Below are 72089 nucleotides of genomic sequence, written 5' to 3'. Positions count from 1 at the left end.
TTCACTTTTGTCTCTGTTGTACAATCTTCTGCTCAGTCCTACAATTGAATATGAAAACTAGGATGAAGAGAGGCCTACAACATATCTGAATTTTTGACAAATAGCAATAACAAACTTTAACTGTCACAATCCAATGACAATAAAGAAATAAGCTTAACCCATCTAGTTGGTTCTATATCAAAATTAATTGGACCTGTCTATTCAGCCCTATAAAGAAATAGACTAACACTTTATCATGCCCTATAAAGAAGTTAATTACAACTGTCTATTTTGCCCTAGCAAGAAATCAATCAAACCTGTTTATATCACGATATACAGAATCAATTGCACCTGTCATTTCAGTCATATAAAATGATAAATCCAGACTGTCAATACCTCCCTATGATGAAATCAATTAGACCAGTGTATTCAGTCCTATAATGCAATCAAATGGACCTGTACATCACTATTCCACCCTATGATTTCATCAATTGGACCTGTCTATTCTACCCTATACAAGATCAATTGGACCCGTCTATTCCATCCTATAAAGGATCAACTGGACCTGTCTATTCTACCCTAATAAGGATCAATTGGACCTGTCTACTCTACCCTATAAAGGATCAATGGGACCTGCCTATTCCATCCTATAAAGGATCAATTGGACCTAGCTATTCCACCCTATAAAGGATCAATTGGACCTGTCTGTTCCACCCTATAAAGGATCAATTGGACCTGTCTGTTCCACCCTATAAAGGATCAACTGGGCCTGTCTACTCTACCCTAATAAGGATCAACTGGACCTGTCTATTCCACCCTATAAAGGATCAATTGGACCTGTCTGTTCCACTCTATAAAGGATCAACTTGACCTGTCTGTTCCACTCTATAAAGGATCAACTAGACCTGTCTACTCTACCCTATAAAGGATCAACTGGACCTGTCTATTCCATCCTATAAAGGATCAACTGGACCTGTCTATTCTACCCTATACAAGATCAATTGGACCCGTCTATTCCATCCTATAAAGGATCAACTGGACCTGTCTATTCTACCCTAATAAGGATCAATTGGACCTGTCTACTCTACCCTATAAAGGATCAATGGGACCTGCCTATTCCATCCTATAAAGGATCAATTGGACCTAGCTATTCCACCCTATAAAGGATCAATTGGACCTGTCTGTTCCACCCTATAAAGGATCAATTGGACCTGTCTGTTCCACCCTATAAAGGATCAACTGGGCCTGTCTACTCTACCCTAATAAGGATCAACTGGACCTGTCTATTCCACCCTATAAAGGATCAATTGGACCTGTCTGTTCCACTCTATAAAGGATCAACTTGACCTGTCTGTTCCACTCTATAAAGGATCAACTAGACCTGTCTACTCTACCCTATAAAGGATCAACTGGACCTGTCTATTCCACCCGATAAAGGATCAATTGGACCTGTCTGTTCCACCCTATAAAGGATCAATTGGACCTGTCTGTTCCACTCTATAAAGGATCAACTGGACCTGTCTGTTCCACTCTATAAAGGATCAATGGGACCTGTCTGTTCCACCCTATAAAGGATCAATGGGACCTGTCTATTCTACCCTATAAAGGATCAACTGGACCTAGCTATTCCATCCCATAAAGGATCAACTGGACCTGTCTGTTCCACCCTATAAAGGATCAATGGGACCTGTATGTCTGTTCCACCTTATAAAGGATCAATGGGACCTGCCTATTCTAACTTATAAAGAATCAATTGGACCTATCCATTCTACCTTATAAAGAATCAATTGGACCTGTCTGTTCCACCCTATAAAGGATCAATTGGACCTGTCTACTCTACCCTAATAAGGATCAATTGGACCTGTCTATTCTACCTTATAAAGAATCAATTGGACCTGTCTATTCTACCTTATAAAGAATCCATTGGACCTGTCTATTCTACCTTCTAAAGAATCAACTGGACCTGTCTACTCTACCCTAATAAGGATCAATTGGACCTGTCTATTCCACCCTATAAAGGATCAATTGGACCTGTCTGTTCCACCCTATAAAGGATCAATTGGACCAGTCTGTTCCACTCTATAAAGGATCAATTGGACCTGTCTATTCCACCCTATAAAGGATCAATTGGACCTGTCTATTCCACCCTATAAAGGATCAATTGGACCTGTCCGTTCCACCCTATAAAGGATCAATTGGACCAGTCTGTTCCACTCTATAAAGGATCAATTGGACCTGTCTGTTCCACTCTATAAAGGATCAATTGGACCTGTCTACTCTACCCTATAAAGGATCAATGGGACCTGTCTGTTCCACCCTATAAAGTATCAGTAGGACCTGTCTGTTCCACCCTATAAAGGATCAACTGGACCTGTCTGTTTCACTCTATAAAGGATCAACTGGACCTAGCTATTCCACCCTATAAAGGATCAATTGGACCTGTCTGTTCCACCCTATAAAGGATCAATTGGACCCGTCTGTTCCACCCTATAAAGGATCAGTGGGACCTGTCTACTCTACCCTATAAAGGATCAATTGGACCTGTCTATTCCACCCTATAAAGGATCAATTGGACCTGTCTGTTCCACCCTATAAAGGATCAATGGGACCTGTCTATTCTACCATATTAAGAATCAATTAGACCTGTCTATTCTATCTTTTAAAGAATCAATTGGACCTGTCTATTCTACCATATTAAGAATCAATTGGACCCGTCTATTCCACCTTATAAAGAATCAATTGGACCTGTCTATTCTACCTTATAAAGAATCAATTGGACCTGTCTATTGTACCATATTAAGAATCAATTGGACCCGTCTATTCCTCCTTATAAGAATCAATTGGACCTGTCTATTCCACCTTATAAAGAATCAATTGGACCTGTCCATTCTACCTTATAAAGAATCAATTGGACCTGTCTATTGTACCATATTAAGAATCAATTGGACCCGTCTATTCCTCCCTATAAGAATCAATTAGACCTGTCTATTCTGCCTTTTAAAGAATCAATTGGACCTGTCTATTGTACCATATTAAGAATCAATTGGACCCGTCTATTCCTCCTTATAAGAATCAATTAGACCTGTCTATTCTGCCTTTTAAAGAATCAATTGGACCTGTCTATTGTACCATATTAAGAATCAATTGGACCCGTCTATTCCTCCTTATAAGAATCAATTAGACCTGTCTATTCTGCCTTTTAAAGAATCAATTGGACCTATCCATTCTACCTTATAAAGAATCAATTAGACCTGTCTATTCTGCCTTTTAAAGAATCAATTGGGCCTGTCCATTCTACCTTTTAAAGAATCAATTAGACCTGTCTATTCTGCCTTATAAAGAATCCATTGGACCTGTCTATTCTACATTATAAATAATCAATTGGACCTGTCCATTCTGCCTTATATGGAATCAATTAGACCTGTCCATTCTACCTTTTAAAGAATCAATTGGACCTGTCTATTCTACCTTTTAAAGAATCAATTGGACCTAAAGAACAATTTGACCTGTGTATTCAACCCTTTATATAATCTATTGAACTTGCCTATTCAACCCTTGCAAGATATCAATCTGACCTGTCCACAGCCTTACTTCATCAATCCAACCTGTCCATTCAGACCTACATCAATCATGCCTGTCCATTCAGACCTACATCAAGCATGCCTGTCCATTCAGACCAACATCAATCATGCCTGTCCATTCAGACCTACATCAATCCAACCTGTCCATTCAGACCTACATCAATCATGCCTGTCCATTCAGACCTACATCAATCCAACCTGTCCATTCAGACCTACATCAATCATGCCTGTCCATTCAGACCAACATCAATCATGCCTGTCCATTCAGACCTACATCAATCATGCCTGTCCATTCAGACCAACATCAATCATGCCTGTCCATTCAGACCAACATCAATCATGCCTGTCCATTCAGACCTACATCAATCCAACCTGTCCATTCAGACCTACATCAATCATGCCTGTCCATTCAGACCTACATCAATCCAACCTGTCCATTCAGACCTACATCAATCATGCCTGTCCATTCAGACCTACATCAATCATGCCTGTCCATTCAGACCTACATCAATCATGCCTGTCCATTCAGACCTACATCAATCATGCCTGTCCATTCAGACCTACATCAATCATGCCTGTCCATTCAGACCTACATCAATCCAACCTGTCCATTCAGACCTACATCAATCATGCCTGTCCATTCAGACCTACATCAATCATGCCTGTCCATTCAGACCTACTTGATCATTAGACTTTTCCTGATTCATCCATTATTCCACTTTACAATTAAGCCCTTCTACATCCCTCAGACCTGCCCATTCACCCCATTCCAAATCATTCTAACCTGTCAATTCAGTCCTATTATATCATTCTAACCTGTCAATTCAGTCCTATTATATCATTCTAACCTGTCCATTCAGTCCTATTATATCATTCTAACCTGTCAATTCAGTCCTATTATATCATTCTAACCTGTCAATTCAGTCCTATTATATCATTCTAACCTGTCAATTCAGTCCTATTATATCATTCTAACCTGTCAATTCAGTCCTATTATATCATTCTAACCTGTCCATTCAGTCCTATTATATCATTATAACCTGTCCATTCAGTCCTATTATATCATTCTAACCTGTCCATTCAGTCCTATTATATCATTATAACCTGTCCATTCAGTCCTATTATATCATTATAACCTGTCCATTCAGTCCTATTATATCATTCTAACCTGTCAATTCAGTCCTATTATATCATTATAACCTGTCCATTCAGTCCTATTATATCATTCTAACCTGTCCATTCAGTCCTATTATATCATTCTAACCTGTCCATTCAGTCCTATTATATCATTCTAACCTGTCCATTCAGTCCTATTATATCATTCTAACCTGTCAATTCAGTCCTATTATATCATTCTAACCTGTCAATTCAGTCCTATTATATCATTCTAACCTGTCAATTCAGTCCTATTATATCATTCTAACCTGTCCATTCAGTCCTATTATATCATTCTAACCTGTCAATTCAGTCCTATTATATCATTCCTACCAGCACTAGTTCATTCAGAACTACTCATCATTCTGACCTGTCCATTCAGTCCTACTCAATTATTCTGACCTGTCCATTCAGTCCTAAATTTTTCTGACCTGTCCATTCAGAGCTGCTTTATTTGACCTGCTAAGTCAGTCCTAATGAATCTACCCAATCCGTCTTTTCAACTGTACTAAATGACTGTGAACTGTCAAATCAAACCTACTATAATATCTGACCTGCCCACTCAGTCCTATATATCCCATCAATAAGGCCCGTCAATTCAGCCCTACATCAATCTGACCTGTCCATTCAGCCCTACTTCATCAATCTGACCTGTCCATTCAGCCCTACTTCATCAATCTGACCCATCCATTCAGCCCTACTTCATCAATCTGACCTGTCCATTCAGACCTACATCACTCAGATCTGTCCATTTAGCCCTACATCAATCTGACCTGTGAATTTAGCCCTACTATATCAATTTGACCTGTCCATTCAACACTACAAAATCACTCGACCTTGTCCAATGTCCTACTACATCAATCTGACCCGGGAATTTAGCCCTACTATATCAATAAGGACTGTCCATTCAGTCCTACTCCTATCCATTCTTTCCTACTTATCAATTTGAGCCGTCCATTCACTCCTTTTTCATCAATCTGACTTGTCAATTCAGCCCTTCTAAATCAATCTGAGCTACCCATTTAGCCCCACATCAATTCAATCTGTCCATTCAGCTCTACTTCATCGATTCAACCTGTGGATTTAGCCCCCCTAAATCAATCAAGCCTGTCCATTCAGCCCTACTTCATCCATCTGACCTGTCCATTCAGACCTACTTATCAACCGACCTGTCCATCCAGCCCCACAAAATCAATGACTTGTCCATTCAGCCCTACTTATCATCTGATCTGTCAATTTGCCCCACTAAATCAATTTGTCCTGTCCATTCATGATCAGCCCTACTATATCAATAAGGCCTGTCGATTCAGCCCTACTTAATCAATCCGAGCTGTCCATTAACTCCTATTTCATCCATGTGACTTGTCAATTCAGCCCTACTACATCTGACTTGTCAATTCAGCCCTACTACATCTGACCTGTCCATTCAGCCCTACTACATCTGACCTGTCCATTCAGCCCTACCCATTTAGCCCCACATCAATTTATCCTGCCTATTCAGCTCTACTTCATCGATTTGACCTGTGGATTAAGCCCTACATCATCAATCTGACCTGTCTATCTAGCCCCACTAAATCAATTTGACCTGTCCATTCAGTCCTACTTCATCAATCTGACCTGTCCATTCAGCCCTACTTCATCAATCTGACCTGTTCATTCAGCCCTACTTCATCAATCTGACCTGTCCATTCAGTCCGACTAAATTTTTCTGACCTGTCCATTCAGAGCTGCTTTATTTGACCTGTTAAGTCAGTCCTAATAAATCTACCCAATCCATCTTTTCAACTGTACTAAATGACTGCGAACAGTCAAATCAAACCTACTATAATATCTGACCTGCCCACTCAGTCCTATATATCCCATCAATAAGGCCTGTCCATTCAGCCCTACATCAATCTGACCTGTCCATTCAGACCTACTTCATCAATCTGACCTGTCCATTCAGCCCTACTTTATCAATCTGACCTGTACATTTAGCCCTACATCAATCTGACCTGTGAATTTAGCCCTATTAAAAACAATTTGACCTGTCCATTCAATACTACAAAATCGATCGACCTTGTCTAATGTCCTACTACATCAATCTGACCGATGAATTTAGCCCTACTATATCAATAAAGCCTGTCCATTCAGCCCTACTCCTATTCATTCACTCCTATTTCATTAATCTGACCTGTCCATTCAGCCCTACTAAATAAATGTGACCGACCCATTTAGCCCCACATGAATTTAACCTGTCCATTCAGCTCTACTTCATCGATTCAACCTGTGGATTTAGCCCCACTAAATCAATCTGACCTGTCCATTCAGCCCTGCTTATCATCTGACCTGTCCATTCAGCCCTACTTATCATCTGACCTGTCCATTCAGTTCCACAAAATCAATGACCTGTCTGTTCAGCCCTACTTCATCAACCTGACCTGTCCATTCAGTCCCACAAAATCAATGAGCTGTCCATTCAGCCCTACTTCATCAATCTGACCCGTCAATTCAGCCCTATATCAATAAGGCCTGTGGATTTAACCCTACTAAATCAATCAGGATTTTCCATTCAGCCCTTCAAAACCAAACTGGTTGGGTCATTCAGCTCTACTTCATCTGACCTGTCCATTCAACCCTACTACATCTGACCTACCCATTTAGCCCCATATTAATTTAACCTGCCCATTCAGCCCTACTTCATCGATTCAACCTGTGGATTTAGCCCTACTAAATCAAACAGACCTATCTATTCATTAAGCCCTAATACATCAATCAGGCCTGTCCATTCAGCCCTACTTCATCATCTGACCTGTCCATTTGCCAACTTCATCAATCTGACCTGTCCATCCAGCCCTACTACATCAATCTAACCTTTCCATTTAGACCTACATAAATCTGACCTGTCCATCCAGCCCTACTTCATCGATTGGACCTGTTATTGAGTCCTTCTAAATCAATTTGACCTGTCCATTCACTCCTATTTCATCAATCTGACCTGTCCATTCAGTGTCACTAAATCAATCTGACCTTATATCAACTCAACCTGTGGATTTAACCCTACTAAATCAATCAGGATTTTCCATTCAGCCCTTCTAAACCAAACTGACTGGGTCATTCAGCTCTACTTCATCTGACCTGTCCATTCAGCCCTACTACATTTGACCTGTCCATTCAGTTCTGCTATATCCGACCTGTCCATTCGGCCAACTAAATCAATCTGACCCGTTATTCAGCCCCACTAAATCAATGACCTGTCCATTCAGCCCAACAAAATCAATGACCTGACCTGTCCATTCAGTCCACTTAATCAATCTGACCTGTCCATTCAGCTGCTATATCCGACCTGTCCATTCGGCCAACTTAATCTAACCTGTCAATTCAGTCGTACTAAATCAATATGACGTCCATTCAGCCCTTCTAAACCAATCTACCTGTCCATTCAGCTCTGCTATATCCTACCTGTCCATTCAGCCCTGCTCTGTCTGACCTGTCCATTCGACCCTACTATATCTGACCCGTCCATTCAGCTCTACTAAAGCTGACCTGCCAATTCAGCTCTAATATATGTGACCTGTCAATTCAGCCCTACTATATCTGACCTGTTCATTCAGCCGTGCTATATCCGACCTGTCAATTCAGCACTATTACATCAATCCAACCTGTCCTGATAAATACCATTATTTACTATCCCACAGGTCTATTCAGCCCTACTTTATCAATCTGATCCATCTTGCTAATTCATTGTTATTTAATATCCGTCTTGACAATTCAACCCTTGTGCATCAATCTGACCTGTCCATTCAGCCCCACTAAATCAATCTGACCTGTCCATTCAGCCCCACTAAATCAATCTGACCTGTCCATTCAGTCCCACTAAATCAATCTGACCTGTCCATTCAGCCCCACAAAATCAATCTGCCCTGTCCATTCAGCCCCACAAAATCAATGACCTGTCCATTCAGCCCCACAAAATCAATCTGACCTGTCCATTCAGCCCCACTAAATCAATCTGCCCTGTCCATTCAGCCCCACAAAATCAATGACCTGTCCATTCAGCCCTACTTAATCAATATGACATCCATTCAGACCTACATCAATCTGACCTGTCCATTAGCCCCACTAGATCAAACTGTCCATTCAGCCCTACTAAATCAATCTGACCTGTCCGGGTATAGGTCACCTAATAGCTCAATATAGCGGAATTACCCTATAGGCTAGGAAGAATGTTTTCCTCGCGAGTGAAAGGTTGCTAGATCGAGTCTGAGCACAGGCTGGGTATTTTTCATTACTGCTTTCTATTACACAACTAAACCTGACCTGTCCATTCAGCCCTAATATATCTGATCCGATTTTTTTTTTCAAATGAATTACCCAGGAGATTCGTAACAATCAATAAGATAATCTTCCTATTAGAACCATGCATAAAAGTTCCAGCGGTACATAATCCAACCACATGATGCCAATTCACTTTCCTACTTTTTTTCAATAGCTTTTGTACAAAACGCAAAAAAAAAAAGGTCTAAAGAAGTAATTACACTAAGGGCATATATGCTCCTTAAAGACATGTATCCCATTTCTTCAAGATGTCTCGTCATATCCCCAAATTTCTAAACACAATATGGAATGTCTGTCTACGGTTACCTAGCACAAGTCTATTATGCTAATATCTATGATAACCAATTTCAGTTTGGTAGTTTTTAATTGATAATTTCCTACAGACTATATATCATTACAGCAGAATATAAAGGACTTATGAAATGTCCTCAAATACTTACCTTTGTATTGCCTGGGCATCATAGGGGTCTGCTTCTGATCTTCTGGTTCTTCATCTGTTTTTTCCCTCAGTTCAACATGCATGCTCATCCAAACTATAGAACCATATCGCCATGCAGACTAATTTTGGTTTGGTTTTCCTGCCCTTATCATTTTTTTTTTTTTTTTTTTCAACATTTTCTTTCTTCTTACTTTAGATTTTCATTTTCTTTATTCATTTTCTGAGATGAAATTCAAATGTCTAAAGTTATTTTCTTTTTTTTTCCCCTATGCCAAGAACAACTTCATAAAGTTGTCTGCATAATGACAGATCTAGAATTTGAATGTTGCATTTCACTTACACCAAGAAATGCTCAAACAATACAAATTGTCCACCCGATTCATTTTCTAGAATTGGAAAAAATATAGATTATTAAATAAATGTACTATTTGAAAAAAAAGTACTTTGAATTAATTTCCTTTTTAATTAAACATTTGAGCATTCTTCGTGTTTAGTACCAATCTGTGGATGATCTGATGATCAATCATGCTGTTCTTCCAACGAAATAAAAATTTCTTTCAAAATTTTAAAGTTTGATTACTTGACAGAATGATTTGCATAACATGCTGATGTCCATTCAATATTAATTACTAATTGCCTTTTATACCATAGCTATTTATAGAACTGAACTTAAGCCGAAATATGGTGGCCATAAACTCTGTTACAGTATAACTTGTCACTAAAATGTCTGTTACATATTCAAAGGTGCTATGTTATTGTAAATTTCCAATACCAAATAATGTTGGATAAAACTATGTGCTGTAGCCCCAGACTAGTCCCATCAAATGCCCAATATCTGGTGTTCTTACCATAGGAAACTTGGGTAACATGTAAGGATCATGAATTTGTCAATTTGTGTTGATTTTTTACAAACTAAACTCACTATTGTGACAAGTCTTAAAAGTAAAAGCGCAGACATATAATAATTTTTAAATGACAAACTCCTCTTTATGGTATCTTGATCTAATCATCTTTGCTAGCCAAGGCTTCTGATTACGTTTCACTCCACGAAATCACGTAATCATATGCCTTGGCTAGCAAAGATGGTCTAATGAGCTAATGATCAATCCTTGCTTTTAAAAAGTTAAACTGCAAAACTGAGATGAACAGGTTGAAAGACATTTTGAAATTCAAACTAAAGATTCTTTTAAAAGATAAAACCACAACTTTGATGACCTTAATCCAGGCTTCAGAAATATGATAATTAAAAATATGATGTAATTTTTATAAAGTGGAAGAATAAATTTCTTCATATATATTTGTACAATTTACCAAAATTATTGATATATCTCTTGCTAAGTACATCAATCTTCTGATTTCAAATTAAGGACTTTTTGTATATACATGTATAAGCAAATCATTCCATCAATATTGTTTGTATACCTAAAGTTGTGTTCTTGTTTTCTTTAGTCATTTGTAGTTGTGCTTGCAGTCAAGTTTGACCTTTAGACATTTCCTGTAATGTTTGTAATCTTATACTTGTATGTTAAGTGTTAATGTGTGCTTGTTAAAAAAAACCTGATGCTCAAACTTGAGCAACAAACCTATATACACACCATTTGCTTTTCATCATGTTTTCTGAGAAGCTTTGATCCAGTTTTTCTTGTCCATGCCGTCTTGATCCGTTAAGATTGTGGAGAGTGTTTTTCGCTCCAAGGTAAGGGATAAGTAGTGGGTAAATACAGTGTCCGTAAAGTGTTTTGTACAAGAAGTGTGTCCACTCGAAGAACGTAACATATTTTCTACAAAGCACATTGTAAATCCACTTTTTAGTGTCCACTTGTGTATAAACAGTTCAATATCCAACATACTATCCTTACTGGCAGATTGTTCAATGCTAGCAATGCATTTACAATAATTCACTACCGTTATATACAGATTTCTTCTTGTGAATTCCAGCTTTATAACCACAATTTAACCCAGGTGTTATTTCCGAGAACATTTCAGAAACACAGAATACAACTCATTCCTAAATCCAAAGTTCTTGACAATGTTAAAGCCACAAGCATCCACCGACGACACTTTTTCATCATAAGATTCTTCTGATCTGTCTGCTTTTTTCATCCATCTTCTTGTTGATATCTTCTTTCTTCAAACTTCTTACTTATATTTTATTGAATATTTACATTTTTTCAATAAACAACATAGACACAATCAATATAGTGTATAGTGAAGTTTTCAGTAAATCTTAAGTTCTTAAAATCATTACGAAACAAAATAAAAAACAAATCAATCTTAACACAAAGGTACAAGTAACACTAAAAACAGTTCAGCGCTCCATATCTGGAATTAACATTATTTTTGTACATGTGTTCCAGTTCCACATAATAAGATTTGTACAACCCCCAGAAAAATTAGTGCTCCCTGAATGCTTTCAATATAAAGCGTTCTACTTTACCTTGAATCATTAAAATTATTTTTTCAAAATCATGTTTACATTATCAAAGACAAATTTCCAAGTTTAAAAAATATGCAAGGTCAACCAATGACACATTGTTTTCAACTTGACTTTACAAGAATACCCAAATCAGGCAGTTAAATTGTGTTTGTGCAGTATATACCCGTACATGAACATTACATACAATTTTCTGATTGAATGATCTATATATATGCCCCCATATGAATATTGACTCACCTAGAAAATGAAATGGTAAGAGCTTGTTTTTGTTTGACCACACAGATTCTACATTATTGCCAACTAGTCTATTTTCATAGATTTAAATGAAGATTTATTATAAATTCTAATCCCACTTTATTTTTCAGACATTTTCTTTTTAAAAATACCTTGAAGAATAATGACTTTAACCTGTGAGGGAAAGACAACTTAGTTCTAGGTGACTTTTACATTTGAAGCAAAATGCTAACAAGACTAAGGTGACCTTGACCTTTAGGACAAATTTCTAACATACAGAAATACAAGGTTTTTCACAAACTTGTCATCTTCAAACTCCAAAGAGATTTGCTATGGATACTCAAATCTTCTCTGCCTTTTTTTAGAATACATCAAGAAACAAACTCTGTTTTCACGCAAAATTACCCAAACAATCGCTGATACATCCAAAGAAAAAGTTTTATAAACTCAATCTTAAGCTGCTACATGATACTTTATATTTGTGTCCGAGATCCTAGCTTAGATATTAATATTTGATGAAGACATATATTCCAAAATGTCTTATCATTATCAGAGACCTTGGGTTTTGAATAAGTCAAGCAATTTTTAAGATTTTAACATAGCTTTAACTGTCCCTAAAACAACCTGATACCATCTTTTTAGAATGAATCACAATAAACAAAATTACTAAAATATCAACAAATGTTATGATTTACGATATATTTTAAGGATACATGGCACGTCCATACGTTATCTCCCTTTGATATGTTGGATGATTTCCTTTCTGGACGTATTTGTTTACTTTTTGAATGCATTATTAGCAAAGTAAATTAACAGATCATAAAAACACCCAACATGTCTTTTGAATATCACAGTAATGTACCATGTATCCTTTGGATCCGATCTTGACCAAGTTGCTCTCAAGTCATGTCAGCATTTGAAACTTTATTGTAAATTATTTTGTCTGATAACTGGTTTATGTCTGCAGTGTTATTTCTCTTCTGCAGGCAGTAGTTATTCCAATTTTTGGGGCTTTTTTTCCCACATTTTATTGATTTTCAAATTTATTGTCCCCCCTCCCCTTTTTGTCACCACTTTGCTCTTGAGAACAACTGGGCCCTTAAAAACAATGGTTCTAGTAAAGACTATCAACAAAGCTAAAAACTCATCATTGCCAATTCCAGAGTTATTTCATAATATTGGTTTATAAATAACAAATTTTTAAGTTGAAAATAATTTCCAGCTAATTGTAGCATGTACCGAAGTCAGGAATATTGTCAAAAAAAAGTCCAACCCAATTTGTACAAGAGGGAAATGAATTTGGCAACAATGATCACATTTTGGTTTTTGTAACAATTATAGTATTATATAACTATATAACATTATACTGTACAATAGGATTGATTTGCTCTGAAATCATCTCTATGCTTCATGGATCCCCATCCCCTCGCCACGAAAACTGGCAGATGCTTAATAATGAATTTAGAAATTCTAAAGCAAACAGTTTCCCAGTGCACAGTATAACAATGAATTTATGAAAATAAAATTACTTCTAAAATTAAATATCAATGATTACAAGCAAATTATGGCTGTTTTTAACCATCTGGACAACATAATGCATTTGAAGTATCAATGTTTAAATATATGCATGCACATTTATAACAGTTCACAATCAACATAAATATTGGAGAATCATTAGAATAGAGTCATGTATGCATTGTATAAGTTTTGTAAACTGTTCTGAAAGATAGTCTGATGTCAACACCAATGCCATATTCAACTTAAATAATTATTTCTTTATCACATACATGCATCCCCGCTTTTAAAACATGCTTAAATGGAAACAGTTACTCTAAAAACATTAAAATATCAGACTATCAATTAGCTTAAAGTTTTTTTGATTTTTAATTTTCATAAATTAAGCTTAATTTGGAGCTCATACTACACTTCAAGTTGAATATGGCATGAAACAAATAAAACACAAGTCTTATTTGAAGGGAAAAAAGCATTTATTTACCATATCCACAAACAATGATTCATATCAAGGAAATTACATGTTGCACCTGAATCACACATTTGCAAGTCCCTACTTCCGAAAAATATCAAATAATGATTTGGGATCAAATATTCATCTAAAATCTAAAAGGAATACTGAGCAGAAGAACCAAAATTTGCATTCTGCTTATATTGTGATCAAAGACTCCTAATTATTGTTCAATGCCGTATGTATCCAGTAATAATCCCTAGGGGCTAATAATTTAGGTAAAAAAGTGGGCTTTCGACAATTAAGTTTTGTTAGCATTTTCACAATCAATAGCAATAGACATGGATGGGTTTATTGCTGGATAAATACGGTTATATTTACAAATTTCTCAAATGCTAGAATTTATTTTCATATATCTTTTTTTCTTAAGCTTTCACTCAATAAAATTTAAAGAAATTAACGCATTGCATGATCAAGTGACATGTGATGGAACTATACTTTAATGTGAAGACAAACCCTGAAATGTGCAACAAGAGCCTGATGTACGTACACATATGAAAAGTCACTATTTTGTCATTTAATTTACAACAAAGCATTTTTTTTTTTCAATTTTTTCTTCTCTTTTTTAGAATCGTTAAATACATGTACTTGTCATTGAAAAATATGATGATGTGCTATGTTCAACATGTAACATTATCTTATTGATCATATTTCAAGGAAAGATTACACATTATTTATAGATAATATAATATATATAACATTCCGAGCAAGTCGGACACAGAATACAATGTCTATATATTTTAAGTTTTTCGTAGGACAAGATGTGTACTACAAATTATCACTATGCACGATAATCAAGCTGTGCTTTCCTTTCATATCCACAAGTCCCGATTTTCAGAAAATTAAATAAAATCCTTGGGAGACAATTGGAGATTAAACAATCATTCTATGAACAAGTCTTCACCGCAGCCATCAAATTTTCCTGAATGTTTCTCAAAAAGGTTTTTCCTCAATGGCACATGTGTGATGATCAACTTCAGACAGTACCGCAAGCACAAACAAAAAAATTAATCACCAGAGCGTTTCATTCTCAAACAGATTCACCACATGAAGTGTTAGATAATGAACTGCTCTCAAATGCTGGTAATCTGCAGACTCCTGTCTGCTGCCACAAGAAAAAAAATATAAAAATCCCGCAATTCATCAAACCAGAGGTCCGAGGAAGAAATTCATTAATAACGAAAAGAATAAGTTTTATATACAGTTCCAGAGAAGACATATAAAACATAAAACCAAATGTTTAAATATAACTTCCATAATCAAGTTTCAATTTGGTGATAATAATGGCATTAGATAGTGGTCAATAATCCAATGAATTGCATAATTGTAATTGGTAATTATCAAGATTAATAGGGATTCTTAGCAAGAATTACAGTATTATCAAAGATATCCTCAAGCGTTCCTATTGAAAAAGGCAAATGAATGAAACAAATGGGAGGAACTTAGAAATAAGTATGCTATAATATAACTACAAAGAAAAAGATTAACACATATTTGTATATACATACAGACTCAGGTTTATACTACTTGCTATTCAATATTAATTTCCAAAGTCGGACATCTGATGCCAAAAATATTTCTTAATTAAAAAAGCATATAACTTAAAATATCTAAAATTATCCTATGATGAAAGCACTTACTATGCTAGATTACCTTATATTAATCAATAGCAACAATTTTTTTACTACATTGTACATCTAATTCTTGGGAACATATATTCCAAATATGAAACACTATCTTGTATTAATATTCTTGAATAATAATTCTGCAAGAGGTGTAGTAAAAGTTATCTGAAAAAATACTCTTCAACCTTCAAAGATTGCATGACTATGTCTACCAGAAAATAAAATCCTACAAAAAACAAACTAAACATAACATAACATTATATTTGTGAGAGTTTACCAATTTCCTCTACTGGGCGGGAATGTGCCTCTTTGGCCCGCAGGGTTCATTCTGTGTCCTCCCGAGTTGGGTCCTCCAGGAATGGTAGGTCCTTGTCCAAGAAGTGACGGAGCTGTCCCTGGTTTATTCTTCAGTATGCTCCTAGGAACACTTCCCTGTGGTCTTCCATCACCATAACCAGAAACACCAAGTGACATCAGAGGTTTTGGTCCAGCAGATTGGGTCACTCCAGTGTTGGCCTGAGTCTGACCTTTGAGAGTCCCAAATGCAGCACTAGCTGAAGTTGCTCCCGATATTGAAGACTGACCCATCAATGGGTATCCACCCTGACTGTAAGCATCATTGCTGCTACGAGAATCATCAGACCCGTAACCACTGTACTGTTTCTGCAATCCAGCTGAGGACGAAGGTGGAAAGTTAGGCGTTGTAGGTGTTCTGATTTTAGATCCTGGTGGCCTGTATGAGTCTGCAAGACCCTGGTCGGACATCAGTTGTGAAGAACCTGTACCAGAGCTGCTGCTCGGAAAATTTCTTGCTCCATAGCTCGGATCAGTTGAATCAGAACGGTAGTATCCATCAGACTGTGAAGTATAGGGGTCTACCCCTCTGTTGGCCAGTTCATTTCCCCCGACAGCGACCCTGATGCCCTGCTGGGACAGGAGTTGTGCCAGAGCTGCTTTGACTCCTGCATTACTGCTATTGGTCTCCTGGTCTCCAGTGCCTGCTAAATGTGGCTGGGTTGGCACTGCATAGCTTGTTGCTGGGTAAGGATCCTGTACACTCTCTATCGGATACCCGTAACTGTCCACTGACTGACTGTCCCCTGCCTGGTGATAGTCTGGGTAGTTACTACCTGTAGCTGGATCAGTGTATGCTTGAGGTGCTTGATCACCTCCACTGTGACCTAGCCCTGGCAAAGAATCGGTAGCCTTCGTCTCCTCTGGCACCTCTTCTGAAGTATCCTTTGTGACATGCTTAGCCATGCTGGCTGCCAACATGAGCTGTTTGCCAAGGTTGTCCATCAGCTGCATGGTCTGTTCATCAAGCTTCATATTCATGTTCTTGGCCACAGGTGTCCACAGATAGGCCCTGCTGTAGCATAGCTACCATCTTGGTAAGCTGGTTCTGTGGATCGACTGCAGGGAGAGAGCTACTACCCCTACCTTCCATATCATCACCTTCATGACCCTTGTGCCTATTGTCAGAATTACTGTCTCCATCCTTGCTGATCTTATCTACTGATTGGTCTAGTCCAGGAATAGCAACATTCTTTCTGGATGAAGACGATGATGAAGATGAATGTCCAATCATGTGTGATGTGGCTGATTGAGAAGAACTGGTGGAACTCTTAGTTATAGGTTTCGTGGATACACTCTCTGCTGATGATGAGGATTTAGATATATCACTGTGTCCCTTCGCTAAAGATGATCCAGATTTGTAAGCACTCCCTGACACTCCAGATTTTTGTGGAGTGATATTTTTCGACCCTGTCTCCAATTCCTTTAGCTTTGCTTCTTTTATGCTTTTCTTTCTATTTTTACACCACATTTCATGGCAATCTTGGTCCTTTGGTAAGCTGAAATAAGAAAGTAGCATGACAAGTTAAATATGCTGATCTTTCCATCCATTATAAAATCATCTAGATGAAATCGTATAGAACTTAAGACACAAATTATTTCTTAGTAAAATGTCTAGTACATTATAATACATTAATGCATTGCTGATACTTACTCTGGTGGAGTAATTTTGCCACATTCTACATCCCTGAGCCAAGGACACACCAAGGCTTGCTCGGCTGTTACTCTTCTAGCGGGATCCAGCTCCAGCATCTGGTCCATCAAGTCAAGAGCGTGCTTAGGTAGGCTGTGATACAGATTGATAGGGAGTATGCATCAGTGGTGGTGTTTAGAAAGAAAGTGGAAAATGTCAAGTTTATCAACTTATTTTCTCATTATTCTGCCTTTTACACAATTTACTTTCAATGTCAGGAATTTACAGCCAGTTCAATGGACAAATGGGAATTTGGTTGTGTTTTCCACATAGAGAGAACATACTAATAAATGAAGATAAATTTTTCAGTGAGTGGGTTACTGCATAATGTAAATATATGACAGTTGTATCAATTGCAGTTTTAAATGTTCGATGTAAATATACGTCATACGACTTACAATGAAAATTCCTCCCTCAGTCGCCGACGATATTGCTTTTTAGGTTTGAATGTGTGGAAGAGTGGTAGTTTGATGACCTCGGGCCATACGGCCGGGCATGGAGAGCCACAAGTCTTGCTTATTAGTTCCAGCTGGTTCTGCTCAGTCTGAGCTTGGAATATTGGTTTCCTTATAAATAGTTCTCCTAAAATACACCTGCAATAGTAAAACACAAGAATTATTAGAATCAACTAGTGTGAGGTGTACAATTTCTATTCTGACTGAAATAAACGTTTTTTGCTATTTTCTCCTGGGAACTAAAGCACCATATTAAAGTGTCAAACATTATCAAAAAATAATAAGTCGGCTTACAATGATAATTGTGTTCTTTGAGCTTTTGTGGTAATTAAGAATGCATTAAGGGCCATAACTCTGTAAATACTGGTTGGATGATAATAGTATACAATATTCACTAGCTTTCAGTCATTAGAATTTTTTTATTGAGTTATAACTAAACCTGATAACGATTTGTTGCTTTAAGATGAACAGACAACCTCACATGAAAACATACAGATAACACATCAAAGCGTTGACAGGTGAATTTAAAATGGAAAAGCCAAAATTCCGAGTGACCCATGGCCCTATAACTCAGGATTATCTGTGAACATTCCATAGGCCAAAATATCTCGAGACTTTCTAATGCTTCAACATGCACAATTTAATGTACATACCCTATACTCCACACATCAATGGCAGGCCCATATCTCTCCTCACCAAGGAGGAGCTCTGGAGGCCTGTACCAAAGTGTAATGACTTTGTTCGTGTACAGCCTGTCCTTGTCATCAGCATGGTACAACCGTGCTAATCCCCAGTCAGCCAGTTTGATCTGGCCTCTGTAAAATTAGGCAATGTTATAACGACACATTCTAGTTACAATATCACTGATACTTTGTCTCCGATTCATCATACAAAACTTTATCAGTACAAGTGAATTTATTGAACAAAAAGACCCTAAGGGCCTGAATCGTTCATCTTTTTTTCACCCTAAGACATGGGCAATTGGCTTTAAAGTTGTGTGAAATACCATTTATCAAATTTTATTTTCGTGAACCGACATATTTTCCAGTATAGCTTTAACATTATAATATTTCAAACAAATAAAATTTTCATATATATATATATGCACTATAACCAGCATGAACACTTTCTCAACAGTGTATTTTCATCACATGCCTTTCAATATGGACCAGCAACTACAACCAAACAACTTACCTGTTGTTGAGTAGAATGTTTGAACACTTAATATCTCTATGTAAAAAGTTCTTGTTATGACAATATTTCAAACCGTCCAACAACTGCTTCATAAAAGACGCGATATGTTCTTCTTTGAAATTACACATGCCAGACTCCAGCAGTCCCATGAGGTCATGGTCCATGTACTCGAACACAAGATAGAAAGCACCTGGAAATACACAAGGATGGAAAAATATGTTAGGATGAATCTAACACATATTTGGATGTACAGTTAATTTGAAAATCTTATCAAACACTGAAACTTCAGAATTCTCAATAATAATCTGCATATTTTTTTCTACTTTAATCCTAACACCCCAAGTTGGTCAAAATATAAAATGTCAATCTTTGACTCCACAACATCACCACACACCCACCAACCCAGTTTAACCGTCACAGCAATCCAAATACTAAATCATTCTTTGTAAACAATGTACTCTCCATCCGAACCATTTGTATCACTCAGAGAAACAGTGGTGTGAAACGGAGATTATTTTTCTCTAGCTGACCATTCAATACAACCAATAACATTACTAGTACTTTGGCATAAAGCGGGGTCAGCATCTTCCATCGATTTATATAATCTGTTTTTCTGTTGAATACTTTGTACTTGACAAAATCAGCAACAAATAATGTAACATTGACTTTTAAATGTTTTAGAACATACTATGTCAGATGACCAAGACAAATTTAGTGTAACATAATTATGTGCCATGTTTTTTTTCATTATCAGGTCCCACCTTCAAAGTGACAACCAGTACCATCATATACAACACATCAATTTCTATTTATCCTGAGAAACAAATTAAGCGAAAACCCCTTCATTTACACTTTATATGCATTTCAAATTTATAATACACTTGCTTCCTGCATTTCATATTTGTAACACATTTACTCCATGAAGATTTCATGTGGTTTGACCACGTTTTCCTCATTGCATTATCTGAAGTGAAATTACATATTTTTTTTCTACTTTAATCCTAACACCCTAAGTTGGTCAAAATATAAAATGTCAATCTTTGACTCCACATCATCACCACACACCCACCAACCCAGTTTAACCGACACAGCAATCCAAATACTAAATCATTCTTTGTAAACAATGTACTCTCCATCCGAACCATTTGTATCACTCAGAGAAACAGTGGTGTGAAACAGAGATTATTTTTCTCTAGCTGACCATTCAATACAACCAATAACATTACTTGGGCATAAAGCGGGGTCAGCTTCTTCCATCGATTTATATAATCTGTTTTTCTGTTGAATACTTTGTACTTGACAAAATCAGCAACAAATAATGTAACATTGACTTTTAAATGTTTTAGAACATACTATGTCAGATGACCAAGACAAATTCAGTGTAACATAATTATGTGCCATTTTCCTTTTTTTCACTATCAGGCCCCATCTTCAAAGTGACAACCAGTCCATCATATACAACACATCAATTTCTATTTATCCTGAGAAACAAATTAAGCGAAAACCCCTTCATTTACACTTTATATGCATTTCAAATGAATAATACACTTGCTTCCTGCATTTCAAATTTGTAACACATTTACTCCATGAAGATTTCATGTGGTTTGACCACGTTTTCCTGGTTGCATTATCTGAAGCGAAGTTTATAGAGACAGCCCTTTAATGAAACTTCTACATTAGCACTTAGTAGCATACAGCCTTATGGCATCTGGTGTTTCCTCCATCCGAACCAGTTGTATCATTCTCAGAGACACATTGGTGTGAATGGAGACAAATTAATCTAGCTAAACATTCAATACACCCTATAATACTACTAGAGCATAAAGCGAGCTCAGCATCATCACGATGTAGGAATATATTCCCAGTAGACTGCACAATAATGACATGTGTTTACACTGATACAGGTTTGGTATATAAAGTTGTCTGTATCATAACATCATTGTTAGGAGAAATCACCAATCCAACAACATACCTTTATCTTTTTTGAAGTCTAGAGCATCCTGCTTGTCGGTCACAATCTCCTTCAGGTTCACAATGTTAGGGTGGTTTAGCTGTCGGAGGATCTTGATCTCCCGAACAGCAGTAATGGGGAACCCTTCCTTCTCATTCTCCAGACGTACCTTCTTCAGAGCAACAAGTTCATCTGGAACGCAAAACCAAAATATACTCACTTCGAATTCATAAAATCTTCAATTTCAGTCATTTGCAGTAGAGGATATAGTAATTTAGCTCTTCATAATGCCTTCACCAATCTAATAACAAGTTGTATTAAATTTAGTTGATTTTTTACCATATGAGTGGTGATGAGTAAGTCATTGAAATAATATATATATAATAACACAAACTAATATTTTAAGCTCAAAATCTTCTGTTTCAGCACTTAAAATACTGCAAGGTACATATTCATGTATATGTATATAGTGTGAGGATGTCGACTTGCCACTGTCCCCGAGATTTTGTAAAGAAATGCCCAGCTGAATTCTAATACTAGATAACAGGACGGACAATGGAGGCACATGGGTGACACTATAAGGCTAAGCTCCCCCACATAACTTGTTGGGGAATAAAAAGTCCTCGGCAGAATGGTGAATAGCCTGGTGTAATTACTAACCAGTGAAGGTGTCCTTGGCCTTATACACAAGACCATATGTGCCCTCTCCAATGATCTCTATGGTTTTAAACAGATCCACACAACGCTCTCCCCAGTCACCCTTTGATCGCTCATCATTTCTTCTTTGAAGACAAATCCTGAAGACGAAAAGACACCACCAATGTTACAAATATATCAATTGAAATATTTGGTAAGACACCACCAATGTTACAAATATATCAATTGAAATATTTTGGTTCAGTTAAACATTCTACAAACTATGCAGAATCTCTTCACATTTCAACTGCAGAAGTGCATTCTGCCAATGCAATACCTGAGAAAAATCATCTGTCTAGTATAATGGTCACTCGCACAAATTGAGAACTTCTTTCAGAGTCTCTGATCAACAAGAGGCCCATGGGCCTTAACGGTCACCTGAGATTTGAAATATTTCAGTTAATTTAATTGACCATTTTTGGCCCCGCCCATAAGCCCCAAGGGGTCAGTCAGGGCCAACATGTGCATATTATCAAACTTTCATCCCATGCTGAAAATGTTAACCAAGTTAGAATGAATTCCAATAGAAATCAAACAAATCAGTCAAAAATGTGATTTCCCTATATAAACTATAGTAAAATTTACCCCTCCCCAGGGGTAAATGTGTGACCCCAGGGTCATAAAATTCACAATTTTAGTAAAGCACCTTAAGATCCCTCCATCTATAAACAGTATTTGATTCTATCTTATTTCAGTCTGAAAAGAAGATTTTTGAAATTTCAGTCAATTTGACCCTTTTTAGCCCCGCCCATTAGCAACTAGGGGTCAGTCAGGGCCAACATGTGCATACCCTCAAACTGTCATCCCAAGCTGATAATGTTAACCAAAATAGAATGAATTCCAATAGAAATCAAACATATTATAGTGAAAAATGTGATTTCCCTATATAAACTATAGTAAAGTATACACCCTCCCCAGGGGCAAACTTGAGACCCCAGGGTCATGAAATTCAAAATTTTAGTAAAGCACTTTAAGATGCTTCCAACTATAAAGAGTATTTGATTCCACCTTATTTCCGTCTTGAGAAGAAGATTTTTGAAATTTCAGTCAATTTGGCCCTTTTTAGCCCCACCCATCAGCCCCTGGGGGTCAGTCAGGGCCAACATGTGCATGCCATCAAACTGTCATCTCATGCTGACAATGTTTACCAAATTAGAATGAATTCCAATAGAAATAAAACAAATAAAAGTCAAAAATGTGATTTCCCTATATAAACTATTGTAAAGTTTACCCCCTCCCCAGGGGCAAACGTGAGACCCCAGGGTCATGAAATTTACAATTTTGGTAAAGCACCTTAAGACCCTTCCATCTACGAAGAGTGTTTGATTCCACCATATCTTAGAGTAGAGAAGAAGATTTTTGAAGTTTACGTCAATTTGACCCTTATTAGCCCCGCCCCTCAGGCCCCTGGGGGGTGGGGACCATATAATTTACAATTTTGGTTGACCTTTAGCCATAGAAGCTTCCTGCCAAATTTCATGGAATTTGGTTTAGGGGTTTTGGAGAAGAAGTCGAAAATGTAAATTGTTTACGGACGCACGACGGACGACGACGGACAAAAGGGGATTAGAATAGGTCACTTGAGACTTTGTCTCAGGTGACCTAATAAAATCTGGATGTTCTGCACGTCATGGGTGAGTTGAGGATGGTCACTGTGACCTTACTATAGATATCAAGTGTAGCCAGAATTGAAATTGATAAACTTTCAAGTGAAATGATGACGACACTACCTGAACAGTAACATGATAGTCTCATGAATTTTCCATCACAGACAAGACAACAAATTCAACAACACTATGTGGCCAAATCAACTTACTTTGGTCGCTTGAACTTGCCAGAGCTTGGTGCTTCACGTTTAACCTCTGGCTCTGGTTCATGTTCAACTTCATAATCCATCTCTGGTTCATCCATCATGGGTGGCATTGGGAGGTCTGTGATCCGCCTCTGTCGAGGGTAGACTTCTTCCTTTGGCAAGTTAGCTGGTGCATTATCACTGTAAAAGACACCGGCTAACCGTTAAAAGCTGACAAAAATCACTGGCAGATTTCTATTAAATTCTCAGATGAATTGTTATATAAAGCAATATCAGGCAAAATGGAATCCTTGATCAAAAGTAAAGAAAAGCAAATGCCAGATTTCTTACCAACAGCTAGTATATTATACTCTTATATAGGGTATGGACAACTTTTTTGACCAAATCTCCTTAGATTATTTTGGAACAGGTACTACTCCCTAGTAGCATGACTGTGTACATGGATTCAAAATGCATATTGGTATTGGGTGTGGATTTTTGAACTGTTTCCATGTCATGAACTTATGATTATGTCCCCAGGGGCAGGGTTAACTAGATAAAAACAAGACATAGTCAATATTATCCCTCACACCGGTACCCTGCTAAAGAAATGGAAACTATTTATGAATTTTGTTGTTTGCATAAAGATATTTCAAGTCTTAACCATTTGTTTCCATGGTTACAGGGAAATTATGAGAAATACATGCAATGTACTCCATTCCATACCAAACGAAACCACTAGAGTATTGCATGTACAAGTTAAGGTCTCCTGATCATGAAGCTGTCTTAAACAGTTTTGGAGTTATACACAGTTTGGAAACGGTAATATTTAGGTTTTTTTTCCCCATAGTAACTGAAAAATCCTCAAAAAATACAAGGCACTCCATATGAATAGGCTCAATTAGAACACTAGAGCAATGTGTACCAGGTTTCGTGAAATTATCCTTATCTGCTTCATGTCCAGCAAGGCCAGGGATTCTATTGTTCTTATACTAAAACTCTATTACTATGTTTCTAAGATACAGCTTTTGTGTTGAATTTGAGCCCAGGACGTGGCTTCATTACATATTTGAACCCAGGGGCCTGATTTTTTTGTTTCAGTATCTAAGTCATTAGAACATCATGATCATTTACAAGACAGTCCTACTGTGATTTTTAACATTTTACTTTCTACACTGGTTAGAGTTATATTAACTTTCTACCTCTAGCTAGATGTGGCTTCATTTATCAACCCACGGACTGGAATTTAACAAGTACATATGGAAATCTGTACAGTATTATTAAAATTGAATATCAAAGCTGGCCTTTATATCATTCAATACAGAGTCTGTGTTTACGCCTTCCAATTTTAATGAATATAATATAACTTTTTTAAGAAAATTCCATGTATATACTATATATTATAACACTATTTAATCTGTGTGTTCAATTGACATGATTGTAGTAATGAAATAGGACTAACTTTTGAACACAATCAATTCTGAAATTGAGCATGCCTTAAACTAAAAGACAAGGAAGAACTGGACAACCTCTTGTGGGCCTCTTGGTTGTTTCAATGAAGTCATTTAAATATTTTAGCACATTTGACCCATATGACATTAAATGTGGGTCAAGATCATTCATTCTAACAAACTTGTTAGCCCTTCACCCTAGTATGCTTCAGGCCCAATATAAGTTCTCTTGCATTGGCTTCTTGGTTATTGAGAAGTCATTTAAAAGATTTTTGCATTTGTGACCTTTGTCACCTTTAATGAAGGTCAAGGTCATATGCTTTGAACAAGCTTGGTAGCCCTAGCCTTCACCCAAGCATGGTACAGGTACCATATCGGGTCTCTGAGCCTCTTGGTTATTGAGATGCACCACCAGGGTGACTCCTGTGAACCAACAACATTCATATAGCAAAGGCAGCGAAGTTCAAAAAATTCTCATTTGGACACTCAGTAAGGTGACCAAGACAAATGTAGTGGACCTGTTTAGCAATATTTTTTGTGTTAATTTCTGTATTAAAAAAAATACATGAAATTTATTTCTCCTCTATCTTTAAGATGAAACCGTGCCATAAGTAAGACATTTCAGTGACATGTAGTACAGGAGATCAGGCCTGCACAATTTTGTTCTTTGATGTAGGTTAAAATTTTTGTCAGTGACCTACTTTCGATACATGACACACTGCCTCACCTAGTTGACCCAATGCATGCCTCAAGGATAAAGTAGTAAAAGTAATGGAACCTGGACAACCTTTTCTTTTATGTAGGTCAAAGGTGCAAATGAAAGTCAATGTGACCTACTTCAGAAATATGTCTCACCTAATTAAATGAACCAAAGCCCCAAGTATGAAGTTCCAATGACTAATACTGCAGGTAATAAAGCCTGGACAAGCTTTTTTTGATGTAGGTCAACTTAAAATAGGTGACCTACTTTTAATACACGACACACAGCCTGACCAAGGTACACCGTACCTCCCCTCCCCCAAATAAGAAGTTCCAATGACAACATGTAGTGTATGTAGGAGATTGAACCCAGACGGTACCTCAGAAGGACAGATGTACACAATGCAATATTCGATAGATCAATTACAAGAAAAGTCTATGGAAAGACCACCAAAGACCATTGATGACAGGCCCAAAACCCAACAGATGCCATATTCTGAAGAGATTTTTAACAGATGCCATCTTCTGTGGTGATTTTTAATATGTATACATACACAGACTATATACAGTGTTATATGGCCCCTTCTTAATTTTTTTACTGATGCTAATGTTTACAGGTTTTCAATTGTTAATCCGAATCTACAGGGAATAGATTACTGTGAACTCACCTGTATGGGCTGTCGCTGTCAAATTCCTCTTCTGGGGACACCTGAGGTAAGGGAAGGCGAGGTAAAGTGGGAAAGTCTATTGCACTGCGCCGATCTCCTCGACCACTATATTGATTTATAATTTGTCTATCAAAGCTAGAATCCCGACTTTCACGCCCTTCCCCTCGGCGTTCAGGCACTTCACCTCTATGATCAGGTACATCACTGCGACGGTCAGGCGTACCACGATGATCGTGCATGTCACCACGACGATCAGGTATCTCACTTCTGCGATCCTCCCCACGTCGGTCTAGCAACTCTCCTCGATGATCTCGCTCGGAACCATGCCCACGTCGATCATCACGACTAAAACTATGATCATGATTATGTTCAAGGTCATGATGGTCATTTATACTATCTAGGTCAATAATTTCCCGTTTGGCATTATCAACTTTCACAACAATTTTGTCCTCCATTTGTGCTATAAGTCTATTTTTTCGTTGAGGAGGCAAACCTGGTGGAGGAGGGGGTGGAGTTGGTGTATGCTGTTTCTTTAAATACTCCTGCTGCCTATAGTCTTGTTTTACACTACGTTGACCACTTTCCACTTTTGTGATAATGATATTGTCTTTACCATCCAATGGCGAATCACGATACATAATCCTTTCTTTTGATTCCCTATGTGGTTCCCTGGGTTCTCTTCCCTTTGCTGCCAGTGCAGCAGCTTCCTTTGCTTCACGCGCACGCCGATGCTTACTGAGCTCGGCTGCAAGGCTTGTGGCATATTTGACTGCGGAATGACTAATTTTATTGCTACTAGAGGAATAGGAATGTCCTCTTGGAGGACTGTGCTCTGTGGGAGAGCGAGAATGTCTTGAACGAGGGTGTCGATTCCGTGACCGAGATTGACCCCTCCGAGATCGGCTGCGTGGACTAGGTGATCTTGATTTTGATCTATTCTTGTATTTGTCATGTCTTGAGTATTTGTCCTTGTAATGAGCACTGAAATTAAATAAAAAGAAATTGTTAAATGACGATGAGACTACATATTTTTATTATTAAGAAAAATTGTAAATATTTACGATTTTAGCATATCTGACCTGTGACTTTGAAATTAAGTAACAGTGATTTATTTGAAGAAACTTGATGCATGGCACAGATCCATTATGAGGTTGCAGAACCTCTTGGTTAGTGGGACGTCAGTTATTGACCACTTTGAAAGTAGATTTAGGCCATTTATTTCAGCATGCAACTGGCGAAAAATCATGACCCAGGGTTTTTTGGTAATTTTAAGATTTTGTACATCTGACCTGCAGCCTTGAAAGTAGGTTAAGGTCATTCATATTAACAAAATTGAAACACTTCATCTCAGCATAGGACACAGGCTAAGTATGTCTATGGCATGGGTCGCTTATTGTTATTGAGAAGTTATTTTAAGACATTACCACATTAGAGCCCTCTAAGACCTTAAAAGTAGGTCAGGGTCATTCTTTTATACAAAATGGTATGCCTTCATTCCCTCATCCTACAGATTTTTGCATAAATATTTGAACCTTGTGACCCTGAAAGTAAGTAAATTATAATCAAAGTGTCGAGGCCACTCATAGGTGATGTGCATGAGGGATTGAAATACAGGCGAAAAGCAAATATTATATGTTTTACTGATGATTATCCTATGTCATTTTAAGGAATTGCATTTACTTTAAAAAAGCCAAGATTGCATTCAAGTTGTGATGAAAGGTGAAGAATTACGTTTTTAAATCTCACTTGAATTTGCATACTATGATGGAGTTTATTCTTAGATTGATTAATATGTGATGTCTGTCATGATTCTTCATAAACTACATCGCTCCACACAAAATTTGATCGAAATCGTGTCAGCCCCACCATTTGTACATTTTTGAGTCCCCACCCCATAGGGATGCTTCTGACCAAATTTGGTCAAATTCTGATCTGTGGTTATGAAGAAGAAGTCAATTGTTGAAGGACGGACAGAGGACGGAGGAGAGGACGGACGCTACGGTATGGCATAAGCTCACCTTGGTCCTTTGGACCAGGTGAGCTAAAAAGTAGACAAATAGACACCAGATGCCACACCATGCCTTATTTTAATAAGCTCATGATCACCAGCCCTTTGGGTAAGCTAACAAGAGTCCCAATTAGCCTGTATCATTCACCTGTTTCTAGTGCAAATTGGAAGCTAATCTACGTCATTTCTGTAGATGCCAAATTAATTACCACTTTATTCATATAAGAGTAGCCGACGATGCAAACTATGTCAATCATTCATGCGATGTTCGGATGGTTTTTTTTGTCAGTCAAGTAATCTATCATGACCCCTGTGAATGTAAGTCAAGATCAAATGAAACATTTGTGACCTTGAATGTAGGACAAGGTCATTCATTTGAACAAATTTGGTAGCACTTTGTATGTTATACCCCAGCATTCTTCAGGTCCAATATCTATTCCCATGGCATCTTGGTTATATTGAGAATGAATACGTAATTTGAATATTTTAGCCTATTTGACCCCTGTGACCTAGAATGAAGGTCTAAGTCATTTATTCAGCAAAATTGGTAGCCCTTTACCCTAGCATGTTATACAGGATACATGTATATCAGGTGTCAAGACCTCTTGGTTATCGAGAAAATGTCATTTAAAGATTTCAGCCTATTTGACCCCTGTGACCTTGAGTCTAGTTCAATTTTTATTTATTCAAGTTCTATTTATTTTAACAAACCTGGTAGCCCTTTACCCCAGCATGCTACATACCTAATATCAGGTCTATGGGCCTCTTTTTATTGAGATGTTTAAACCTATTTGACCCTTGTTACTTCGAATACAGTAGTAGATGGTCATTCATTTTCAAGAACAAACTTGGAAGCACTCAAGCAATGTACATAACCAATATTAGAACTTCAGGTCTCTTGTCATTGAGAAGTCATAAGTATATTAGTATATGTACCCTGCAGGGTCTTTAAGAACTTCGGGAATAAGATTGCAATTTTTTTTAGGGTTTGAACAAAGTTGTCATCTTTGACCTTGAATTTGGATCAAGATTATTTACTCTAACAAACTTTGACCCCAGTGACCTTTAATATGAGATAATTCCTTTTCACAACACTGTGGGGCTCCATCCCAGGAACCTACTCACCAAATCTCATTATAGGCCTTTTTGTTTGTGAAGAGAATTTGTTTGAATGTTTTCACAAATTTGACCGCTGTGACCTTGAATATGGGTCAAGCTTACTTCCTTTTGCAAACTTAGTTGAGCCTCATCCAAGGATCCTAACTATCAACCAAATATCTTGACTCTGGGACTCTTCGCTAATGAGAAGTTGTTTCAATGGATGATGCTGCACCATGGCATAAGCTCACTTGGCTTTTCCAGTTAGGTGAGCTAGCAATGTAAGGTAATTAAAGGTTTCAACACTAGCTGTGGCAAGGTTTTCCTTGACGCAGGATTCCTGCATCTTAGACACAAAAAAACATAAAGGACTCCCAAACTAAATGTCTGTGATGCATTGTAATTCCAAAATCTGACATACAATGAAGAAATAACAGTTGATTTCAATTGACACCAGTATTATGTTTGTATTTCATTACTTCAGGCAACATTGCTTGAACTGCTTTACCCTGATTTTCAAAATGTCACGAGACTCCTGGATTTCAAAATGGGTCAACTCTCAATTTTCATAGCTGAGAGTCCCTGGGATCCTGCTTAACAAAATTACAGGGAAAACCCTGTGGCCCAAGTCCACCAAAATACAACAAAGATGTCTCAGCCAGCGGTCTGTCGGGTCACCAAACAAAAATGAATATTTTCGACCAATCTACTTGTTTCAAGTTGTTCTCGAACCAGCTTTTCATTAAATTGTGTAAAAGTCACTTCTTGATCCGATATCGTATTGCTAGCAAGGTCCCACGTGCTATTTAAAGGATTTGTTGTTAATGTATGTCGTTAAGTCACTTTTCAATCAAATTCTAACAAATTCAACTTTTTTTTACTACATATTATTATTGATTTATCACTTGCTTACCTTTAACAATACCGTTTATGACCTAATAAGGGTGCAGGGCGCAGGTAATTGACAGTGGGGGCGCCCTTATTAAGATTGGTTATTCTGAAGTTTTATGAAACAGACTATACCTTATAGCAGAATACCCAAGGCTGTGAAAACGGTAAAATATTCAGTCATAAAAATATTCCAGATGAAGATATCTATTCATTATCATACATTAAGCTTAAACATCACTTGAATATTCCTGTAAACTTGTAAACCATGCCAGCTGTTCTTTAGACAAGAGAACGTGTGTTCCATCATTTATGTTCAAATGGAACTCTTTTTTGTTCTATTTATAGACACAGGTGATTTCCCAGATCATATCAGACATTGTTTTCATTGACCTAAAAATTGATTTACAATGTCTTTTACTAGCTTTCTGTTCTGAACAGTTATATATAATTAGCTAACAACATGAATTAAGTCTTTTACCTGATCTTCAAATAAAGATGGTAAGTTATTATATTTGTATACATGTGTGTTTAGTTTCGGGTGCACATTGCAGTTTGCTCGGACATCTGTAAGAATACTTCAGTAGACAAAATGTGGCGAAAACTTGTGTTCCAGTGACTTAATTTGCTGAAGAAAATTGAACACAAAGTAGCCAAACATTTCACATGAATTATTTCTTTTGGACACTAAATTAATAGTTATGGGAATTTGATGAGATTTTCACGATCGATTAATTGGGATAATCGGATGACCTTATTCGACCAATTATCGATTATTTTTAAAATCAGACTTAATCTTAAAATTAATGTCTAAAATGTGTCTCCGTTATGCAAATGATATAGTAAACATCATTTTTTTTATTGTTTGCTAAATTCAGGAGCAAAACAACTGATCAAAAATTCAGTCTGCTGCTATTTTTAGAGGTAACAAAGATGACTAAATACTAACCAGACAAATCATTACTTTGATTATGGATTTAGATCATGCAAGTCTACATGTGTTTGATCAATATTTAAGTCATGGAGATCACAACTACATATTAACTTCTCTTCAAATTCAACTGTTCCGGTTATTGATACATATCATGTTTCTATGTAACTTAAATACCCTATGAATTATCTATATTTCAACCATGTGTAATTTATATATAATGATGCCTTGACAATAGTCTACTCTTGATATCTTTTTTCACATATTGTTTCCATACATAAACACCACATCCCAGTGACTGTCCAATTCCTGGTTTGAAGGGTCATCTTGCAGCCGATACCCGGTTGATTGAACAAACTTGTCTGCCATTTATTTTTGTATAGCGCGCATGGGTTGGTCTGATGCTTTTTTAGCGCTACTACAACCAGTTAAACAAGCTCCTGTAGGACCCCGTTGACTAACGAAGACAAGAGGTCCAGAGGGCCTGTATCGCTCACCTGGTTTATTTGAGCAAACATCAAAATAATGTTCATGTTATATAATTTGTTAATGTCTAACAATGCTATATGTATGATTATGGGGTGGGGATCACAACTGCCTTGTTCCCAGAAACAAAGTCAAGACTAAAGTCCTTGGGGGTGGGGAAAGACCCTTGGCTTATTTTTACATCAGGATTGTGTTTATCTTTTGATGTCCAGCAATGCTATATATGGTTAGAGGTTGGGGATCTCAATAGTTTCAAAAATACAAGAAGTGCTTTATAATAATATCATCAAATCGATTCCTCTTGCCCCTCCCCCTAGACTAGCCCCATCATTTGTATAAAATTGAATCCCAGCCACCTTGGGATGTTACCACTGAAACATCAATGTCATACATTGCTTTATTAGGTCCAGAGAAGAAGTCGTTAATATCAATATTGCCAAATGGCCCCTCTTAGCCCCGCCCCTCAGGCCCCTGGGGGGTGAGGGGTAAGCCCCATCATATGTATAAATTTGGATCCAAGCCACCTAGGGATGTTTCCTACCAAATTTGGTTAAATTCTGATCAGCAGTTAAGAAGAGTTCAATTATTGACAGACAGACACGCGACGCCGGAGATTAAACCATCATCATTCGTGTTTCTGATGAAGCCATCATAGCTTCATCAGCCGATGTTATCACAGAACATTTCTGCAGAAGGCGAAAATGACATGTTTGAAGGTTTTGAATGTGACGATATACAATCCAAAATTAATTTACAAGAATTGTTGTGAGATTTGAAATATATAAATATTGTCAGATAGGTAATGAAGAACAGCGACTTCCGCACTACCGCTATTACCTGGCGAGGCAGGGATGGAGCATTCTGCACATACTTAAGACGTGTGTGAACAATTTTTAGAAAATTGGTACTAATGGTCGAGGTTTAATTTAATGTAATGTCTGTTATATTCATTATTTCTATTATATTTTCTGGGAAATTTTCAAGTTACAAATCGTTACACTGCCTGACAACCAAATTAATATTTACGATGAAAAATGGAAACTTACAATTAGGCATGCATGTTACATCTGAATGCCCTTGTTGGGGTGTGTCATTTACAGATTTCTGCTAGAAGCTATTTCATTAGTCACTTAAATATCAGACATATTATCTGAGAAAAAATAGACAAAGGAAGTAGAATATTATGTTTATTTAAACATTTGAGGAATTAGAATCAAAAACAAGATTTTGAAGTTTAAGTTAATGTAGTTTTTACTATGAATAAAATTCCACCATAACAAAGTTGGATTTAATCTGATTTTTTTTCTTTTTTTTACCAAAACTCTGGGCATATACCATATTTGATAAGGGCGCTCCCTATCTCTCCCCCCCCCCCCCCCAAGAAAAAACTCTTTGACCAAGTGTCAAAATGGTGTTCAAAAATAAAATAACACATGTGAAATGTTTTGCTACTTTATGTGTTCAATTTTCTTCACCCAATTAAGTCAATGGAACAGAAGCTTTCGCCACATTTTGTCTATTCAGTGATACAGATGTCAGTACAAAGTGTGCCTGAAACTAATGCTAAACACACATATAAATTACTTATCAATAACTACCATATTTATTTGAAGATCAGGTAAAAAACTTCATTCATGTTGTTAACTAAAAGATGTTAAGAACAGAAAGCTAGTAAAAGACAGTATAACTCAATTATTTGGTCAAAGAAAATGATGTCGGATATGATCTGGGAAATCACCTGTGTCTATAAATAGAACACAAAAAGTTCCATTTGAAATAAATGGTGGAACACACGTTCTCTGTTATAAAGACCAGCTAGCTTGGTTTAAAAATTTACAGGAATATTCAAGCGATGTTTGAGCTTAATTATGATAATGAATAGATATCTTCATCTGGAATATTTTTACGACTGAATATTTTACTGTTTCCACAGCCTTGGGTATTCTGCTATAAGGTATAGGCCTAGTCTGTTTCATAAAACTTCAGAATAACCAATCTTAATAAGGGCGCCCCCACTGTCAATTGCCTGCTCCCTGCGCCCTTATTAGGTCATATACAGTATATAAATCAAAGACTTTCAGTGAACTAGTGACGGCAATTGGATTCATATTGATAATTAATGATTGGAAATAATCATTAATCGATTAAAATCAGACTTTTACTTTTCATACTAACTCCTGTTATTTGTATAATATCTTAAGAATTTGAGTTTTATTTGAGTTTTATTACATTTTTACCAGTGAACTATCGAAAAATATTCATTTTTCTCTTAAAATCAGGCCAGAATAACCAATAAAACGTAGACGGGAGGGCACCATCCAGATTTTTAAAGACATTATTTTTTTATAGATCATTCGATTGGGAATTTGAACTGGTCAGATTGGAAAAAATATCCAATTTTGCTGTGGGGAATATTAATGGGGCCGAATTTCAGCCCCAAAAAAAGCTCTGCAATCACTCACAAAGCGTAGTCGTTCTTTCATGCTTATTTGTAATTGAGTAAAACGTCATTATCTGTTCAAAAGGGCATGCTTGCTCCCAATTTCAATTGTTTTCTTAAGTAGACGTGAAACTAGTCTTGGGAATCGGTTGAAATTTTCTGATCGATCATCACTTGTGTGTAACCAATCGATCATCGATTAAAATTGATTAATTTCCAAATGTATTTTTTGTATTCATGTCTCAATATTTTGTGAAATGCTTTCAACAACAATTTCAGTAACTAATAAACTGTTATGTACCTAAATGTATACCATATTCCTTTGTGTTTATTTGTTTATTACACAGAAAAAATTAACCAAAAGTGTTTTTTTAATAATCTTATTTAACACAGAAAAAACAAGGGCCCAATGGGCCCAAATCGCTCACCTGCAATGCAGTGATCTTTTCATATATGGATCCTGCAGTTATTTGAAAGCATGCTACAGGACCAATATAATGTCTCTCTGCACTTTGGCTTTTCACTAAAAGTCATTTAAAGATTTAAGCATACTTGATCGACGTGACCTTGAATGAAGGTCAAGGTCATTCATTTGAACAAACTTGGTAGCCCTTCACCCCAGCATGCTACAGACCCAATATCAACTCCCTGGGACTCTTGGTTATTGAGAAGAAGTTGTTTAAAGATTTTAGCCTTTTTGACCCCTGTGACCTTGAATGAAGGTCAAGGTCATTCAATTGAACAAACTTGGTAGCCCTTTACCCCAGCATGCTACAGACCCAATATCAACTCTCTGGGACTCTTGGTTATTGAGAAGAAGTCGTTTAAAGATTTTAGCCTTTTTGACTCCTGTGACCTTGAATGAAAGTCAAGGTCATTCATTTGAACAAACTTGGTAGCCCTTCACCCCAGCATGCTACAGGCCAAATATTAGGTCTCTGGGACTCTTGGTTATTGAGAAGAAGTCGTTTAAAGATTTTAGCCTTTTTGACTCCTGTGACCTTGAATGAAAGTCAAGGTCATTTATTTGAACAAACTTGGTAGCTCTTTACCCCAGCATGCTACAGGCCAAATATTAGGTCTCTGGGACTGTTGGTTATCGAGAAGAAGTCGTTTAAAGATTTTAGCCTTTTTGGCCCCTGTGACCTTGAATGAAGGTCAAGGCCATTCATTTGAACAAACTAGGTAGCCCTTCATCCCAGCATGCTACAGACCCAATATCAACTCCCTGGGACTGTTGGTTATTGAGAAGAAGTCGTTTGAAGATTTTAGCCTTTTTGACCCCTGTGACCTTGAATGAAGGTCAAGGTCATTCATTTGAACAAACTTGGTAGCCCTTCACCCCAGCATGCTACAGGCCAAATATTAGGTCTCTGGGACTCTTGGTTATTGAGAAGAAGTCGTTTAAAGATTTTAGCCTTTTGGACTCCTGTGACCTTGAATGAAAGTCAAGGTCATTTATTTGAACAAACTTGGTAGCCCTTCACCCCAGCATGCTACAGACCCAATATCAACTCCCTGGGACTCTTGGTTATTGAGAAGAAGTTGTTTAAAGATTTTAGCCTTTTTGACCCCTGTGACCTTGAATGAAGGTCAAGGTCATTCATCTGAACAAAATTGGTAGCCCTTTACCGCAGCATGCTACAGACCCAATATCAACTCCCTGAGACTCTTGGTTATTGAGAAGAAGTCGTTTAAAGATTTTAGCCTTTTTGACTCCTGTGACCTTGAATGAAAGTCAAGGTCATTCATTTGAACAAACTTGGTAGCTCTTCACCCCAGCATGCTACAGGCCAAATATTAGGTCTCTGGGACTCGTTGGTTATTGAGAAGAAGTCGTTTAAAGATTTTAGCCTTTTTGGACTCCTGTGACCTTGAATGACGGTCAAGGTCATTCATTTGAACAAACTAGGTAGCCCTTCATCCCCAGCATGCTACAGACCCAATATCAACTCCCTGGGACTGCTTGGTTATTGAGAAGAAGTCGTTTGAAAGATTTTAGCCTTTTTGACTCCTGTGACCTTGAATGAAGGTCAAGGTCATTCATTTGAACAAACTTGGTAGCCCTTCACCCCAGCATGCTACAGGACCCAATATCAGTCTCCTGGGACTCTTGGTTATTGAGAAGAAGTCGTTTAAAGATTTTAGCCTTTTGGACTCCTGTGACCTTGAATGAAAGTCAAGGTCATTCATTTGAACAAACTTGGTAGCCCTTCACCCGAGCATGCTACAGACCCAATATCAACTCCCTGGGACTCTTGGTTATTGAGAAGAAGTTGTTTAAAGATTTTAGCCTTTTTGACTCCTGTGACCTTGAATGAAGGTCAAGGTCATTCATTTGAACAAACTTGGTAGCCCTTCACCCCAGCATGCTACAGACCCAATATCAAGTCCCTGGGACTCTTGGTTATTGAGAAGAAGTCGTTTAAAGATTTTAGCCTTTTTGACTCCTGTGACCTTGAATGAAGGTCAAGGTCATTCATTTGAACAAACTTGGTAGCCCTTCACCCCGAGCATGCTACAGACCCAATATCAAGCTCCTGGGACTCTTGGTTATTGAGAAGAAGTTGTTTAAAGATTTTAGCCTTTTTGACCCCTGTGACCTTGAATGAAGGTCAAGGTCATTCAATTGAACAAACTTGGTAGCCCTTTACCCCAGCATGCTACAGACCCAATATCAACTCTCCTGGGACTCTTGGTTATTGAGAAGAAGTCGTTTAAAGATTTTAGCCTTTTTGACTCCTGTGACCTTGAATGAAAGTCAAGGTCATTCATTTGAACAAACTTGGTAGCCCTTTACCCCAGCATGCTACAGACCCAATATCAACTCCCTGGGACTGTTGGTTGTTGAGAAGAAGTCGTTTGAAGATTTTAGCCTTTTTGACTCCTGTGACCTTGAATGAAGGTCAAGGTCATTCATTTGAACAAACTTGGTAGCCCTTCACCCCAGCATGCTACAGGCCCAATATTAGGTCTCTAGGCCTTTTGGTTATTGAGAAGAAGTTGCTTGAATGGAAAGTTGACGCCGGACGGACGGCCGGACGGCCGGACGGACGACGGACGCCGCGCCACGGCATAAGCTCACTTGCCCTTCGGGCAGGTATGGAGATAATGCAGAGGCGTCGAGAAGCGCTTACATGTGGCAAGGGGTAAAGGCGTCCAGAGGCGCTTACATGTGGCAAAGGGTTAAAGCCTTGCCCAGCAATGAACCGGGAACGTATTTCAATGGCGGAAACATTATGATAGAAACTATAATAAACGGCCCGTATGAATTCCAGACCGGGCCTTCGGTCCGGCGATACTAATTACCGAATCGGACCGACGACAGTTTTACCGGATATGTCCATCGGTCCGACATAGTTTGGCACGCACTGTAACGGACCTTCTGCTTCTGGTTTTCATTAAAAATCAAAATGTTTCCATACAATAGACCCTGCCCGTTCACCAGGAAGATCGTATACGTTAACGGTGCTTCCATGGTTAGTCGCTTATGATCTTAGTAACACACGAAATCTTAGTCATCGGTACGTTAACATTCCTCCTAGTATTACAACACTGTACCAGTTATTGCGACGCTTGATTTTGTATGATCCAAGCATAATCATTTCCCGCAATCGACTGTGTTGTAGACACTGTCAAACTTAATTTGTGTATGTTTATCTGCAACCCGGCTAATATATTTTCATAAAACCTGATGTAGGACACTTCCGACGAAAACTCGATTACAGATTACGTACTCGATTAATTGATCAAACGTCTCAAACAAGTGATGCTCAACGAACCTGATTAATCGAAAGATCACTAGCTATATAGGCTCAGTAGTTTGTAAATCTAACTTACGCAAAATTATTAAGTTACAAAGCTTTGTGAAATGGTACCCAGGAAATGAACTTTGATGTTGTAGACAAAAATAACTGATGATGTAGTCAGGGTATTCGGAGCCATGAAAAGGACACAAATATAACTGTGATGATGTAGTCGGGGCATTCGGAACCATGAGGGCATTCAGAGCCATGAAAAGCTAACATAACTAATGATGTAGTCAGGGCATTCGGAGCCATGAAAAGGACACAAACATAACTGTGATGATGTTGTCAGGGCATTCGGAACCATGAAAAGGACACAAACATAACTGATGATGTAGTCAGGGCATTCGGAGCTATGAAAAGCTAACATAACTAATGATGTAGTCAGGGCATTCAGAGCCATGAAAAGCTAACATAACTAATGATGTAGTCAGGGCATTCGGGCTATGAAAAGGACACAAACATAACTGATGATGTAGTCAGGGCATTCGGAGCCATGAAAAGGAGACAAACATAACTGATAATGTAGTCAGGGCATTCGGAGCCATGAAAAGGACACAAACATAACTGTGATGTAGTCAGGGCATTCGGGCTATGAAAAGGACACAAACATAACTAATGATGTAGTCAGGGCATTCGGAGCTATGAAAAGGAGACAAACATAACTGATGATGTAGTCAGGGCATTCGGAACCATGAAAAGGACACAAACATAACTGATGATGTAGTCAGGGCATTCAGAGCTATGAAAAGGAGACAAACATAACTGATGATGTAGTCAGGGCATTCAGAACCATGAGGGCATTCAGAGCCATGAAAAGCTAACATAACTAATGATGTAGTCAGGGCATTCGGAGCCATGAAAAGGAGACAAAAATACCTAATGATGTAGTCAGGGCATTCGGAGCCATGAAAAAGGAGACAAACATAACTAATGATGTAGTCAGGGCATTCAGAGCTATGAAAAGGAGACAAAAATACCTAATGATGTAGTCAGGGCATTCGGAGCCATGAAAAGGACACAAACATAACTGATGATGTAGTCATGCGCAGGGCATTCGGAGCTATGAAAAGGAGACAAACATAACTGTGATGATGTAGTCAGGGCATTCGGGCTATGAAAAGGAGACAAACATAACTAATGATGTAGTCAGGGCATTCGGAGCCATGAAAAGGACACAAACATAACTGATGATGTAGTCATGCGCAGGGCATTCGGAGCTATGAAAAGGACACAAACATAACTGTGATGATGTAGTCAGGGCATTCGGAGCTATGAAAAGGAGACAAACATAACTGATGATGTAGTCAGGGCATTCGGAGCCGTGAAAAGGACACAAAAATACCTAATGATGTAGTCAGGGCATTCGGAGCCATGAAAAGGACACAAACATAACTGTGATGATGTAGTCAGGGCATTTGGAGCCATGAGGGCATTCGAAATCGGAGCCATGAAAAGGACACAAAAATAACTGATGATGTAGTCAGGGCATTCGGAGCCATGAAAAAGGACACAAACATAACTGATGATATAGTCAGGGCATTCGGAACCATGAAAAAGGACACAAACATAACTGATGATGTAGTCAGGGCATTCAGAGCCATGAAAAAGGAGACAAAAATACCTAATGATGTAGTCAGGGCATTCGGAACCATGAAAAAGGACACAAACATATCTGTGATGATGTAGTCAGGGCATTCAGAACCATGAGGGCATTCAGAGCCATGAAAAGGGACACAAACATAACTGATGATGTAGTCAGGGCATTCGGAGCCATGAAAAGGAGACAAACATAACTGATGATGTAGTCATGCGCAGGGCATTCGGAGCTATGAAAAGGACACAAACATAACTGTGATGATGTAATCAGGGCATTCGGAGCTATGAAAAGGAGACAAACATAACTGTGATGATGTAGTCGGGGCATTCGGAGCTATGAAAAGGAGACAAACATAACTGATGATGTAGTCAGGGCATTCGGAGCTATGAAAAGGAGACAAACATAACTGATGATGTAGTCAGGGCATTCGGAGCCATGAAAAGGACACAAACATAACTGTGATGTAGTCAGGGCATTCGGAGCCATGAAAAGGACACAAACATAACTGTGATGTAGTCGGGGCATTCGGGCTATGAAAAGGACACAAACATAACTAATGATGTAGTCAGGGCATTCGGAGCTATGAAAAGGAGACAAACATAACTGATGATGTAGTCAGGGCATTCGGAACCATGAAAAGGACACAAACATAACTGATGATGTAGTCAGGGCATTCAGAGCTATGAAAAGGAGACAAACATAACTGATGATGTAGTCAGGGCATTCAGAACCATGAGGGCATTCAGAGCCATGAAAAGCTAACATAACTAATGATGTAGTCAGGGCATTCGGAGCCATGAAAAGGAGACAAAAATACCTAATGATGTAGTCAGGGCATTCGGAGCCATGAAAAAGGAGACAAACATAACTAATGATGTAGTCATGGCATTCAGAGCTATGAAAAGGAGACAAAAATACCTAATGATGTAGTCAGGGCATTCGGAGCCATGAAAAAGGAGACAAACATAACTAATGATGTAGTCAGGGCATTCAGAGCTATGAAAAGGAGACAAAAATACCTAATGATGTAGTCAGGGCATTCGGAGCTATGAAAAGGAGACAAACATAACTGTGATGATGTAATCAGGGCATTCGGAGCCATGAAAAGGAGACAAACATAACTAATGATGTAGTCAGGGCATTCGGGCTATGAAAAGGAGACAAACATAACTGTGATGATGTAGTCAGGGCATTCGGGCTATGAAAAGGAGACAAACATAACTGTGATGATGTAGTCAGGGCATTCGGGCTATGAAAAGGAGACAAACATAACTGTGATGATGTAGTCGGGGCATTCGGAGCTATGAAAAGGACACAAACATAACTGTGATGATGTAGTCAGGGCATTCGGAGCTATGAAAAGGAGACAAACATAACTGATGATGTAGTCAGGGCATTCGGAGCCGTGAAAAGGACACAAAAATACCTAATGATGTAGTCAGGGCATTCGGAGCCATGAAAAGGACACAAACATAACTGTGATGATGTAGTCAGGGCATTTGGAGCCATGAGGGCATTCGAAATCGGAGCCATGAAAAGGACACAAAAATAATTGATGATGTAGTCAGGGCATTCGGAGCCATGAAAAAGGACACAAACATAACTGATGATATAGTCAGGGCATTCGGAACCATGAAAAAGGACACAAACATAACTGATGATGTAGTCAGGGCATTCAGAGCCATGAAAAAGGAGACAAAAATACCTAATGATGTAGTCAGGGCATTCGGAACCATGAAAAAGGACACAAACATATCTGTGATGATGTAGTCAGGGCATTCGGAACCATGAGGGCATTCAGAGCCATGAAAAGGGACACAAACATAACTGATGATGTAGTCAGGGCATTCGGAGCCATGAAAAGGAGACAAACATAACTGATGATGTAGTCATGCGCAGGGCATTCGGAGCTATGAAAAGGACACAAACATAACTGTGATGATGTAGTCAGGGCATTCGGAACCATGAAAAGCAGATTGATTACGATTGATTAACGCTTGTAAATGGCCTCGTATACGTATACTGCCTTTAATGTAAAGCACACAAACGGTCTCTACTTTACTGTAAACATCCGACAGAGAAAGTAAAAACAACACTGACAATGTTATCAACTGAGTATCTAACGTGACTCTGTTAACTCGTTTTCAACTGTGATTATGGATTAGATTGGATAATACCGGACATTGCCAAATGTGGCTGTATTTATTGGTACAGACAGTAAAGTGATACAAGTGTTGTGGTAAAGCCTATGAACTTTGTGTACACATGTCGCAACATCTATAATCAAATGTGTATTCATTGTTTTCCAAAATTATAATGCAATATGTTGGTTATCATGGTAAATAAATTGAAAATTTAATTTTCTTTGTGCATTACTGATTATTTGTTTGCAACACAACAAAAATGTAAGTGTCATGAACTTGATTGATTAGTCATTGCTAGTATCCAAAATGGCGGACATCATGCAGGGCCCGGGAAAAGCACTCGTCCGCTCGTCCTGACGAGTAGATTTCCCGGACGGACGAGTGGTTTTAATTGTCAACTAGTCCGTCGGACGAGTAGAATTTCTCTATGTTATTTCAGTATTCGTTAATAAAATTGCTTAAAATTTGATGCATTGTTAGTTATGTATTCTTTTTTGTGCCATTATTACGGAAAATAGTAAAATTACTGCATGATAGCAGGTAAGTAGGACTATCTACGTCTGTAAATCGGAAGTCATGTACGATGACCGATAACCTCCGAGTGTTCCGGGTGACATGTTAGTATAATGGGTGTTGTCCGAGGATGTCTGCATAAAAATGGCTCAACGAAAATTGGATGGTTATTTTTATTGTCAGTCAACCTGAAAAACAGGATGGCAGTTGTGTTGACACGACTGATTCAAATGCAAATGGTAACCCTTATGATTTCTGACAAATAACTGATTAACCCTTTGCCACATGCAGGTTATAACACTTCAGCACTCTGTGCTGATAGTGCAAAGATACATTGTTGCAATGCAACATTATTGCGCTGACTGAAATGTACATACACCATCTCAATGGCAGTTTTTGAGAAATTAAGCTTTGTTTTGATTAATTTTTCTAAACCTAATTTTGAAAGTAAAATAGTTGTTTTAGACATTTTTAGTAAGTTACAATTATGTTCAGAATTTCTTAAATTTTAATTCTGTGCTATTTTCTTTATAAAACCAACAACACATAACCACGAAATCAGCTGTATACAAACAGAACAGACAAATTTCAAAATATTTTGACAATGTAATTTATAATTCATTGAATTCCTGTACATGAAATGATTCAACATTAACTCCCAAATGAAACAAACTGAATTTTCAAAGTTTTCACAAGAATATTTCAACAGTTCAGGCTTAAGCCTATATCCGATGTCGCGACGAAGGAATGTGTATCCGACCATTTTGGGTCAAATCTACCTTCGTTTTTCAAATGCCAGCGAGCGTAGTTATTCTAGTGTGTCGAGCTATGGCGGAAAACTGATTCTCATTGAAGAAAAGGTAGAAATAATCAATGGGACTTGCAGTATCAACATCAAAATTTTCTGGAAGTACTGGCCCCGTTTCCCTAACAAAATCATTTACTGTGATCGGCGAAAAATCTCGGCCAACATTACCTAATGGCGGCAGTACACCTAGTCGCCGTTCGTCCTCATTCTCGGACTCGTTATCTGTTGACAGTTCATTTAGAACATCGTTAAGATCAATATCTGACTCAATGTCTTCAGGTCCAAAGCCATCGAACTCTAAATTATCATCATCGTCGTCAAAAATGTCGCACAAAATCGTAGCCACAGACGCCATTACGCCTCGTTGTTGTCACACTTTTCTACACCCATGACTCACACTTTCTAGGTTAATTTATTCAAAAACTTTCGTATGAATGACGTGTACAAATCTGATTGGTCGATGCATTGATATCTTCTTAAAATAGTATCAGGGATTTCCAGATAGGTGTCGCTCTCAATCACGGGATTTTCCATGTCTAAGTTTACCGAACCGGCATGGCGTCGAGAGGCGCTTACATTGAGATAACGTAGAGGCGTCGAGAAGCGCTTACATGGAGATAATGCAAAGGCGTCAGGAAGCGCTTACATGTGGCAAGGGGTAAAGGCGTCCAGAGGCGCTTACATGTGGCAAAGGGTTAAGTCACATGTACAGCTATATTTTATACTGGTTCATTGAAAACTTTCTCACAATTTCTAGCGTAATGTGACCTATTTCCCGATGTATACATTTGCTACATTCCTGTATTAGTTGAATCATCTGTCTTTCTATCGATGGATTAAAACTTTACTAACGTAATGAACATTATAAGATCAAGCGTAAACGTATTGAATACAATTGGTAAACAGCCATGTGAAAAATGAGAATGTTGTATAGCAGATAATTCTGAAATTTTCTGGACAAGTGAATTCTTTGTTTGGACGAGTACTTTTATTCAGGCAACTCGTCCGATAGACGAGTGCTTTTGAAAGTTTTTCCTGGGCCCTGTCATGGCGAACATTTTTTTAGGGGGGTTAACGTTGCCCTCAATAAGCCCCGGCCTCCCCACTTTTGGTCTTTCTTTTCCCTCTAGGGGTGGGGGCTTATTTGCGGTAAAATACATTATATACCAGTTCGAGTATGGGTTTGTTAACCCTTTGCCACATGCAGGTTATAACACTTCAGCACTCTGTGCCAATAGTGCAAAGATACATTGTTGTAATGCAACATTGTTGCGCTGACTGAAATGTACATACCGTACACCATCTCAATGGCAGTTTTTGAGAAATTAAGCTTTGTTTTGAATAATTTTTCTAAAACTAATTTTGAAAGTGAAATAGTTGTTTTAGACATTTTTGGTAAGTTACAATTATGTTAAGAATTTCTTAGATTTTAATTATGTGCTCTTTTCTTCATAAAACCAACAATACATAATCATGAAATCAGCTGTATACGAACAGAATAGACAAATTTCAAAATATTTTGGCAATGTAATTTATAATTCAATGAATTCCTGTACATGAAATGATTTAATGTTAACTCCAAAATGAAACAGATTGGATATCCAAATTTTTTAACAGTTCAGGCTTTAGCCTATATCCGATGTCGCGAAAAGAATGTGTCTCTGAATATGTTACTTCAAACACAGAACTGATTATGGCACCCATCTTTACAGAGGTGGACACCACACACTACACATCCATAAACAGTTTAAAATTCAATGAAATAATGCACATGAAATGATTAAACATTAAATTCCAAATGAAACAAACTGAATCAATAGTTCAGGCTTAAGCGCTAGCCTATATCCAATGTTGCGACAAAGTGTTTCTGAATTTGAAATGTTACTGAAATGTTACTGAACATGGAACTGATTGTGGCACCCATCTTTACAGAGGTGGACACCACACACTACACATCCATAAACAGTTTCTTTTCTTTGCTTGTGGGCAGTAAGATGAAAACGACATCTGCGTTTAGGGCCAGGAAGACGGGAATTTATGTGACCACCTACATTTTCTTGCAGGACAATGCCTGGGTTATCCATTTGTTGAGATTGGCGTTTGCGGGTTGTGTAATCACTTATCAGGTCCCTGACCAACTCATTCCTAAAGTCAAGGTGGCGATATCTTTTCCTTTTGGTCTGACGCTTTGACACCATTTTGTAGACCATAAACGAGTTGACAATAGCACAATTGACCAAGAACCAAAAGATATATCGCCACCATCTCTTTGATGCCCGGCCAACATCATACGCCATTCTCAACTGGTCATGCCGGTCAACACCACCCATGTATTTATTGTAAGAACAATTTCACTCCAGTGATATAATTGTCAAAGTAGACATGGTGATTGTGGTAATGTATGTCATCACACAAGCTTGTGACTACATTATATCCAAGGCCATGTTCCACACCACCCTCTTTTTTCCCCAAATATATCTGAAAGCGAGAGAGGTAAGCAGTTTCAGCATCACACCGCATCCAAATCTTAATACCGCGCTTGATGGGTTTAGCGGGCATGTATTGACGAAATGACAATCGACCAGGGTACTTCACCATGGCTTCATCCACAGAAATATTACATGAATGTCTGTATCTGTCCAGAAAAGTTTTTGAGACATGGTCAATTGTCACTCTGACTTTATACAATTTGTCATAATTTTCATGACCACGAACTGGTTCATTTTCCCTGTCTGATACATGAAAATACTGTGAAAGTTTTTGGAATCTATTGCATGGCATGACATTTTTTGCTCCAATATTTCCTAGGTAATCGTCACTTGACCAATACATGTCCGTTTCTGGCATATATTGTATACCCATCAGTACGTTTATGCCGATAAACGCTTTTATTTCGGCCGAATTGGTATCCGACCATTTTGGGTCACCTCTATTTTCGGTTTCTAAACGCCAGCGAGCGTAGTTGTTTGTGTGCCTAGCGATGGCAGAAAACTGATTTTCATTGAAGAATATATGGAAATAGTCAATGGGACTTGCAGAATTAACATCGAAGTTTTCTGGTAGTATAGGTCCCGTTTCCCTAACAAAAGCATTAACAGTGATGGGGGAAAAATCTCGCGACCATTCAGGATTGTCAACATTAGGCCTACCTAATAATAATTTAATGGCGGCAGTACATTAGTACCTGGTCGCGGTTCATCCTCATTCTCTGACTCGTCGTCAGTTGACAGTTCATTAAGAACATCGTTTAAGTCAATATCAGACTCGATGTCTTCGGGCCTGAAGCCATCAAATTCTAAATCCTCATCATCGTCCTCAAATATGTCCCGCAATATTGTAGCAAGACGCCATTACCCCGGTTGTTGTGACACTTTTCTACACTCATGACTCACACTTTCTAGGTTAATTTATTCAAAAACTTTCGTATGAATGACGTGTACAAATCTGATTGGTCGATGCATGGATATCTTCTTAAAATAGTATCGGGGATTTCCAGATAGATGTCGCTCTCAATCACGGGATTTTCCATGTCTAAGTTTACCGAACCGGCATGGCGTCGAGAGGCGCTTACATTGAGATAACGTAGAGGCGTCGAGAAGCGCTTACATGGAGATAATGCAGAGGCGTCAGGAAGCGCTTACATGTGGCAAGGGGTAAAGGCGTCCAGAGGCGCTTACATGTGGCAAAGGGTTAACTTACAATATATTATAAAAGCAGCCAAAATCGATTTAACAGTAAATTTAGAAATACATTTCTTAATGGCGACCTGTGGTTTCACTTACGACAAGGAAGATAATATTTTACTAAACAAAAGGCCCAGAGGGCCTGTATCGCTCACCTGGTTGGATTTGACCAAACGTCCAAATAATGTTCATGTTCAATTTGTTAATATCTATATTTGTTGATGTCAAACAATGCTATATATGGTTATTGGGTTGGGATCTCAACCATTTCAAATATAATCACCAAGAAACTAAGACCCTAGGGGTGGGGAAAGACCCCAGGGCCTATATTTAGGTCAGGATTGTGTTTATCTCTTTATAGGGTGGGGATCGCTATGGTTTCAAAGATATATATAAAACTAAGTCCCTATAGGTGGGGAAAGACCCCAAGGCTTATATCCATAACATGATTGTGTTTATCTCTTGATGTCCAGCAATGCTTCATATAGGTTACACAACGAGTGGTTGTTGGATATGGAATTTATTTCACACGAGTAAGTTATTGTTTTAAATTTACCAAAGACACGAGTTAATAAAGCTTGTGTCTTTGGTAACTTTTAAAAAATAACTTACTCGTGTGAAATAAATTCCATATATATCCAAAAATCATGAGTTGTATGACCTGTTTCTACCACAATAATATCGGCTTGAACCAAAGGGAAATGTGGCCAAGTCTTATTTCGCGTATGGAAATAAGATGTACAGGTGACAGCCGGGACCCGATGATGTGACATCATTCGATTATTGATGACATCAATATATAACAATTGCAGCTCGGTTCAAAGTTCGAATTCCTGACCAATCAAAAGACCAGAGGGTCATATTTCAATAGTGGTGTGGAATATAACATACTATATATATATATATCCAACAGTTGGCACATACAATGGCTTGAGAGTGGAATAACACAGGGCATCGTGGTAGAAATGCATATGGTTACTATGGGGTTGGGATATCAAGGGTTTAAACTATAGCAATTTGAAGGATTTAGCCCAATATCCTCTATTGGGCCCCGCCCCTCCGGCCCCCAGGGAGCCACACCCTCCGGTGATATATTTAATCTCCCTTGCCCCATAATGTTCCAGACTGTATTTCATCAAAATCCATTCAGGCATTCAGAACTAGTAGCAGGGATCAACATACAGTAACAGTAGCCCAGCAGCCCTGGGCTGTCTGGAATCTGGTTGGGCTGCCAGAATGTCCACACCACAGGGCTGTCAACATTTTCAGCCAAATGTATAATGTCCAGCTAAGTTTTCTTCATTTATTTAAATAATTTTATTTTCAATTTTTTTTTTTATAAATCCATTTGGTGCATGAACTAGAATGCAGGAAACTGCACCTAGAATTAAATTTTTCCTCAGTGTTGGGGTTAGGGACTGTAGGGTCAGGCCCCAAACTCCCCAAAGAGGGGCGTCGCCTTTGGCAGTATGGCTGCCCAGTGGTCTGTTGAGGCAATTAAGTTAGTGTCAACCCCTGCTAGTAGGGATTTAAAGGGTTAACCTCAATTACCCATACTGGGCCCCGCACCTCCGGCCCCAGGGGAGCCACACCCTCTGTTTATACAAGGCTTAATCCCCTTTGCCTCATAATGCTCCAGACCAAATTTCATCAAAATCCATTCAGGCGTTCAGGACAAGTAGGAATTAAAAGGAAATGCACCATTTATGTTATAACTTAATATAAGCTCATCACCGGCCCTTTAGGCCAGGTGAGCTAAAAATGTTAACTGAAAGCCAAGTTACCTAGAAACTTGCACTAATGTTGCATTACTGGAAGTAATGCATCAAGTTTTAGTAATTCTTGCATTTGTATGATGCTTCATGATTAAAAAATGCAACATGGACATATATCTTTTAAAAGTTAACTTTAGAGTGATTTGGGCTATTTTTACTAACAAAACTATACCTCAATTGATGTATTATACGCATGGTTGTGTATTATACCTTAGTTGGTGGTTTTCCCCAACCTGTATAGCAGAGTTCAACAGCAACCGCCAATTATCCAGTTACGGTTCGGTTAGCCATATCTGGTTGGTATCTTTGCTAACCATTTCAGCACTATTGTTAATTTTGCTGCATGCATCATGATGATTTTTTACAAGAAAGTATGTAATTGCCTGATAAGTTGATAACTAATTGAAAGAAATATGGTTGTGGTCAACATATGTGGCTAAAGTGAACTTTAACAAAATATCAATTAAAACCATAAAATTAATAAATATGTATACATGCATGTCAATTTCAGAAAATCCTTCATCATTTCCGATACAATTTCGTCTCTGTAGACTGTCTCTAACGATCATTACCTGTTTTTCTTCCTGCCCATATATGACGGACTTGGTGAACGAGATCTGTAACGTTTCCTTGGACTTTCCGTTGGACTATGGTCTCTATTAAATGATCCACTGTAAGCACGAGGTGGATCAGCGTAAGCCTTTGGTGGATTGTACGCTTTTGGTGGCATATTATATGCCTTTGGTGTAGGAACACTGCCACCACCAGAGTAGTTTTTAGAATGATCCTTTGGCACTGGGAGTTCTTGCGGCGACAGTGGTCGTTTCTTTTGGTGTTTCCTACTTGAACTTCTCGCGGGCGGATGTGATGGACTAGACGGTTCGCGTATGTTATTTGGGGACATACTCGGACTCCTGTCGGGCAAATATCCCCTCATGTTAGGCCCGGGAGACATGGACCTCTTTGATGCTTCCCTGCTATTATTATTATTATGAACACGATTAACAGGTGAAACTGGCCCATTGTTGGAAATGTCAGAGTCTGAACTAATATCATCGTAAGCTACTATAGACTTATTTTTCGATTCCGTTTGCATCCGATAATTTTCCTGTAGATGTCTTTCACTCTTTTCTTTCGATTTTTTGTGTGATTTCTGCTTTTGTTTCTTCCGCTTTTTGCCGGAACTTGAAGATTGTGATGGACCCTGTGACGACTGTGACGGAACATGGTGTCCTGGAATGTCTTGTTCTCTGTTGACTAAATGTCGATATGATCTTGCATCAAATTCATCAAAAAACGACTGCGACTGATTCGTAGGTTTCCTTGGCATTATGTTGAAACCGGTTACGCACACATGGTGTTTCTTTAGAGTTATCTCCTCATAATATCCACGTAGCAATGAAATCCTCGCTAGATGTCACTTTACACAACACATTTCGGCAATATTACATTAAATAACTCACATTTAGTCCATTTTTGTGGCGAATACTGAATATTTGGTGCTCTTGCTTCAACTCGCCTCTTCCTTGGACGGAATCATCGTCAGCTGATTTCCAAACGCTCGTGTGTACGAGCTGTGTATTGTACCACTTGGTAACAAGTCAGTTGGTAAAGAAACTCTTCGATATTACGTAGAGTAGCTTATTATTATATAAAATTTCATGAGATTCACAAATTTTGATAATTTAATTATTCGATCATTAATGTTTTTCGGTTTGATGCTTTCTAAACGGCGTAAAAAATGATGGATTTTGATGGCATATTACTTTGCTATCATGTATTGCAGAAATACGCCGAAATGCATTGTGGTTTACAACCAAAATGATGACGTAGTACACATGCCGGTGCTGGAGGTAAACAACATCTCTTCCGTCTAATTTACCCTGGTACTTTGAACTCGTTTGCTTGCTATATTACGAATCTTCCAGGTGCTTTAACTTATTTTCCAATATGCACATTATAAACATGAAAGCTTCAAGTGTCTTTTAACTATCGATCAGGTTGATTTTGTCAGGTAAGTATGAATAACCACTGTCTCACCCGAAATGTCAAATGGCACAAGATAATTTTTTAGTACAAATTTTATGGCGATTTAACTCTACTTAACCCAAGCCAAATAAGACCTCTAGTGGGCGTGGTCTAATCTATTGTTCTGACCAGTGACATGTGAGGTCAGCGTGAATGACCCTATGTCATTCTGCGGTAGATATGTGTGCCTTGAAGTCCACTCGTGTATATAGTGCATTGTACTGCTGCTTTAGTGCTAGTGCTACTTAGAGGAGGTTCCATAGTCTTATCTATATCTAACAAAGATCATTCAATGGTGCACATGCGCACCAATATCCCTCAATGATCTCTTGTTTAAGTAGCATCTTAATTAACAGCCGTGTTACATAGTTAAGTCCAATATCCTGGATATTAGATTTTAACTTGCATTGGGTGTTGATTCTCAGACAGTGAACTAGATGTGCTGCTAAGTTTATTTTAGGCAACATGTATTTGTGTACTTTGTCTAGACAACTACTGCAGTACAGGTAAACTACAAGTGTAGTTATCAGGTAGTGATTGTTACTGGTTTATCACCTACATTATACTCTACCTGTTGCTAGGTTTCATCTCACTGACTAGTCAGTGTTCTGTTGGCATAGCTAAAGGACATCAGAAACCCCTATAAAGGTAATGGGCAATACCCATGGCTACCTGTATATGTACCTATAGGCTACCATGGGCCTCTGTCTTCCATTAATTAATTAATGAAACCAATTTTCTTCATTATTTTTTTAATTATAATATAAACTTAAGTTATGCATCTACTACCAGGTGTATATCTAAAACACACTGATATATAAATCTGGTAACATTATTAAATCAGATTCAGATATGTTTGTTAAAGTGTCACGTATTGATACATAAAATATACATAAAATACAAGCATAATTTCATTAAAAACGTTAAAATGCATCAACACCCAGCCATATTTGGCTTATGAGACACTACTGCAGTAAAATCTTGAGTGTCAATTAATACTAAGACTTATTGATAAAAAGTTTTGTCTTCTTTGGTACATATCAAACAATAACCTGGCGACATCTTTTTGCAAATTATCTTCTTTCATAAGAAATGTTAATTTATCTTTGCTGTTTAAAGCATTAAAATTCTGTAAATTAGCTTCTGCTTTATTAAAAACTAAAAGTCTCAAGTCAGAGTAAAAATCGCAATCAATAAAAAAGTGAGTTTCATCCTCAACATGATTTGATGTACAATATATACATTTCCTTTCTTGTAAAGGAATTATTGGCCTGGCGTATCTACCCGTTTCTATAGCTAATGGCAGAGAACCACTTCTAAAATTAGATAAAATTCTTCTGTGTGATCTATTTCTAATATTTTTAACATAAAAACTTGTACTAATTTCATTTTATATAGGCGGTAGGTACGCAACTTATTACCATTTACACGGTTACTATCATTAAAAAGATCATTTCTCCAATCTATCTGGTCTTGATTATCCAATATCCGCTTAATATCACGAAGTTTACATTTAGTCGAGCGTTGACTGTTCATTACATCAGATAATCCAAAACTGTGTATAATAGTGTCACATTTTCTTCTCCAAGAGTAGCATATTATAATATATAAAATGTATACTAAATTTAATATAATTTGTGACAAAAATATTTGATCCTGATACAGGTATCATTGGCACAGATCTTCATATATTCTCGCACGGTTACTTCTTCAATCATCATTTATTTGCACAAAATATAATAAATGTTTATAATTTGTGTTCAATGTATATATTATATATTATGGTCTTCATCTTGGAGGAAAATAAAGATGATGATAATAATAAACAGGTCTGTCCCTTGACAAGGATATATATACTGCTAGGGAAATATGGTCATCTTCTGACAGGCTGGAATGTTAACAGAGAGTCTCACAATATATAGTATAACTCATATTGAAGGTGTCTGTTAATACAAGTAAAACAATGGCTAGAGGTCAGGTAAAGGGTTATATTTCAACTATAATATGTATGTATTTTGATAATAATATTATTATTAATAGTATTCATGTTCTTTGAAATAATAATATAACATAGCAGATTATAAAATTACACAACATTTATCTGCTGAAGTCAGAAGAATTGAAGTTAATATTATGACTTTGAACCAAATACAGAGGAAGCATTTCGTCCTCAAATGCTTCTTCATAATACTCATCATTGAAAGTGGTGTATATATTACTATATACACTATATTTCTACATAAAAATGTTGGTGTTCAGAGAACACCCCATTACTATTGTGTTTCACTGGCCAGTTTTGTTTCATTTGAACATTTTTGCTCAATTAAAATAATATTTAAAGTGAAAATTTATAGTATAGAATGCCTTCACCAGTATGATTTTTTTTTCAGCAAATGAATATTTATAATTAATAATTTATTTGATTTGTTCAGTGAGCAAGCAATTTCATATCACATATTTAAATATGTTAATGATAATGAAAAAAAATTATGAACCTGTATCTACATAATAAAGATGACCAGATGTAAACTCTGGTAACCATTCAATCGCTAAAACTATAAATTCAAATCTGTTTACCTGGTATTTGTTCATTATAAGTGTTGCATATCAGAAAACTAGTAGAAATAGATCCTTGGGGTAATTATGTATCTAAATATCCAAATAAAAGGGAGGGGGGGGGGGGGGGGGGCTGGCCAGGTGTTGTGACTGACACCTGATTACCATGGTGGTGGTGGGGGGGGGGGGCATGTTAAACTATTATTATACTGACAGATGATAGACAGGTACCAGTTTGATTGACCACATCTAGACAAGAGACTGTCCATTGTGTACCTGTATAGGTAAAACCTACAGGAAGACGGGGGCACTGCCTGTTACCTGTATAGATAAAATCCACAGGTAGACAAGAGCACTGCCCATTACCTGTAGAGGGGTTTAATTAGTGGCCATATAACCTGATTGTTTCTAGTATACTACAGTACATTACAATGTACTAGCTACATTATACATGTTGTCTAATAATATAAACACAAGGATGTACTCACTACTCAGTGAAGGTTATAACGACTTTGATTCAGAATTTAGCCATCATATTTTCCAATATGCAAAAGTGTCTGGTACATGTGGACATTCAAAACATAACATGTACTATATATATATATAGTGTTTTAGTAAATACTTTGTTTGTTCACCATTGTATATATGAAATGCATGTAATGAAACAACCTGAAAGTATTGAATCATCTTATGTCGCGTAGTGCAAGGTCTTAGACATTATTTTCTGTGCATTGCAAGATCAGATTTGCTAATTATCATTATGTAACTTATCTCTAGGCCTCGGATTGTAGCATGATCTTTGTCAAATTATCATGGGTTTTTTTCAATTTTTTAAAACTGAAATAACAAGCATTGTATAAATGTTCTCTTCTGGCAAGGAACATGGAAATTTGTAATTTCAATCATTTATATTATTAGTATACAATGTATATATATATTTTAGCTCACATCATTCCATCATCAGACACATGGTATTGGGCTGTTAATAGACTGTCGTCCATCCTGTTAACAATCCTTGTTATGACTACTTGAGAAGTACTGGAAGAATATTTTTCAAACTTTGTATATATATATAGGTTAACGTTCCCCTCTGCCCCTCTAGTTGTGCCCATTCTATACTATCTAGGGATTGATTGTGAACACGAAATGGCCAACAGGTGTCCATCTTTGATTTTGCAAGTTTAGATTTATTATATTTCTCTGAATGTGTTTGATGGGCCTTTCTCAGATTTCACATGTAAGGTTCCCTTTGTTTTCAAATAATTAAGAGGAAAAGATGAAAGATGGTGAAATTAGAGAAAAGATCAGTCTTACATAGCTCTAACGAAGACAATTCATTCAATGATGGGTATACGTACCAACAAGATCGATCCTTCTGAGATTTCTGTGCACACCGTTTGCAAGCTTTTGACAATTAATTAAGTCATATATGTATATAGGAAGTCAAGATATATTGGAGGCTCGACCCACATGGAAACCACAAAAGTAATTTCTGTTTGAAATTATCAAATAACATGAAAAAATTATACAATAATTTACTATATTGTTCTATACAAAATCACTCATTTTCTACATGCAAATAATGGTACATTAGATGGACGCATAAAATGTATGTTGTTACATATATAATTACAGAAAGATGAAAGTGGGTGTGGCCGAGGTTTTGAAGTTACTGGTAAACACAGCAGAAAAGGGAGCCAATGTGGCCAGGATAATCAGATCTGATGCTGATTTACTGAACCTTCTGGTGGAGGAAAAAACAGGAGATTCCAAAAACCAGCGATTTGTCCAAGACTTCAAAACTCTCGCTGATGTTCTTGTTCAAGAGATTGTTAGGCATGATCTGACAGAAAAGGTAATTTTCATTAACTGCTTGTGTTTGACTTGAATTTTAAAATTAATTAATGGTATACATTTAAACCAAAAACAAGAAAAACACCTTTTATCTGTCAACTGACAAGACATAAATATATCCTGCTCAGTTCTTTGTGTTTAGTTACAGTTCATCTCACTAGCACTACCAGAGGGGATTGTATGTGATACCTATACTCTGTCAGTCATTTGGTGCATGCTTTGTTATGGGTGGACTGATACACAGGCACTTGGCACAAGTTCCCACCTAATTGTCCATATTTATTATAACGCATGTAATTGACATATGGATCATTCGTTAGATTATACCCACAATGACCTGGGACAATCTCCCAAACCATTGTCAATATACACAGTATGTGTAATATAATTACTGGTACATACAAACACCAAGCTGTTCAGGGTTGATCCCAGGACTCCTCAAACCTGGCAGTCCGTTAACATTTTACTGGGGGAAATGAACTATTTTTGTACCTTAAAAATAAATAATATATGGACTGTGGGTAGATAATTTGTCCAAGTCCCTGAGAGTACATGCTAGTCACACAGCAAGCCATACTCCATAGACGACAGTAAAATGACAGCCAGTAATGCCAAGTGAGAGTTAATAAGATACTGTTGTAAACTTGTTCATACAAAAGTAACATAGAATAAAACATGTACATTGTATACAATTATTCATGTTAACACACTGACCTCAAATACATGTAGTCATTATGTAATATATAGAAGGGTAAATCTATTTCCCTTATAACTACCAACTTTTGTATTCAAAGATCAGTTTGGGACAAGTTCAGCTAGGGCTATATACAGTGTAGTGCGATCAGCTGTGGGTATCGGACGATGGGAGATGGCAGAGTGCTAAAATAGGTCCTTTACTCTAATCTGTACAGAGTTATGTCCCTTAGTTAACTCATATATTACCTACAGAAATTTAACTACTTTTGTCAAATTCACATGCTAGCATCTCTAAGGATATAGCAGAGGATTGTACTGAAATTATATCAAATTTCCTTCTCTGTACAGAGTTATGGCCCTTTGTTTATCAATTGTCTTTGGCAGATCTCCTGTACATGTAACTTACAATTATCAAATTTTGTATTCAAGCACCTGTTAGGATGCCAAGTGTTAAGTTTAAGGTCATATGCCTTACCATACTGGTATAAAATGGTCCTTGCTCATCTTAAATAACAATTTTATCCTGAGGTGTGGGCATGTGACTGTAAATTCCTGGAAGTGTAACACATTTTATCAAAGTTAGGGAAAACATTGATTTAAAATCTAAGCTATCTAAACTCTTTTGATAGTTATTTTGAAAAATAACTCTCTTAGTCCATAAATACTGTTATTTATATTTTAAGTTAACATATTGGTTCATTAATTTATTTTATTCTTATCAAATCACATTGGGTATTCTTTTCCCGCAGATTCCAGACATTAAAGGGAGTATCTATGGTGAGGAAAGTAACACTTTTACCAATGCTGTTGGGGAATCTATCACCGTGGAGATCCAGGCCACAAAACAACACACTACAGACCTCCTCAGTAAGGTTTCTGTACTTTCTGGCATTAATTTTTGAAAATTTAAAATATTTTTTTTTTTTACACAAAATTTATTCATTGATTTGTATCCATACAAGTCTGAACCTGGCTTCCAGTGATACTAAGACAGTGATTCAGATTTGTTGTTGTAATTGTAACCCTGTTTAGTAAATACTAGCTGCAATATACTGATCGGCTTGAAAAATATTCTCTTAAGCTCGATTGGTTGAGTGTAAGACTAGTTAGCCAGAGGTCCCGGGTTCGATCCCTATCATAGGCAGTGATCTAAACTTAATCAATCGTATGCTCTGTAACATTGGCACCCATGTCGGGACCCAGAAGAAATACTCAAGTCTTGCTCCATAAATGTCGCTGTTACTCCCGGATAACCCAAGAACGAGTTCTCTCCTGGAGGGGGCTTATATAACTATGGTAAATACTAACCACAATATACTACTCCTAGAGAGATCTTCTCTTTAGCTTAATCGCTTGAGAGTAAGACTAGTGTAAGCTAGATGTCCCAGGTCAATTCCCTGTGGAGGGCAGTGATTAAAATTTTATTAATCATGCACTCTGTTACATAATTAATAATTAAGTCTTGGATCATTGCTGTTTCAGTTAATTCATGTTTGAATTTCCTACATATGTAATCAAAACTTTTCACTTTTTCGTTTTTTTATTCCTACCAATAAGTAGTAAAAGGCATACAGTGGTACAATGACCCATCCTTTGTCACAAGTTTAGTTTTTAGTGTTTGTCTTTCACTAATTTGGGTGGAAGTCCTTCTGAGGCCAAACATCAGGAAGAATTACTTTAGATTTCCCAATTTTTTTTGAAACATTGGCAAAGTTTTGCATTTTTAGGTGCTGTGCTTGCACAGTCATCTCTACCAGTCCTCGATGAGCCAAGGAGTTCAGGATGGGACTGAATAATTTCTTCGCAAAAAAAACAAAACAACACTTTATCTGCTTTTGCAAAGTATTTGTTTGTAATTTCATGTTATCATATGATTAAAGACACCTGTATTGGATCATTACGTTACAGAAAACACATCAAAATCATAGACAATGTCCAGCTTTATCATGGAGTATTGCTAACTATTTTCTGCACCAATTATAACGCTTGCTGCCTGGTTTGTACAATGGGAGGTAACTCATACAAGTAATTCACACTTACTTTCTTTGATATGATTTTGTTGCAACATTAGGAAATCACCTCACAAGTTGAAAAAAATGTCCTTGTCAGTCCAGTACTGTTTATATAACAGTACATTGTACCCAACATTATATTGTACCTCACATTATATTATACCCTGACATTATACTGTACCTGACATTATACTGTACCTGACATTATATTGTACCTGACATGATATTGTACCTGACATTGTACTGTACCTGATATTATATTATACCTGACATTATATTATACCTGACATTAGATTGTTCCTGACATTATACTGTACCAGACATTATACTGTACCTGACATTATATTGTACCAGACATGATATTATACCTGACATTATATTATACCAGATATTATATTATACCAGACATTATATTATACCAGACATTATATTGTACCTGACATTATATTGTACCAGATATTATAATGTACCTGACATTGTACTGTACTGGACATTATATTGTACCTGATATTATATTGTACCTGACATTGTATTGTACCAGATATTATATTGTACCTGGCATTATATTATACCAGACATTATACTGTACCAGATATTATAATGTACCTGACATTGTACTGTACTGGACATTATATTGTACCTGATATTATATTGTACCTGATATTACATTGTACCTGACATTGTACTGTACCTGATATTATATTGTACCTGATATTATATTGTACCACATATTATATTGTACCAGACATTATATTATACCAGACATTATACTGTACCTGACATTGTACTGTACCTGATATTATATTGTACCTGACATTGTACTGTACCTGACATATTGTACCAGATATTATATTGTACCAGACATTATATTATACCAGACATTATACTGTACCTGATATTATATTGTACCTGATATTATATTGTACCAGACATTATATTGTACCTGACATTATATTATACCTGACATTATATTGTACCAGACATTATATTATACCAGACATTATACTGTACCAGACATTATACTGTACCTGACATTGTACTGTACCTGATATTATATTGTACCTGACATTGTACTGTACCTGACATTATATTGTACCAGATATTATAATGTACCTGACATTGTACTGAACCTGATATTATATTGTACCAGATATTATATTGTACCAGACATTATATTGTACCTGACATTGTACTGTACCTGATATTATATTGTACCCGACATTATATTATAACTGACATTATATTGTACCTGACATTGTACTGTACCTGACATTATATTGTACCTGACATTGTACTGTACCAAACATTATATTGTACCTGACATTGTACTGTACCGGATATTATATTGTACCAGATATTATATTGTACCAGACATTATATTATAACTGACATTATATTGTACCTGATGTTATACTGTACCTGACATTATACTGTACCAGACATTATATTGTACCAGACATTATACTGTACCAGACATTATATTGTACCAGACATTATATTATTACTGACATTATATTGTACCTGGTATTATATTGTACCAGACATTATACTGTACCAGACATTATACTGTACCAGACATTATATTGTACCTGATATTATATTATACCAGACATTATACCGTACCAGACATTATATTTTACCTGACATTATATTGTACCTGACATTATATTTTACCTGTATAGTTAATTGGTTTGGCAGATCCCTCATTTGGTGTCAGTTTTAATCTTGTTAGTTTTTCTGTTTCTCATAACCAACTGTTTAAAGTATTATGTCAGAATAACATGAAGGGATAAATCTTTGTTGTGATAATATAATATTCTTGTGTTACAGACAAAGTGTTGGATGGAAACAAGCGAGCAGCAGATTTACTGGCAAGAGAGGCACATGAGTCTGTCGCAGTGGATGTAGGAAGTGGACTTGAGAAGTTGGTGGGACTGGAAGTTAATGTAGAAGATATAGGAGTATGGATCGATCCCATAGGTACATGGAGTCTTATACACCTGAACTCAAATATCTGTCACTAGAGTTCATTCTATATCCTGTTTTACCTTATTTTAGAATTTATCCAATTACCCAAGTCTTCAGAATTGGTTGACAACAGGGCCCAGTTGTTCAAAAGGTGATTAGTCTACACTTGATTAGTGAAAATCTCATTTCTCCTTTACTTCAAAACTTCTGTATGTGTATTCCTTAAAATAAGTAAGTAGGTAGGACGAGGCTGATGGGTGCTGTAGTTTCATATTATTTGGGCAAGTTAGTTTTACCACAAATTCTTTTAACAGGATTTTTAAATTGTTGTTAAATTCATTGTGATTTGCCTTGTCACCTTTTGAACAACTGGGCCCAGATACTTAGATACTACAGGGGTTTACTTAAAATATAATCTTGTAATAATGAAACAAATTTCCAGAATCCCAGCTGTCATTTGTCAGCTTTTGTGTACCCAGAGTGTTTAAAACACTTTACTGACTGTGACCACATCATCATAACATGGCTATAGGATGCTTGTATTTCTGGGTTTTAAGTGGGATTATCTTAGGAAATTGATCACAATGATTAGATAACACCTACCTACTTAATCTTGGATATTTCAACAACAAAAGGCAAACAACAATCATCTTGTTTGTATCTTTGGAATTTTTTTATGCTTGATGAAAGTTTTACAAAAGCAAAATTGATACTGAATCTGATGGTGTCAAGGTAGATTTAATCAATGTTGATGAACAACGATTTTGTTTGAAAGAAATCTGGTATTTCTCTTAGTTTGGACTCATCTCCAAGTTGATAATTTTAAGAAAGCTTCATGTTTCATGACAGCAGATCTAGCTGTGTCAAGTTCAATCATTATAGACCGCCATTCATGTTTGATCTAGCTGTGTCAAGTTCAATCATTATAGACCACCATTCATGTTTGATCAGCTGTCTTAAGTTAAATCATTATAGACCACCATTCATGTTTGATCTAGCTGTGTCAAGTTAAATCATTATTGGCCGCCACTCATGTTTACATTTGTTTCTCAGGTTTTGGTCTATACAAAGTATGTATCAAACTTGTATTTGTAGATTCCACAGCTAATATCAACATATCATTTCAAACTTGTATTTGTAGATTCCACAGCTAATATCAACATATCATTTCAAACTTGTAGATTCCACAGCTCAGTACATTGGAGGCCTACATGGGACAGTAGAGAACAACGGTATAGCCTCAGAGGGCTTACAGTGTGTGGTGGTAATAATAGGGGTTTATGACAAACGGACAGGTCTACCCCTTGTAGGTGTCACAAACCAGCCCTTCTCTACATTCGATACTCAGTCTAAAAGGTACTATTTTCAACATAATATGCTAGCTTCCTGCTAAAATACCACCATCACGTAATTATAATTGGGGTTTTTGGTTGCCTTTAAAAAAAACTTTCCATAAAGAGTTCATGGCGATCTCTTCTTTATATAAGAAATACCTGTCTGAAGGCCACCCTATATATAGCAAATATCTTTCTAAAAAGGCCACCTCTCTATATAGCAAATACCTGTCTAAAAAGGCCACATTTCTGTAGGCCTATAGCAAATACCTGTCTAAAAAGGCAACATCTCTATATATCAAATACATGTCTAAAAAGGCCACATCTCTGTATAGCAAATACCTGTCTAAAAAGGTCACCTCTACATAACAAATACCTGTCTAAAAAGGCCACCTCTCTATATATCAAATACATGTCTAAAAAGGCCACATCTCTGTATAGCAACAGCTGGTCTATAAAGGCAACGCCTATATATAAGATTTAGTAACACAAATGACTAACTAAGACCATGTTTGACTTGTGCCCTGGCCAGGCTTAAAACTCACAATCTATGACACCAAATCACCTAGCCAGAAATACCTGCATCTTGCACCACTACATCACATCCACATTCTTGAAAAAGGACACAGTAATGGTTGGCCTGATACTCTGACATAATCATGGTAACAACTTGTCTATTAGATGATATGACTACCTTGATATATATAGAGTTAAGCATCATGAAAATTCAAGAATGAAAGCTCTTATGTTTAAGTCTAGGTGTTGTTCTAATTTATTTATATATATATATATATAGTAATAATAATAAAAAACACAAACCAGAAATTCACACTAGCGCTTTCACATGCTTTGAGAGCAAGCTCTTCAGGTGTGTTATTCTTAAACACACCTGAAGAGCTTGCTCTCAAAGCATGTGAAAGCGCTAGTGTGAATTTCTGGTTTGTGTTTTTAGCTCACCTGGACCGAAGGTCCGGTGAGCTTATGCCATGGCGCGGCGTCCGTCGTCCGTCTGTCCGTCGTCCGTCCGTCCGTCCGTCCGTCAACATTTGCTTCAAATCGCTACTAGTCATAAAGTTCTTATTGGATTTTGACCAAATTTGGCCAGAAACATCCTTGGCAGAATGGGAACAGATTTTGCATAAATGGTGACTCTGACCCCTGAGGGGCCAAAGGAGCGGGGCCCAATAGGGGAAATAGAGGTAATTCCTTTAAATCGCTACTAGTCATAAAGTTATGAATGGATTTCAACCCAATATGGTCAGAAACATCCTTGGGAGAAGGGGAACAGATTTTGCATAAATGGTGATTCTGACCCCCGAGGGGCCAAAGGGGCGGGGCCAAATATGGGAAATAGAGGTAATTCCTCTAAATCTCTACTAGTCTTAAAGTTATGAATGGATTTGAACCCAATTTGGTCAGAAACATCCTTTGGGGAAGGGGAAGAGATTTTGCATAAATGGTGGCTCTGACCCCCGAGGGGCCAAAGGGGCGGGGCCCAATAGGGGAAATAGAGGTAATTCCTTTAAATCACTACTAGTCATAAAGTTATGAATGGATTTCAACCCAATTCGGTCAGAAACATCCTTGGGGGAAGGGAAACAGATTTTGCATAAATGGTGATTCTGACCCCCGAGGGGCAAAAAGAGCGGGGCCCAGTGGGGGAAGTAGAGGTAATTCCTTTGAATCGCTACTAGTCATATAGTTATGAATGGATTTGAACCCAATTTGGTCCGAAACATCCTTGGGGGAAGGGGAACAGATTTTGCATAAATGGTGGCTCTGACCAAAAAGGGGCCAAAAGGGCGGGGCCCAGTGGGGGAAATAGAGGTAATTCCTTTGAATCGCTATTAGTCATCAAGTTATGAATGGATTTGAACCCAATTTGGTCAGAAACAGGGGAACAGATTTTGCATAAATGGTGACTCTGACCCCCGAATGGCCAAAGGGCGGGGCCCAATAGGTGAAATAGAGGTAATTTCTTTAAATCGCTACTTGTCATAAAGTGATGAATGCATGTTCTATAAACAATTCTTGAGGTCTTTCAGACCTTAGAGAGTCTGGACTTCATTAATCTTTAAAGCAGTTCGGATTCCCACACTATAACCAAATATAGCATTGTTAGAGTTTTGTAAATAAAACAAATTGAATATGAACATTATTTCGACATTTGGTTTAATCCAACCAGGTGAGCGATACAGGCCCCATGGGCCTCTTGTTTATTAGCTCACCTGGACCGAAGGTCCGGTGAGCTTATGTCATGGCGCGGCGTCCGTCGTCTGTCCGTCCCTCCGTCCGTCCGTCGTCCGTCTGTCGTCCGTCCGTCAACATTTGCTTCAAATCGCTACTAGTCAAAAAGTTCTTATTGGATTTTTACCAAATTTGGTCAGAAACATCCTTGGCAGAAGAGGATCAGATTTGCATAAATGGTGGCTCTGACCCCCCAGGGGCCGGAGGGGCGGGCCCAATAGGGGAAATAGAGGCAATTCCTTTAAATCGCTACTACCGTAGTCATAAAGTTATGAATGGATTTTAACCCAATTTGGTCAGAGACATCCTTTGGGGAAGGGGAACAGATATTGGATAAATGGTGGCTCTGACCCCAAAGGGGCCAAAAGGGCGTGGCCCAATAGGGTAAATAGAGGTAATTCCTTTAAATCGCTACTTGTCATAAAGTTATGAATGGATTTTAACCCAATTTGGTCAGAGACATCCTTTGGGGAAGGGGAACAGATTTTGCATAAATGGTGGCTCTGACCCCAAAGGGGCCAAAACGGTGGGGCCCAATAGGGGAAATAGAGGTAATTCCTTTAAATCGCTACTTGTCATAAAGTTATGTATGGATTTGAACCCAATTTAGTCAGAAACATCCTCGGGGGAAGGGGAACAGATTTTGCATAATTGGTGACTCTGACCCCAAAGGGGCCGGGCCCAATAGAGGAAATCGAGGTAATTCCTTTAAATCGCTACTTGTCATAAAGTTATGAGTGGATTTGAACCCAATTTGGTCAGAAACATCCTTGGGGGAAGGTGAACAGATTTTGCATAATTGGTGACTCTGACCCCCGAGGGGCCAAAAGGGTGGGGCCCAATAGGGGAAATAGAGGTAATTACTTCTGGAATTCATTAATCTTTAAAGCAGTTCGGATTCCCACACTATAACCATAAATAGCATTGTTAGAGATTTACAAATAAAATAAATTGAATAGGAACATTATTTTGTCATTTGGTCTAATCCAACCAGGTGAGCGATACAGGCCCCATGGGCCTCTTGTTATTATTACTATGTATATCCATCACAAGGACATTATATATTTTTAATTATATATATATATATATATCAAGTATCTGTCTACCAATGCCACCTCTATAAATACCTGTCTATAAAAGCCAATAGCTTTGATTCACACCATAACACAATTTCCAACTTTTTACTATAATTTAACCTCTAAATAAGATACATTTTTCCTCCGGTTCCACCTGAACCCTCCCTCCAATTCATTTATGCCATAATAATATGGATATCAGCTAAATTATAAAGAATATTACTAGTTCTATATTGGAAAAATATATCAGCCAGTTTGTGAAATATTAGTAAATGTGTCTATTTATGTTTTAGATGGATTGGCGAAACCATGTGGGGTGTTTGTGTTGGTGACACGAGAGTTAACTCCTTTTCGAAACCACCGCCTGTTAAGCCTAGAGACACACCTATCATATTGATGAGTACTAGTGAATGTCAAGACATCCAAACCACTTTCAGCAAAAAATGTTCTCTCCATTACGCCGCTGGTGCTGGATACAAGCTTCTCTGTGCAATTCAGGGTCTTGCAGACTCTTATATCCTGTCCAAGAGTAGTACATTCAAGTGGGATGCATGTGGACCCCACGCCATACTATTATCAATTGGTGGAGGGTTGATCAGCTTCAAGAGTTTACAGGATGGAGATTTACAGGATTCAGAAACTCTTGTCAGAGACCTGCAGATAAGGTACGATAAGGCGGACCGTCCAGGTGCCAGTGGAGCAGAGCAATGGTGTAACGAAGGTGGAATAGTTGCCTACACATCTACAGCTATGTTAAAAACTATTAAGGAAATTATTGCATAACCTTAGGCTTATTATCATCTAGAGAAAAAGTCATGAGCCGAATTTTGGGTTCTTTTCATACATACCATACCGTTGTATGTATGTAAGTCATTTATATCGCCTGGGACAAAAAGTCACAAAAGTGAGACTATGGGGTTATTTTTGCATAAGAGACAGGGGCAGCGTCAACTTTTCATTTTAAAAGTTCCATTGCTCAAAAAGTGTAAGTCCAACATTAACCAGATATCATCAAGAATTTACAGTTCAGTGATTAGTAAGGGATCCTGGGAATCTCGTCTTTTAAAGATTTGTTAAGCTCTTTCACAAAAGGTATCAGTGTTCAAACCAAACCTGAAATATTGTTGCCTTTAGTGTAGATATCTCAACATACCCTACATATACCAGTGTATGTATTTTATTTTTTTAGTGTATTTTAAGGTTAAAAATCTTCACAAATTTTGGCAGCAAAAATGTAAAATTCAGGGGAATTTCGAGAATAAGTGATTTTGTGAAATTTTCTGTTACTTCTCAAATGCATCAATGCTTAAACATGTCTATAATATATACAGGGTGCTGTCTATAATGTCACTTTATTGACATTGCATGAGAGACATGTTGGTCTAGTGGTAGGACACAGGGTTACGTAACCGAAGGGTCGCTATTTTGAGTCACGGCACGGGCGCTAAGTTGTAGCCTTGAACAAGATACTTTACTCTGTTGTGGTCCAGTCGACTCAGCTGTAAATGAGAACATTGACTGGTTGCTAAAGGCCCTAGAACCACAGATAATAGTTTGTGAAAGACTTTGGCTATGTTGCTGTGATATAGCAGTAAATAAGACTTTATTATTATTGTTATTGTTTATATGAAAATTGTTTGGGGATTATTTTTGGAAAAAAACCCAAAAAATTGTGAAATTTAGAAATTGCTTAATATTGCTATACTGATCATGATTACATGTAATTTTTGTTTATTTGGTAAATTCATTTCAGAATTAAGATTTGAATCGATGTATATACATGTAGATCAATTACAAGGGTAAGATCTGTTGCTGTTAGCTGATGTATTATAATCCTTTGTAGTAGTGTGAAGTTTGATCAAAATCACTTAAGGAGTGAAGCCACATTATATCTCTTTAAGACATGTATGCAATAAGTTTGCAAATTTTTATGTTTTGTGACATATTTAAATATAAATTTGATAAAAAAAAAAAAAAATTCTTGCAGGAACGAATATTAAATATTTGTGAAAATAGAAAAAAAAAATTCAGTATAATTTTTAGCCCATTATCATCAGATCATTGAAATAACCCTTCGTCCATCTGTCGTATGTCATCTGTCAATCATCGCTCCATAATCAATACTTGTTATCCCTATTTCTTGACATGTACTGGAGGGGTTGTTCTCAAACTTTATACATGTAGGTTCCCCTTGGTCTCTAGGTGTGCCAGGCTGATAGTTGAAGTTTAGCATTGCTATTTCTAATTCAGAGCGTCCTATTTGGATCTATCTTCAATTTCATATGTAGGATTTCCTTGTTATCAAATCATTAAAGTAAGATCAGTCTTACATAGAACCAATAAATTCAATGGTGGGTGCCAAAATCCCTCTTGGATCTTTTGTTTATGTAGAGTTTGGTTTGTTTGTTTTTGTTTAACGTCCTATTAACAGCCAGGGTCATTTGAGGACGTTCCAGGTTTTGGAGGTGGAGGAAAGCCGGAGTACCCGGAGAAAAACCACCGGCCTACGGTCAGTACCTGGCAACTGCCCCACGTAGGTTTCGAACTCGCAACCCAGTGGTGGAGGGCTAGTGATAAAGTGTCGGTACACCTTAACCACTCGGCCACCGCGGCCCCATTTTTTTATGTAGAGGTGCATGTCATGTACAGGTAGCACTTAAAAAAGAATGTAATTTACCTTTCAATCAAGTGTGTAATATATTGTATTTATGTACAAAGTACAAGTATGTATGTCAATACCTCATCATGTATTTAAGAGCTCTCTAACATGTCGTGTTTCTGTAGAGTTTTGTCTTTTTGTTTTAATTTCTGAAGGTATTTTTATTTCGTATAATTTTTTGTATTTTGTATGATTGTTTAATTTGTTTTAATTCATTTCGTGAATTTTAGTCATAAGTTGCAATAAAAGGTTAAAATCTCTTTTTACTCGGTATGTACACCAAACTTAGTATATCGCTTATCACATGTGGAGAGATCTAATGAATATTCAAATTACCACAAGAAAATTTGTACATTATTTTAGTATTTACTAAATAGGTTAATTGTTCTTGCCAATATTCAATCTTTAAATTATATATAGACTTGTAATTCTCCTTCTGTTTGACAGAATGAATTTGAATTTTAACATTTTGAATTACAAGTTTTATTTTAACGTTTTGAAATACAAGGTATGTAAATAAGAATTGAAATACAAGGTATGAAAATGAGATCTAGAAAAAAAGTTATTTTTGTACGCACAAATTTCATACGGAAATGTTTTCTTAGTACGTGGTTCTATCAAGTGTTTTAATAAGTGGACAGCACTCTTATTAGGTCGAAATACAATAGGTTGACTCTTTTTGGTATTTCATTACTGCAACATGAACAATATTTTTGGAATTCAGTATTGATTGAAGTCTACAAGTAGAATGTAGAGATTCAAATGTAGAATGTCCCAATACTTTTCTATTTTCAACAGGATGTTGTACATTATTAGGTCATCTGACCCGAAGGGTCAGGATGACCTATAGCCATCATGCTTCGTCCGTCGTCGTCCGCCGTGCGCCGTGCGCCGTCCGTAAACTTTTCACATTTCAATCTTCTTCTCAAGTTCCACCAGTGGGATTCAGATGAAACTTGCCAGATATGATCCTGAGATGGTCCTGACCAAGTGTTGTTATTTTTCGGGTTGGTCCGAAATCCAAGATGGCCGCCATAGCCGCCATTTTGAAAACACATTTTAAACTTCTTCTCAAGTTCCACCAGTACTGTTGGGCTGAAACTTGCCAGAAATGATCCTGAGATGATCCCGACCAAGTGTTGTTATTTTTTCCGTCGGTCCGAAATCCAAGATGGCCGCCATAGCCGCCATCTTGAAAAACACATTTTGAACTTCTTCTCAAGTTTCACCAGTGCTATTGAGCTGAAACTTGCCTGAAATGATCCTGATATGATCCCGACCAAGTGTTGTTATTTTTTGGGTCGGTCCGAAATCCAAGATGGCCGCCATAGCCGCCATTTTGAAAAACACACTTTAAACTTCTTCTCAAGTTCCACCAGTGCTATTGAGCTGAAACTTGCCTGAAATGATCCTGAGATGATCCCGTCCAAGTGTTGTTATTTTTTGGGTCGGTCCGAAATCCAAGATGGCCGCCATAGCCGCCATTTTGAAAAACACATTTTAAACTTCTTCTCAAGTTTCACCAGTGCTATTGAACTGAAACTTGCCTGAAATGATCCTGATATGATCCCGACCTAGTGTTGTTATTTTTCGGGTCGGTCTGAAATCCAAGATGGCCGCCATAGCCGCCATTTTGAAAAACACATTTTAAACTTCTTCTCACTTTCCACCAGTGCTGTTGGGCTGAAACTTTCCTGAAATGTTCCTGAGATGATCCCGACCAAGTGTTGTTATTTTTTAGATTGGTCTGAAATCCAAGATGGCCGCCATATCACCCATCTTGAAAAACACATTTTGAACTTCTTCTTCAGTTCCTTGGTGCCATTGAGCTGGAAATTGATGAGGATGTCAAGGAAGGCGAGCCAACATAGTGTTGTTATTTTTTTGGCCTCGTAAAAACTTTGACATGGCAGCAATATGGCGGCCATTTTGTAACATGATTGCGCAATCATGGTTTTCCTGAACAACACCTATTTCAAACTTCCTCTCAAATTCCACCAGTGGAATTCAGCTCTAACTTACCAGAAATGATCCTGAGATGTTCCTTACCAAGTGTTGTTATTTATCGGGTCGGCCAAAAATCCAAGATGGCCACCATGGCAGCCATCTTGAAAAACACATTTTAAACTTCTTCTCAAGTTTCACCAGTGCTATTGAGCTGAAACTTGCCTGAAATGATCCTGATATGATCCCGACCAAGTGTTGTTATTTTTTGGGTCGGTCCGAAATCCAAGATGGCCGCCATAGCCGCCATTTTGAAAAACACACTTTAAACTTCTTCTCAAGTTCCACCAGTGCTATTGAGCTGAAACTTGCCTGAAATGATCCTGAGATGATCCCGTCCAAGTGTTGTTATTTTTTGGGTCGGTCCGAAATCCAAGATGGCCGCCATAGCCGCCATTTTGAAAAACACATTTTAAACTTCTTCTCAAGTTTCACCAGTGCTATTGAACTGAAACTTGCCTGAAATGATCCTGATATGATCCCGACCTAGTGTTGTTATTTTTCGGGTCGGTCTGAAATCCAAGATGGCCACCATAGCCGCCATTTTGAAAAACACATTTTAAACTTCTTCTCACTTTCCACCAGTGCTGTTGGGCTGAAACTTTCCTGAAATGTTCCTGAGATGATCCCGACCAAGTGTTGTTATTTTTTAGATTGGTCTGAAATCCAAGATGGCCGCCATATCACCCATCTTGAAAAACACATTTTGAACTTCTTCTTCAGTTCCTTGGTGCCATTGAGCTGGAAATTGATGAGGATGTCAAGGAAGGCGAGCCAACATAGTGTTGTTATTTTTTTGGCCTCGTAAAAACTTTGACATGGCAGCAATATGGCGGCCATTTTGTAACATGATTGCAGCAATCATGGTTTTCCTGAACAACACCTATTTCAAACTTCCTCTCAAATTCCACCAGTGGAATTCAGCTCTAACTTACCAGAAATGATCCTGAGATGTTCCTTACCAAGTGTTGTTATTTATCGGGTCGGCCAAAAATCCAAGATGGCCACCATGGCAGCCATCTTGAAAAACACATTTTAAACTTCTTCTCAAGTTTCACCAGTGCTATTGAGCTGAAACTTGCCTGAAATGATCCTGATATGATCCCGACCAAGTGTTGTTATTTTTTGGGTCGGTCCGAAATCCAAGATGGCCGCCATAGCCGCCATTTTGAAAAACACACTTTAAACTTCTTCTCAAGTTCCACCAGTGCTATTGAGCTGAAACTTGCCTGAAATGATCCTGAGATGATCCCGTCCAAGTGTTGTTATTTTTTGGGTCGGTCCGAAATCCAAGATGGCCGCCATAGCCGCCATTTTGAAAAACACATTTTAAACTTCTTCTCAAGTTTCACCAGTGCTATTGAACTGAAACTTGCCTGAAATGATCCTGATATGATCCCGACCTAGTGTTGTTATTTTTCGGGTCGGTCTGAAATCCAAGATGGCCGCCATAGCCGCCATTTTGAAAAACACATTTTAAACTTCTTCTCACTTTCCACCAGTGCTGTTGGGCTGAAACTTTCCTGAAATGTTCCTGAGATGATCCCGACCAAGTGTTGTTATTTTTTAGATTGGTCTGATATCCAAGATGGCCGCCATATCACCCATCTTGAAAAACACATTTTGAACTTCTTCTTCAGTTCCTTGGTGCCATTGAGCTGGAAATTGGTGAGGATGTCAAGGAAGGCGAGCCAACATAGTGTTGTTATTTTTTTGGCCTCGTAAAAACTTTGACATGGCAGCAATATGGCGGCCATTTTGTAACATGATTGCACAATCATGGTTTTCCTGAACAACACCTATTTCAAACTTCCTCTCAAATTCCACCAGTGGAATTCAGCTCTAACTTACCAGAAATGATCCTGAGATGTTCCTTACCAAGTGTTGTTATTTATCGGGTCGGCCAAAAATCCAAGATGGCCACCATGGCAGCCATCTTGAAAAACACATTTTAAACTTCTTCTCAAGTTTCACCAGTGCTATTGAGCTGAAACTTGCCTGAAATGATCCTGATATGATCCCGACCAAGTGTTGTTATTTTTTGGGTCGGTCCGAAATCCAAGATGGCCGCCATAGCCGCCATTTTGAAAAACACACTTTAAACTTCTTCTCAAGTTCCACCAGTGCTATTGAGCTGAAACTTGCCTGAAATGATCCTGAGATGATCCCGTCCAAGTGTTGTTATTTTTTGGGTCGGTCCGAAATCCAAGATGGCCGCCATAGCCGCCATTTTGAAAAACACATTTTAAACTTCTTCTCAAGTTTCACCAGTGCTATTGAACTGAAACTTGCCTGAAATGATCCTGATATGATCCCGACCTAGTGTTGTTATTTTTCGGGTCGGTCTGAAATCCAAGATGGCCGCCATAGCCGCCATTTTGAAAAACACATTTTAAACTTCTTCTCACTTTCCACCAGTGCTGTTGGGCTGAAACTTTCCTGAAATGTTCCTGAGATGATCCCGACCAAGTGTTGTTATTTTTTAGATTGGTCTGATATCCAAGATGGCCGCCATATCACCCATCTTGAAAAACACATTTTGAACTTCTTCTTCAGTTCCTTGGTGCCATTGAGCTGGAAATTGGATGAGGATGTCAAGGAAGGCGAGCCAACATAGTGTTGTTATTTTTTTGGCCTCGTAAAAACTTTGACATGGCAGCAATATGGCGGCCATTTTGTAACATGATTGCAGCAATCATGGTTTTCCTGAACAACACCTATTTCAAACTTCC

General features: G+C 37.6%; 2 protein-coding genes across 5 annotated transcripts; one reads left to right on the top strand and one right to left on the bottom strand.

The window, feature by feature from the left end:
* Positions 1–14111: 14111 nt before the first annotated feature.
* LOC117344193 (cyclin-dependent kinase 12-like) lies at positions 14112–50616 on the bottom strand. The gene is given in 11 exon segments (XM_033906850.1): positions 14112–17140; positions 17142–17643; positions 17799–17930; positions 18236–18430; positions 18946–19107; positions 19487–19676; positions 21459–21629; positions 22098–22234; positions 23950–24126; positions 26744–27724; positions 49496–50616. Coding segments are annotated over 11 exon segments (4482 nt in total). The 5' UTR covers positions 50254–50616; the 3' UTR covers positions 14112–16063.
* Positions 50617–50665: 49 nt separating this feature from the next.
* Positions 50666–66674, top strand: LOC117344194 (inositol polyphosphate 1-phosphatase-like). Of its 4 annotated transcripts, none has more exons than XM_033906854.1 (6): positions 50666–50776; positions 55143–55362; positions 56807–56924; positions 59900–60049; positions 61219–61393; positions 64988–66674. In XM_033906854.1, exons 2-6 carry the CDS (start codon positions 55147–55149, stop codon positions 65475–65477), a joined length of 1149 nt encoding a protein of 382 aa, XP_033762745.1. In that variant the 5' UTR covers positions 50666–50776; positions 55143–55146; the 3' UTR covers positions 65478–66674. The 4 variants fall into 4 exon arrangements, with proteins under 4 accessions (XP_033762745.1, XP_033762744.1, XP_033762743.1 ...); XM_033906853.1 differs by having other exon boundaries at positions 50766–50809; XM_033906852.1 differs by having other exon boundaries at positions 50771–50851.
* Positions 66675–72089: the final 5415 nt, after the last annotated feature.

The sequence above is a fragment of the Pecten maximus genome, chromosome 15 (genome assembly GCF_902652985.1).
Source record: "Pecten maximus chromosome 15, xPecMax1.1, whole genome shotgun sequence".
Lineage (NCBI taxonomy): Eukaryota > Metazoa > Mollusca > Bivalvia > Pectinida > Pectinidae > Pecten > Pecten maximus.
The sequence above is the reverse complement of the archived record's forward strand: the minus strand, read 5'-3'. Positions and strand labels throughout refer to the sequence as shown.

Coding starts and splice junctions, on each gene's coding strand:
- LOC117344194 (XM_033906854.1), top strand. CDS start 55,147: ATGAAAGTGGGTGTGGCCGAGGTTTTGAAGTTACTGGTAAACACAGCA. Junction 56,925..59,899: donor ACACACTACAGACCTCCTCA/GTAAGGTTTCTG, acceptor CTTGTGTTACAG/ACAAAGTGTTGGATGGAAAC. Junction 61,394..64,987: donor TTCGATACTCAGTCTAAAAG/GTACTATTTTCA, acceptor TTTATGTTTTAG/ATGGATTGGCGAAACCATGT.